This window comes from Humulus lupulus, chromosome 2 (assembly GCF_963169125.1).
Source record: "Humulus lupulus chromosome 2, drHumLupu1.1, whole genome shotgun sequence".
Classification (NCBI taxonomy): domain Eukaryota; kingdom Viridiplantae; phylum Streptophyta; class Magnoliopsida; order Rosales; family Cannabaceae; genus Humulus; species Humulus lupulus.
Window position 1 is genome coordinate 95,771,431 of NC_084794.1, and position 72,089 is coordinate 95,843,519.

The 72,089-nt window shown below is 36.8% G+C and overlaps 4 protein-coding genes and 1 long non-coding RNA gene across 5 annotated transcripts; 1 reads left to right on the forward strand and 4 right to left on the reverse strand.

Moving 5' to 3' along the window:
• Window positions 1-19,113: 19,113 nt before the first annotated feature.
• LOC133816204 (uncharacterized) lies at window positions 19,114-19,858 on the reverse strand. The gene is made up of 2 exons (XR_009885075.1): window positions 19,359-19,858; window positions 19,114-19,183 (listed from the first exon to the last, which is right to left on the reverse strand). It is a non-coding gene; the product is annotated as an uncharacterized LOC133816204 (long non-coding RNA).
• A 4,500-nt stretch (window positions 19,859-24,358) lies between these two features.
• LOC133816205 (protein MOR1-like) lies at window positions 24,359-25,376 on the reverse strand. Its single transcript, XM_062248832.1, has 4 exons — window positions 25,302-25,376; window positions 24,963-25,099; window positions 24,602-24,667; window positions 24,359-24,499 (listed from the first exon to the last, which is right to left on the reverse strand). Exons 1-4 carry the CDS (start codon window positions 25,342-25,344, stop codon window positions 24,374-24,376), a joined length of 372 nt encoding a protein of 123 aa, XP_062104816.1. The 5' UTR covers window positions 25,345-25,376; the 3' UTR covers window positions 24,359-24,373.
• A 136-nt stretch (window positions 25,377-25,512) lies between these two features.
• On the reverse strand, window positions 25,513-27,286 carry LOC133814543 (protein MOR1-like). The gene is made up of 8 exons (XM_062247489.1): window positions 27,035-27,286; window positions 26,869-26,933; window positions 26,704-26,786; window positions 26,406-26,495; window positions 26,165-26,274; window positions 25,838-25,957; window positions 25,707-25,728; window positions 25,513-25,523 (listed from the first exon to the last, which is right to left on the reverse strand). The coding sequence occupies exons 1-8, from the start codon at window positions 27,284-27,286 to the stop codon at window positions 25,513-25,515; spliced, it is 753 nt and encodes a 250-aa protein (XP_062103473.1).
• Window positions 27,287-27,475: 189 nt separating this feature from the next.
• Window positions 27,476-29,627, reverse strand: LOC133816207 (isopentenyl-diphosphate Delta-isomerase I, chloroplastic-like). Its single transcript, XM_062248833.1, has 3 exons — window positions 28,785-29,627; window positions 27,910-27,965; window positions 27,476-27,638 (listed from the first exon to the last, which is right to left on the reverse strand). Exons 1-3 carry the CDS (start codon window positions 28,844-28,846, stop codon window positions 27,508-27,510), a joined length of 249 nt encoding a protein of 82 aa, XP_062104817.1. The 5' UTR covers window positions 28,847-29,627; the 3' UTR covers window positions 27,476-27,507.
• A 2,248-nt stretch (window positions 29,628-31,875) lies between these two features.
• On the forward strand, window positions 31,876-33,630 carry LOC133818251 (anthocyanidin 3-O-glucosyltransferase 2-like). The gene has a single exon (XM_062251011.1). It carries the CDS (start codon window positions 31,976-31,978, stop codon window positions 33,458-33,460), a length of 1,485 nt encoding a protein of 494 aa, XP_062106995.1. The 5' UTR covers window positions 31,876-31,975; the 3' UTR covers window positions 33,461-33,630.
• The last annotated feature ends 38,459 nt before the right edge of the window (window positions 33,631-72,089 follow it).

Genomic DNA, 72,089 nt, shown 5'->3' on the forward strand with positions numbered 1-72,089 from the left:
CTCGGGAAGGATTCTACGACTCGGTTTAGGAGAATTCAAGATCTCGAAGGTTAGAATTACACCTTGAAACTTTTAAATAGTCTAAGTGATTGATGATTACCTTTATTGCTAATGACTAGATTATAATGCTAGGGCTTAGGGATATGGATCGTGCTCGGGATTGCCATACGCTAGCTGCTCGGGACTCGAGGTAAGAAAACTGCACTCAAGTTATGATTGGGGCTTGGACCCCAATTAATGAATATGATTTTATGTGAGATTACGATTATATCTGTATTTGAGAATATCTTGAGAGGCATGCTTGTATATGCTGCGTCTGATAGCGTGTTGTGCAATAGCAAGAGTATGGAATGCAGCTCGACCTAAGCGTGCCGAGGTCGGCTATAAGGTCAGAGGACTTGGTCTAAAAGCGTCAGGCCTGAATGTTATACAAATAAACAGATGTGTTGATTTCACTTAACTAACTGCATTGATTGTTGAGAATTGATTATGTGTTTGATTGAGCAGATTATTACTGCTATGCTTATTGCTTATATTATGTTGCTTATTGAGTTTATTGTTTACATATTGTTGCTCATTTTTACCTGTTGATTTAAGTTTTCTTGCTGAGCCTTGGCTCACGAGTGCTATGTGGTGAAGGTAGGGGAAAGGGAAGGTTGGACCAGCCATGAGTTGGAGAGCTTCAGGGGCGGTGTGTACACATGCAACCTACTCGACTTCCACGGTCGGGATAGCCTAGGAGGAACTAGGTTTGAACCCTATTTTGCCGCTTAGGACAACTAATTTTTATTACATTTGTCTTTGATCAGTATGTAACCAATTTTTGGGATCCCGTGTATAAACTTAATATTTTAATTAAAATAATTACTTCGATGATCAAAAATTTTAATACCTAACCTTGATCTAGTCATTAGTTACATGTTTAGGTACAAATGACTCGCTTAGCGAGTTAAGCACTATTTTAAACACACAGTGTAACAGTCTTGGCAAACTAGGGCCTTCAACTTGGTATCAGAGCGGTCTAGGTTTAAGGGTTCCTGAACACTGACTAGGCATGTACATTCGCCGCTAAAGATAAGCTCGACTCACGGTGTGGTATCGAATAACATGACTGTGTGTTTTATTGTTTAAATTGAACCTATGTGCCTTATCTGCATGTTATAGCAAAGAGCATGATGTATATGAATGTATTTTGTAGGAGTAAGACATGATAATTGATGCATGAACGATATAGACTTGTGTCTTAATATTCATATTGTCTGTGGCTACTGTGTTGTTTGGACTTGCTCGTGGAATAGTTCTGGATATGAATATCATGCCTGATAGGTTAAGTCACATAGTGTGGGTAGATTAAGAAATTATGTATCGAAGGCAGTCAATTGGACCAGGCATGGGTAATATTGGGGTTGTGGACGATAGTCAAGGACAGAACCCTTCATCTGCCCCTAGAATTTCCAGCAGATGTTTATTGGCATGCAAGCAAAACTGCAAAATCAGAAGGAGGAGATTAGGTGGTTGACACAGCAGGTTCCATCAGGCAATGCTGCTCCGTATGTTTTGACAGCAATAGCACAAGTTTCAGTTCAACTTGAGGGTGGAAACAAATGGGAATCATAATATGAAAGATTCCATAGGCATTATCCTTCATTTTTCAAAGGAGGCTTGTATTCGTTCAGAGTTGAACAGTGGATGGGCATGATTAGCTCCATCCTTTACTATATAGGAATGGTAGGCAATGATAGGGTGGCTTGAGCCATGTATATGTTATGGGAGGATGCCCGAACATGGTGGGAAGCGGTATCCCAAACCTAGAATGTTGTCATGATGGGTTGGGAAGAATTCAAACAATTGTTCAATGAGAGGTACTACTATGACGCAGTTCGAAATGCGAAGACCAATGAGTTTATGAATTTGGTTCAGGGTAGTAAGACAGTGGCAAAGTATGTCAAAGAATCTGATGGGTTGGCCAAATTCATTTTTGATTTGGTACCAACAGATGTCGGCCGAAAGGAACGATTCAATTGAGGATTGAACTCTGGTGTATCCCAGAGAATGAGGATCGCTCCAGTACATGGGATTTCTACCTACACTCAGGCAGTAGGGAGGCCTTTTCCATAAGGGACGTGGGGGATGAGATATGGAGCGAGAGTGTCGTAGGGCAGAAATTTCAGACAATGGTACTCCCAGTTGCGGGATCAGGTAGGGGCGGAGGCCCCACGACCAGAACAGAATGACCCCTGACAATTATACTACCCCTGGTCCTTATAGGAGTGGGTTATAGTTTATAGGGTGGTCGACAGGGCAGCAATGACGTCTAGAGAAGTTATCCAGTATGTGTCAGATGTAGGAGACGCCATCTTGGAGAACGTCGAGCGAAGACATGTTTTCTATGTGGAATAGTTGGGCACATAAAGAAGGATTGCCCGGAATCGAAGATAGAAGAACCAAGGAGTGCGGATAGGTCAACTCCAGCTCGAGTGTCCACCTTGATACAATCAGAGCCCGAGGCTAGTCCCTCAGAGGTGGCAGGTCAACTTCCTAGTTCCCGTTCTTTTATATTTTGCTGAATGAGTCTGATATTACGTATCTCTTGGAAGAGACATAGATATGTGGCACATGTTGTATGATTGTTACGATATAGGGCTTCGAATTTCGGTATCTTCCAGGAAAATTGGTAATTTCCAGGAGATGGGTTAGAGTACTATTGGTAGAGAGTTGGCAGTAAAATTAACTGAGTTGGTTATATGTGTAACGTCCTACGTTTTTGGGTACCTTTAAACGACTCGGGTCGGGATTTTTCCCCCGGGTTAAGAATATTATTTTAAATAATATTATATTTTTTTTGTAAGTATTCCATGAGTTATTGCTAGCCAAAATATTAATTTTGTGCTTTTAAAAGTCAAGATAAGACTTTCGGTTCTGGACCGACACAAAAACCCTGATCGGGTAAAAATCTCGGAAAATAAAATGAAAAATCATGGCAATTATATTTTGGGCATAAAATACATTCATAAAAGTTAAAGTTTGGTCAAAAATAATAAACCTAAAAGAAAATGGAAATTTTAGGGCATTTTGTGTTAAATGCCTAATTTTACCGAAATGGGGAATTTTATTCCATGAATGGACCTTAGGTTAAATTTTATTATGTGATTAATTAAATTAAATGTGAGAGACATTTAATTTAATTAATTAATGTTAAGTTTGGTGATTAAAACTTAATAAGAGTGAAAAAGGTGTCAAAAGCCAATTTGGACTTTTCTTCTTATGAAACATTTATTAACCTTTATAAAAAATAAAAATAAAAATGAAATGATCATATATAGCAAGGGGGTGGCCGGCCAAGTGATGTTTTGAAACCCCATTTATTAACTAATTGAGTTTAAATCCCATTTATTTAAAGGTTTGGGGATATTGTCAAGTGGGCAAGTGGGAGTAAAACACTTGAGTGTTTTTAGGATAAATTAGATAGTATAAACTATTCTAACCCCAAAACCGACCCCCACACTCTCTCAATCACTCTCATCTGATTTTTGAAGACCTCTCAAAGTGTTCTCTCCTTTATTCAACCTCAAGAACACCAAGGAAAACTTGGAGGCTAAGTCTTGGTGTAGGAAGTATTTTCCCTAAGGTAAAGCTTCACTAATCTAGGCTTTTGTAAAGTTTTAAGCTTAGAGTTTCAAATAGCTAATTAACTATGTTGTTGGGGGAAGTTGGTTAGGGATTTTTGAAAGGTTTTGGAGGAGCCAAAGCTTATAGGAAGGTCCAAACCTTAAGCAAGAACACCAAAGAGGTCAAAAGTTTACTTTTGATGATTTTGTTGTAGGGTTTTTAGTTTTAAGCATTATTTTGTATATCTAATGCTTAGAGTTTCTTGTTGATGATGTAATAAGGTTATGGTAGTTGTTTAATAATTTTTATGATGCATGTGTATTGATTTTTGAAAATGGGAACCAAAACCCCCAAGGGTTTTGTAGGATACCCTAAAACAAAACATGTTTTAAGCTGTGACTTCCAAGGGGTCAAGTAGCCACTGTATATTGTTTTTGTAAAATTAAATTGTATTTTTATGTTGTTGAGATTGAGTACATAAAATTGAGCTTTTGAAACACTAAAAAATGTTTAGAAATGAGTAAGCTATGCTATTTCAAAGTTTAGGTAAAAAACTGTTTTTTCGTATTCTCATTTTCGGAACCAAGTTTGGACAGCCACTGTATAGGGCAAATGAACCCAGTTTTTTCTAAAATTTTGTGGACATATTTCTGGCATAACCTATTAGTCCACTGTAAATTTTGGTAAGAAAATATTAAACGTTTTGAAAGTTATTAACAGTCAAAGTTTGGAAAAAATAAGGACTTGAAAATAAGGTCATTTTTACCTCATTGTTGGAAAATGATTTCACCAATCAAAAATGCTCATTTTGACCTAAGATTTTACAAAGACCTAAATGGCATAACAAAAATGGAATTGGGAAATTTTGGTAACAATTGGGTAAGTAAATTTCAAGTTATGAACTAACGAAGTATGTAGTTAAAAATGTGAAAAATAGGTTTTTCACACTTAGTGTAAAAATGAGATTTTGGAACATAAGGTAAAAAGTAAAATTTTGTTTATTTCAAGATATAAATTGGTAAGTCTTGAAATCATATTTTCACTAAAATTACCCCTTTGAGTTTAAATGAATTATTTTTATTAAAGAGTTTTTATTCTTTCTAAAAATAAGAGATTTAATTTATTAATAGTTAATAAATTAAAAGAGGGTTTAAAACCCTATATTTTGAGAAAATAATTAAATAAATTATTTTCCTAGTAAGTAAAATTGATTAATTGCTTTTGGAAAATTAATTAGTCAAGATGAGAAATTTATAACGGTTTTCCTAATTAAGACAAATTAGGCAATTTTCTTAAAACGATTTTTAGATATTAAAACCTTAAGAAAACTAAAAGGAAAATTTAAAGAGTTTATTTTCTTTAAAAATAATTAAGGAATTTATTTGTATTTTCTAGATATAATACCGGCTAAAATCTTACATATTTTAACGGACTAGTCGAAAGTGCGGGTTAATAGCGATATCTTGAAAGAATAAGATTTTTAGCAGGTTGTGGGGAAATACCATTGTGATACCCGAGCCTAGGTATCGAGACCTTAGGATAGGTCTCCCCGAGACTTAGGGTTTAGTCTCGAATATTTTGTATGACTTTCCTTAATAGGTTTAAAACCAAATAAGGATTATAAATCCTTACAAATGACTTTTATTAAAATGACCAAACTGCCCAAAATATTAATAATGAATTATGAGTGCCATAATTAATCCGAGTATACTGTATGGATAACTACAGTATTGGCTAAGCGTAACTAGACTGAACGTTGGAGGGTGAAAACCTGCTGAGCGCTAAGGACTCCAAGTAAGTCAACTTATATTGTATGGCTGCAACATGAAATGATTATTGTCTTGTATGTTAGTATAGGGATACATGCATATATATAGGCTGTCATAGAAAGTTGCTTAGAGACGTTAGTCTAGTGAGTGCTGATTTAGAAAATATGAACGGTAGAAGTCCATCATATCCTAGACGGTTGATCCCCGTCACACTGCTTGATTTTATTTATGTCCGGTTCATTACCGCGACGAGTGGCCATGAGATGAGGATAAGTTGGTTAAACCTAGGGGCGCCAAGATAAATGGGACCTAGGGGCCCTCATGCTTACTTAATCATTGGACGGTTAGAATCCGAGCAAGTGCTCTGATAAGTTATTCCCGGATAGCAGCCGTGAATATTGGCCATTCAGTGAGAGTGCCTAGAGACACTAGGGGTTGCCAAGATTGAGTGAGGCTGAACACCCTAGGGGCAACTGCTCACCAGCACCACTGATTAACATAGAATTCTCCGTAAAACCGTGTAAATTGGATTACACTCTTGAATAAGTAGTGATGCCCTAGGTAACACGATAGTTACCCTTGATGAGAATATTTATTGGCTAGATCTTAGTGTGGGGACTCAGTTCTCTTTTACAGATTAGCAATTATGTTGGAGGGCGCGTTACGCATGAATTGTTGGAAATTGTCGAGCGTTGGTCTCGAATTATGTTGTGATATAATATATCTGCTTGCTCTGGGATTTTCTGAGTGCAGGGATATAATTGTTGATAAGATATAGTTGTGATATAATAAATCTGCTTGCTCTGGGATTTTCTGAGTGCAGGGATATAATTGTTGGTAAGAATTAGTTGCGATATAATATATCTGCTTGTTCTGGGATTTTCTGAGTGCAGGATTTTTATCTAGATATGAATTAATTTATCCTTGGTTATCAGGCATGACCATAAGTTTTCCAGGACGCTTTAGCGTTCTTGAAATTGATTGTGTAGGGTCCGGATGGGTCCGGATCCCTATTTCTCTATCTGCTTTGTTTGGAAGTTGATCTTACTAAGCGTTTTCGCTTACCTAGTTGTTTCATGTTGTAGGTAAGAGCAAGGGCAAAGCAAAGCAGTGAGCGCTGGAGTCTTCCTTGCAAATGTACATGTGGACCGACCTTTTGGGAAGCCTTTTTATTTTTGGAAATGTTGTGTAATTTTCCTAAACTAGGCTCACTCTAATCTTTATAAAACATGTTTGTAACTAATGTTAAGTATGGCCATACGACTTTTTAAAAAGTTTAATTTTCTATGGGTTTTTGAGACATTTTGTTAAATGAAAACATTTATATTTCTGCATTATCGAGTCTTGAAAATCTGGGTCGTTACAATATGAGTATTTGGATATAATCCTGAGAATGGATTAGTTTGTCAATAAGGGACAACCATTGACTGTAAGAAAGGATGGTGACTTCTGAGCTTAAAAAGGAAAGGACCCGGTTGCGTTTATGGGATGCCTAGCTATTGTGTTAGGTACCACTAGGGTTATGCTAGTTAGACCAGATGAGAACTGGATCGACCAATGAGGTTTTAGATTGGTTTACAAGGATTCGCTGGGATAGTTGTCGCATCAAGAAATTGAGTGTACTACAGGATTAAGACATGGACGGAATTGGTATCAAGGACATCATGAAGAATGACAATAGCTAAGCAGAAATGATTAAAGGTTCGGTCGAAGAAGTTGTTTGACTTGAGGGGTTATCAGACGGAGCATCTCACCATGGGATATATTAACACCATTTGTCAAGAAGGAAGCCAAGTCTGCGAGAATGTGTACTGCATATGAATAGCCAAATAAAGTAATTGTTAAGAATAAGTACCCATTGCCAAGAATGAAAGATTCATCTATCTGGTTGCAAAGTAGGACAATGCTATTAGGAATTGACCCTCAATCTGGTTATTACTAGCTAAGGATCAAGGAAAGAGACATTTCGAGAAATACCTCTCACACCAAGTATGTTGTGATGGATTATCAATGAAGGCTCTTGAACTTACCAATGCTCCAATGGGCACGTGAATTCAACAAGTAGAGAATACAGGGATGATTTGGACAAGTCTTATCTTGCTCGATCGAGAATGTTTTGGACTACTTCTAGTTAAGAACAGAATATGAATAATATGTGTGTTGATGCTATTGAGGCTGAGGAACCGGGGATTATAGGTAAGGTTCTAGAAGGGATAAATTCTTATTTTTCCAGATGATATTCAAGGTTACACTATGGGAAGTGATAGGATTGTGTATGATTTAATTAAGATAGAACAATAAGGAATTGGAGAAAGGAACGTTTCAGAGGTTAGAAGCCATGTGTAACCTGTAAAATACATCAACTTGTACTTCAGCATCCTCGAGGATTGCCATACTTTGACTCAAGTAACGTAGGAACCCAAAGTTTGTTTGAATGGATAGTTTCTGACCGAATTTTAAGAAGTTGAAATAAAGGTTGATTAGCATGCCATGGTATTAAAATATGCATGTGATTGACTAATACTGGAGAACGAAACGATGGACACTATCCTTGCTTAAAATGTGAATTTATAGTGCGGTGTGTCAAGGACTAGGGTGCACCCATGTGTAGACTGAAAAGGCAAGTGTACGTGCTTCATAGTGGATGAAGGAATAAGAACATAGATGCTCTACATGGGATTCTGGGTTGACAGTAATGTCAGATAGCCACGGTTAGGGTGAGGTGACGATACCTGTGGAATAGTAGTGCTTGCACTAGTATAAAAATTTCAAGTGTTTTGTCACCCATTGGGGATTGACCATGAAACTAAAGCACTAGTGGGAACTAATGAATGATTCACATTGGAAATCCTTTATTACATAGAGAAAACTAACATGGAGGCTGACATCTTGAGTTAGAAAGGTTTGTGCCAGTTCTATAACTCGCGATGGATTACAATAAAGTCGGAGGAGGTAACGACCAGGATTGTGTAACGACCCAACAATTTTAGACATTGGACCATTAATAACTACTATACTTAATCATAAGAAAACGTACATATGAAAACATCATAACTTTATTAGATAAAGAAAAAGGTTTGAATACATAAAAATGCATTTAGGATATGGGATCCAATTGTTTTAAAAATAAAACATAACATGATCTAAATAAATCACGTACAAAACTAAGTGTGGAAAGATACATAGAAAATATGGTTTAAAGACTTAAAGACTTCATCCTCTAATCGAGCGCTCAGTCCATCGATTCCATCCGGCCTCAATACACAACCCCCAAGCTGCCAAGAATCTTTCCGCCGCCATAGCTAATTTCCTGCACATATAAAGGAATGAGCCTAATGCACAGCAAGGAAAATCTAACAACATAAATCAAATATGTAAAATTCATATCATATGCTAAAAACATACCATAAGCCTATCATAAACATATGTCATATATACTATAATGGCCATTGTACTACTTGGGGCTTGTTAACTAATCAAGTCATATGCCCATTAGATTTGTGGGGCTTGCTAGCAAAGCAAGTCATATGCCCATAAATTTATTGGGGATTGTTAGCTATACAAGTCATATGCCCAAGTCTACCAGCATACATAATATAACATTTCATAACACATAAATCATAAGATAACATATAACATATAAAATCCTATCCTATTTTCCTTACCAATATACTAGGATATGAGAACAGAATTGGGACTTTGGAACACTACAAAAATCTTACGTTCAAGATCTTAGATGCCTCGAATACTTCTATAACTGAACTACACCTCTAACCGAAATACACTATGAACCTTACTTCCCGAGTGTTTATTAAGCTTATAAGGATAAAGCTTATATCGTCAACCCAAGTGTTTAACAACTCTAAAATAACCTAGCAGCTTGCAGACTCTGAACTTAGCTTGATGAATGAAGAAATGGCTGGGTACTAGGTCCTATTTATAGAGATCAAGAATGAAAAGATCTTTATTCAGCTTGAATAAAATAATGGCTTTTTAATAGAAAAATCTTTGAATAATCGTTCAGCAGAGGCTGAAGACTTGGTCAAAAAGATTCAGGACTTAACAAGAGGTTAAGGAATAAAATGATCTCGGTTTCAAAAACGTTAAAAAATCATGCACATGAGTCGATATATCGCCTGGGCTAATATGCCCGAGGCTCGTCGAGGTGACCATGCGAAGTTACGTGTTTTTCGTATCCCCGTATGGCGATATATCGCCCCCTAGTGCTGCGATATATCAGCACACGCTGAAATATTATACACGTAATTTCACTTTTTCAGCCTAATTTGAATTGAGTAAACAGCCTTGACTACGTCCTTTAACGATTTCAAAGCTGCTGGCAGACCCTAGGATATTCAAATATTACCCTTAATAAATTTATTCCTCAAAATACTTAATTATTCATTAAACATTCACATGACAAGTGTCATTTCCATATTGGGTTTATCTAAACCTTATATTATAATAAATATCACCTTCATAATCAGTCATATTATTTAAACCTTAGGTTATAATTAATATTCTTAAACTATAGGTTAAACTTATAAAATCTACAAGTGTTACTACGAGTGTCCAACTAAATCCCGGTCTGAACAAAAATCCACAGTCATAAAAATTACTATAACTATTACTATTGCTACTACTATCTAACTAGCTAAGTAAAGTTCTTGGACTCTACAATTCTTCCGTCCTTTTTCTTCACGAATAGCACCGGTGCTCCCCATGGAGAATAGCTCAGCCTAATAAAACCCAAGTCTAGAAGTTCTTGTAGCTGCGTCTTTAACTCCTTGAGTTTCGCAGGTGCCATCAGGTATGGTGCCTTGGAAATAGGCTTGGTGCCTGGTACTAATTCTATCATGAAGTCAATTTCCCGAGTCAGCGGCAATCCTGGCAAATCATCGGGAAATACCTCTGGGAATTTTCTTACAATACGGACATCTCCAACCTTAAGTGGTGTCTCCTTTACCACATCTATGATGCTGGCTAAGAACGCTTGACATCCTTTTTCCATCATTCTTTGAGCATTGAGAGATTATACTAACAAGGTGCGAAATCGTGAAGCTTGTCCCATGAAGCATAGTTTCTGGTCGTCAGGAGTCTCGAACATCACCTTCTGGCGTTAGCAGTCGATTGTTGCGCCATGCCGTGCTAGCCAGTCCATGCCTAGTATCACGTCGAAATCCTTGATCTCGAGTTCTATCAGGTCTCATTCTAGTTCTACGTCCTCAATCTTGATCTGTATGCCTCGTACTATCCGTGATGATAGAACTACTTTTCCTGAAGGCAACTCGGTTACAAACCTAGTTCTAAATCTTTCACAAGGTTTGTCTAGTTTTTCTATCATTCCTAACGAGATGTACAAGTATATTGCTCCCAAATCAAGCGATGCTAGAACATATATTTTTTAGGATAGGAATCTGACCTGTAATTGCTTATTACTAGCATAGGCTCCTCCTTGGGTCAAGGCAAAGACTATGTTCTAGAACTATCGTATTATCCTTCTTCTCCTTTGGCTTAAGATGGGGACATTCTTTCTTTCGGTGTCCCTCCTGACCACATGCGTAGCATCCTTTGGTGTTTGCACGACACTCCTCAAGATGTTTCTTCTGGCATTTGGAGCACTACGGGTATTCTACATAACCTGGCCTATCACTTGCTCGCATTGTTTTGTCACAATTGGCTTGCTTATTATCGTGATGCTTTCTCTTCTGCCTATTATTGTTTCTATGCTGAGGATACGGCTGAGTCTGTTGTCGTTGTAGCAGCTCTTCCACTTGTTTTCGTAGCCAGACAATTTCTGCGGTGATGTCCACTGGAGGTGGCAGCGCACTTTGAGTAGCAGTAGTAATGGTAGCACGCGCTCCTCTTCTTCGAACCGGAGGGGCTTCATTACTCACTGGAGCTGCGCTGGAGGCATTTCTGTTGGTGCGGGCAGATCTTCGGAGTGACATCTTCGACAAAGTTCTAATAGTCGAGAAAGCATATTAGAACTTGCCCTAATAGGTTCTAAGGCAAAACTTAATCTAAACAAACATAACTCGGACCTATTAATTATGACTTCTTATGAAAATTATATAAGTCTCCTTTAATATTAGAGTGGGTTTCTATGCTTAGAAAAACAAGTCATCTTTATTTTCTAAGTCTGTTTCTAATCATCCTATATGACTTAATTCTCAGGCTCGAAACTCATCTTTGTTCCAAAGTTAACCATATTGAGGGAAGGCTGGGATCAGTAAAAATCGTTCCCACTACTATGGCCCCTAACTCTCAATATAGAAACTTGGTTCATTGATTTGTATCCACCCTCACTGAACTTAGTCATTATTTAATTTATTTATTATTTATTATGATTGCGAAAAAAAATCAACCTCATACATGATAACAAAATAACCATGATATTAATTTGGAAAAGATTTTTCACTAATTACAACCATAAAAGAAAACAATAATAAATAAAAACAAACAATGAAACTAAGTATTCTAAAAATCGGGATCTTTTATATCCGATCCTTCATCTAGCATATCATCTTCTATCTCTTCATAGTCCTCATTATCATGTGCCTCAAAATGCCCTCGAGGAAGATCCTTAAAAAAAATCCTATGTTTTGCTCATTTGTAAACTGAAATTCTACTTTTGAAGTGAACTTAATCAAGAGAAAATAATATCTCATTGCTACTTGCAATTCATCTTCATCATCCATTGTTTCCCATATTTCCTCTAAGGCTGCAATTACGGAATGAAAATCTCTAAATAGTCTAATTACTAAAACGCATTGTTCTGTTGCTCTCATCATGATTTGCTTAGATTCTTGAAGGTGACCTAGTTCTCTGTGGAACAAAAGCAATCTCCGAGTTATTCTCTCTAGTGCTCCTACAGTGTTTCTCGGTTCTCTTATTCTCTTTAAAGCCTTAATGGCTCGGATATCCTCATAGGTTAATGCTCCGTTCATTCTTAACTGAAAACATAAATGCTAAAATCATTAGCTATACATATAAACATAATAACTATAACTTAAACACTTACTTGGCGGTCAAATTCGAAGCTTTGAGTGTGTGTATCGAGGAGAACTTCATGCGGATGAACCGTTGTTCTGATACCAACTGTAACGACCCAACTATTCTAGACCTTGGACCATTAATAACTACTATACTTAATCATAAGAAAACGTACATATGAAAACATCATAACTTTATTAGATAAAGAAAAAGGTTTGAATACATAAAAATGCATTTAGGATATGGGATCCAATTGTTTTAAAAATAAAACATAACATGATCTAAATAAATCACGTACAAAACTAAGTGTGGAAAGATACATAGAAAATATGGTTTAAAGACTTAAAGACTTCATCCTCTAATCGAGCGCTCAGTCCATCGATTCCATCCGGCCTCAATACACAACCCCCAAGCTGCCAAGAATCTTTCCGCCGCCATAGCTAATTTCCTGCACATATAAACATAAAAGAATGAGCCTAATGCACAGCAAGGAAAATCTAACAACATAAATCATATACATAAAATTCATATCATATGCTAAAAACATACCATAAACATATACCATAAGCCTATCATAAACATATGTCATATATACTATAATGGACATTATACTACTTGGGGCTTGTTAACTAATCAAGTCATATGCCCATTAGATTTGTGGGGCTTGCTAGCAAAGCAAGTCATATGCCCATAAATTTATTGGGGCTTGTTAGCTATACAATTCATATGTCCAAGTCTACCAACATACATAATATAACATTTCATAACACATAAATCATAAGATAACATATAACATATAAAATTCTATCCTATTTTCCTTACTAATATACCGGGATATGAGAACAGAATCGGGACTTTGGAACACTCCAAAAGTCTTATGTTCAAGATCTTAGATGCCTCGAATGCTTCTATAACTGAACTACACCTCGAACCGAAATATACTATGAACCTTACTTCCCGAGTGTTTATTAATCTTATAAGGATAAAGCTTATATCCCCAACCCAAGTGTTTAACCACTCTAAAATAACCTAGCAGCTTGCAGACTCTGAACTTAGCTTGGTGAATGAAGAAATGACTAGGTACTAGGTCCAATTTATAGAGTTCAAGAATGAAAAGATCTTTATTTAGCTTGAATAAATTAATGGTCTTTTAATTGAACAATCTTTGAATAATCGTTCAGTAAAGGCTGAAGACTTGGTCAAAAAGATTCAGGACTTAACAAGAGGTTAAGGAATAAAATGATCTCGGTTTCAAAAACGTTAAAAAATCATGCACATGAGTCGATATATCGCCTGGGCTAATATGCCCGAGGCTCGTCGAGGTGACCGTGCGAAGTTACGTGTTTTTCGTATCCCCGTATGGCGATATATCGCCCCTTAGTGCTGCGATATATCGGCATACGCTGGAATATTATACACGTAATTGCACTTTTTTAGCCTAATTTGAATTGAGTAAACAGCTTTGACTAAGTCCTCTAACGATTTCAAAGCTGCTGGCAGACCCTAGGACATTCAAATATTACTCTTATTAAATTGACTCATCAAAATACTTAATTATTCATTAAACATTCACATGACAAGTGTCATTTCCTTATTGGGTTTATCTAAACCTTATATTATAATAAATATCACCTTCATAATAAGTCATATTAATTAAACCTTAGGTTATAATTAATATTCTTTAACTATAGGCTAAACTTATAAAATCTACAAGTGTTACTACGAGTGTCCAACTAAATCCCGGTCTGAACCAAAATCCACAATCATAAAAATTACTATAACTATTACTATTGCTACTACTATCTAACTAGCTAAGTAAAGTTCTTGGACTCTACAGATTGGTACAGATACTGTGACTAATAATTGGCAGATATACCTCTACGAACAATGAAATACAGAAAGAAGATCTTGTAGGGCTGATTAAGAATCCTTCTATATTTAGCATGGATAGGTTGAGATATGAGGATCAGATGAGTGATCCGATGAATGTTGGCGTTGAGGTGGAGATTCTTGATGAGTCTTACACTACCTCTTTATTATTGTTGTTTCAAAGAAGCTTGAATGGGTCTTAAGACCTAAAATTTGTGTACCGGGAGGCGCACTACCTAATCTTTTAGCAAGAGAGATGATAATCAAAAGCCATAAAGGCTATTATGACTCTAGGTTATCCTGGAGTTAGTATAGGGTTATATAGTTGTGGACTGAAAGGGCGGATCACCTCAGAATGCAAGTAAGATGAGTGGATATGAAAAGTTGTAACTCAACGGATTAGGTTAGCACCCTTTGGTCGTATGAACGAGTTATCACAAGAATGAGTATATGTGAAAGGAGATCGTAAATCTTCATGGGACACTGAAGTTGATAGTGTCAGATTGAGACCCTTTATTTCCCAAGTTCTGGAAAGAGGGTCATAATGGGAGAGGAATATAAGATTGGAATTTAGAGTTATTGGTTACCATCAGGTGGACTGATAACCTGAAGGAACGACTCAGACTTTAAGAATTTTACCTCGACTGTGTAAGTTTTTGAGACATTTAGGTAGATACGGTCTCTTGAGTGGATTGTCATAGTGATGAACGTCGGTTGACGGCTAGAGTGACTTTGAATAAAAGATTGTGAGATAGGGAACGAGGAGTACTCATTCCGGGAACTGAAACGAAGGACAGGAAGTATTTCAGTTCAGAATCAATTCGGAGAACCAATGAAGTGATTAAGGATTGTTAGGGCAGGAGAATTTGCTTTATTTAAAGGACATAAGAGTTCACAAATTTAAATATGGGAACTTAGAGTTCCAGGACTGGAGACTTCGTACTTCTCTGAGTATTGTGGACTAAAAAGGATAAGATAGTTGGGAAAGAAAGAGGAGTTTTGACTCTAGAGTTGATAGACTTGTGAGATCCTAATAAGGATTAGGCCAAGTGCCTATAGATTACCCTTACAGAGGCTCATAAGGTGTCACTGGTGCCAATGTCAAGGAAAGAAGTGCTGAGTACTACCCCTGATTGGGTGAGAAGACCCTAGAACTTCAGTGGGATTTACTGTGCAAGGATAAGCCAGTGGAATTTTCGATAAATGAGATAAAGTCTTACAGAATAAGACTGTCACTCTTGTAAGGGTGTTACAAAGAGATAGCAAGGTAAAGGACTAGATTTTGAAGTTATAGTCTGATTTGTAGAATTAGGATCCCGAGACATATGAATAAATTTCGAGGACAAAATTTCGATAAGGAGTGGATAGTTGTAACGTCCCAACTTTTCTATTAATCTAACCTACCACACAATTTAAAAATATATTTCACATTCACATTTATATACATATACATATTCATATATCTAACTTATCATACATTTTTTTAGAAAAATAAAAATCAACACTATCTAAAATAATTAATTACACAATAAAAAACATAATTTAACCATTAATCAATCACAAAATATTTTTAAAATAAAAATTACCCAAGGCTCAGGCTAGGGGATTATCCAAAGGCAAATGCTCGTGATGATGATCAAATACCCAATTCTCAAAAAGAAAACAAAAAAAAATGTCAAACCCCATTTCCACTAAATACAAAATACACACATATATTAAGAGAAAAATACATTTTAAAGGCTATAATAGTAAGATAATGTGTTTAGACTACTGATACTTGGAAGAAATTGGCAAAAAATGGGCTGGGACATGTTTGAGAGGTGAGGTGCAGCAGACGTGCGACGGTTTCCGTCTCTGTTTTTAGAGAAAAAATGCAGAAAATAAAGAAGGAGGCTCAGGTTGGGGGATATATCGTCTGACTATATAGCGACAACATGTCGTCTCTATAGAGTATAAGTGAGTCATCTTTGTACAATAGACACACCGTTTCAGTTATCATACATGAACTTATAGCGACGACATGTCGTCGCTGTAGAAAAGGAAACAGTACATGCACCGTTTCACTCATCAATCACGAGCTCTATTGCCACGACATATCGTCGCTATAGCTAGTGAAAATTTGACTGAAATTTTTGGCGGTTCGCTTTCCCTCTGTTTTTTGGGACCCTATAGCGACACTAACAAATTATCTGCTCACTGGATTAAATTAGTCTCTATAGCGACGATATGTCATCGCTATAGGGAGTGAAAATTAACAACCAACTTTTGGCGATCAAGTTCCCTCCGTATTCATGTGGTTGCTATAGACAAAGATATTTCCCTCTCTTTTTTTTTCGACGAGGACTCTACAACGACCACCACATGTGTCGTCACCGTAGAGTCAGTTCTCGCCTCTTGTTCCCTCCAAACACTACAACAAAATAAGGGTTTTATGACTTTATTTGGGAGAGGTTGAAAGTCTACAATGTCTCCTAATTGGGAAGACGTTGTAGGCGGGGTCATTGTAGGTATAGGTCTCACGTCTCCCATTGGGAGAGGTGGGAGACTTCCCACGTCTCCCACCTCTTCCAATGGGAGACATTGAAAGTCTCCCAAATTTAAAAAAAGTAAATTAAATAAATTTATAATTAATATTATTTAAATTTGATTTAATAATTAATTAAATTGAAATGATTTTAATATTAATTTAATAATTAATTAAATTGAAATCAATTTAATATTAATTTAAATTAAAATTGCCATAATTAATAAAATAAAAATATGCAAGAAACACAAAATTTGTTAGACATATATATTTGTTAGACATTGCAACCAAGTCTTGTCTAGCCTTAATTCTTCCCTTATACCCATTGCAACCAAGTCTTGTCTAGCCTTAATTTCATCCTTAGTTTTCCCAGGAATATTCAACAAAGTGCCAATCAAACTATCACATACATTTTTCTCTATGTGCATAACATCTAAATTATGGCCTATAAGTAAGAAAGGCCAATATTCAAGTTCGAAGAAAACAGATTTCTTTTTATAACACCCTTTTGGCTCCTCAACAACCTTAGCCTTACGACCACGTTTCATCTTTGTAGGTGTACAAACTTTAGGCTTCCCTAACTTGAACACAATTTTAGACATCTTCTCAAGTACTTGGATCCCATTCAATGGATCAGGAGCCTCCTCAAACTCTTGTTTACCATTGAATGCATTCTTCCAAGTCCGAAGTTTATGCGTATTAGGCAAGAACTTCCTATGTCCCATATAACATATTTTCCGAGAGTGTTTCAAGTATTCAGAACATGTTTTTTCTTAACAAACAGGGCAAGCTTTATATCCTTTCACACTAAACCAAGATAAATTTCCATAGGCAGGAAAGTCATTAATTGTCCATAATAAGACCGCTCTAAGATTAAATTCTTCCTGCATATACGCATCATAAACCTTAACCCCTTCATCCCACAAAGTTTTCAAGTCATCTATAAGAGGGGATAGATAGACATCAATGTCATTACCAGGTTGTTTAGGTCCTGATATCAACAAGGTCAAAAGCGTAAACTTTCTCTTCATACAAAACCATGGGGGTAGATTGTAAATAACAAGCATAACAGGCCAACAACTATACTTACTGCTAAGAGATGCGTGTGGATTAAACCCGTCAGTCGACAGACCTAGACGAATATTACGAGATTAATTTCCAAAAGAAGGCCACTTCAAATCAACTCTTTTCCAAGCTAGGGTGTCAGCTAGATGTCTTAATTTACCATCCTTTATTATTTCATTAGCATGCCACGACAAACTTTTAGCACGTTCGACATTTCTAAACAATCGGATGAAACGAGGAATTGGCGGAACGTACCACAAAACTTTGGCAGGTACTCCTTCCTTGACATCATCACCATTTCTTTACTTTTGCCATCGTGACTCACCACAAGTAGGACACAATTTTGCGTCTGCAAAGCTATTTTGATGTAATATGCAATCATTAGGACATGCATGAATTTTTTCGTACTACATGCCTAATGAGCATAACGTCTTCTTTGCCTCATAAAATGAAATTGGAATTTCATTATCTTCGGGCAATAACTCCTTCAAAAAACTAAATAAATCAGCAATGCTTTTATCACTCCAGCCATGTTTAGCTTTTAGATGGTACAACCTAAGAAGCGCATATAATTTTGTAAATCTTGTACAACCAGGGTAAATTGGTTTCTCAGTATCATTAAGGAGTTTCTCAAACTTATTTGGGTCTACTCCTGATCCAAAATGTGCGTCGTCAATCATTTCATCTAATGGATCCCAGTTCTCCTCTACTATATTTCTCCTCACTCACTACAAGAAAAAATGCTTTTAATAACACCGAAAATATGTTATTAAAACATACGATAACACTTTCTGATGTGTTAAGACCGACTATGTTATCGTAGGTCAGGGTACTTTACATAACACTTTATCAGTGTTATACAGATGTGTTATTGTACTGTCAACGATAACACAATTTCTGTGTTATTTTAATACATTGATAAGTGTTTAATTATGTTATTTATAGTCGATTATATAACACTTTTTTTGTGTTATACTACACTTTAGTATAACACTTTTTTGGTATTATACTACACTTTAGTATAACACTTTTTTTGTGTTATATTAGCTTAGAGAAACATAATCTTTTTTTACTTACACAAAACTAGGAAAACAAATACAAAAATTGAAGCCAAATAAGGTAACAGAAATAGATTTTTATTAATTACTCAAATGTAATTACAATATTTAGTCTACTAGTCTAGGCTTAAGAAATCATATTACAACATAATTTATGCCCAATTCAGATTCCTTTATCACTAAATACAAAACAAGAAATGTATACAAAAATTAGTGAAATACATTCTTCCATTCTAAAGGCCTTAACTAATAATGTTGTCAAGAATTGCTCCAAAGAAATCATCTCAATATACCTGCACATTGTAAAAAAAAAGTCCTTTTATTATTAAGAACATAAGACTTAAGCTAGTTTCCACCTGTAAGCATATAAAGTTTAAATAAGCAACTCAACTCAACTCAAGCAAACATCTATTTTATCATACATAGAATAAGCATAACAGATCAGTGGAAATAAAAGTTTATATATACCTGAGGAAGAAAAGCTTTTCTAATGCCAAAATTTGTATCAACATCCAGACGACCTCCAATACCTACTGGGATAGCTTGTCTATATCTACATCCCCCAGTGGTTGTAACACCCTGACATACATAAACTAAACACAAATTAGAGTGGCTTTTAACTGAGATTGTATGATATACATGTTATGGCAATGTACTAAGTTTTTTTATGACGAAAAACAAAAATCAAACATGTAGAAGGCAATCAATGAGCTCATGCATGTTCTATTATGGGAAGATATCCACCAACATTAGGAAGAATGGTACCATCTTTTAGTATTCCACCTTCGCCGCCAACTCTAACAGCGATATCATCGCGCCCCATCATGTAAAGGATGTCATAGATTTGATTCACAAAATGTCTAGCATTAGTCCAGGCATTTGTGTTGATAGTCACACCCTAATAAAAAAGAAAAAGAAAATTCTTATGTGTCACTATGTTGTAAGTTGGTTATGTACTATATATGGTTCGAAAATAAATTATCTTTTGAGGAGAGAGATTTTTTAATGAGAATTAAGAGAGCTCAAAAAATTGGAGACTTTGGGAGCTAAAGTCAGAAAAAGCAAAGCAAGAAGCTTTTAAAAGTAAAAGATGTTATTATAGTAATTGGTAAAACACTAGGACCAAGTTAACTGCCAGCATTGAATTATTTGATCCGACATTATGGTCCTAAGGCCAAGAGTTCTTTTATCCTTTGAACATATATACATAAATATTAGTAGGACCAAATATTTGAGAGATTAAGGTCCAGAAAAAAAAAGCAGGGTTTTTTATTTTACTACTTATCATCATCAATACCAGAAGAAAAGAAAAAGAAAAAGAAAAAGAAAAAAAAGGAAAGAAAACTCAATGACTTGTTATCAAGGATTAAAATACATAACTGTCAATATGAAATAATCTACTCGTAATTTACTCATTGAATCAATATAGGAAGGGAAAAAAGATGTACTTTTTCATATTTGTGCTGCTGTCCAACCTTTAAGTGGCTAAAATTGAGTTGGATATACTATATTAAACTTTGTAATAGACAATCGTGAAGACTGAAAAGATTATTGTTACCAAAAGAAGACTTAAATTACCTCTAACTGAAACTCTGATCTGTTAAGCTTTAAGAGGTAGAGCAGAGCAAAGAAATCATCTGTATTAACATCTGTATCCAAGAGAATCCGGCGAGGCCTAGGTCGAGGAGCGCGTTTTGCAGTGTGCAAATTAGTTGCAAATCCTAAAAGGAGTAGAACAAAAATAACCGAGAAGTTTTTTTTCAACAACATTTTCACTGTGATCATTTACACCCCAGAAAAGTATGTAGTCCTCACCAAACTTGATGAAAGCTATCAAATTCTGCTTGAGAAAAGGTTTGTGTTTAAGCCATGGAACAAATAAACAAACAATGTTTCAAACCAATAAACATTACAATACAATACTTTGAGTCAGATTCAATACATATAGAAAATTCTAGAATGTGCTCATAGAATCAAGCATACAAAACAGAGAACTTGTGCTAGTAACAGGAAAATAAAACGCAGCCAATTTATACAGAAAGAAAGCACTTTAAAAAAAAATCGACATGTCCTCCATAAGAAATCAATTTTTTTTTTTAAAAGTCCTCTAAAGCAAACCACAGAGACATACCTATATAAGTATGAATTCAGTAGCTTATAACAGATAGAAAATCTACAATTATATCCAAATATATATGTATGAATGCAGTAGCTTATAACATAAGGTCTAAAATTATGTATATATATCTATGTATGGATACGGCTAAACAATAATCTGGCGGCCATGGAGATGAACCATAACAGTACAACCTGGCATCATAAAGATTACTAAAGGCTCACTGCTAGTTATGAAATGGAATAAAGGAAATGGAATGTATGTGTTAGATGGGTAAACTGTATCTATTGCTGAAGCTGATGCTATTAAAGTTCAAGAAAATGAGATGCAACTATGGCACCAAAGGATGGGTCATATAAGTGAACAAGGCTTGAGGGAACTACACAACCAGAGAATTATAGACAAGATAAAATAAAATAACAAAATAAAGACAAACAAAGCAATAACAAATTAAGACAAAGCTTTTACTAACATACTTTTGGATTATCAACACTAATACAATCTAATCTAAAGGAAAAATTTGTTAATTTAAGAGATGAACTCTATCACTCATGCAACTAAGAAGTTTATGCTCAATCTAATATAAATTAAAATACTAAATAAGAGGAACACCTCATGTAGTTAATGACCATTAAACAAATAAGCTCCAAAGCTTTTTCAGAAGTTCAATAATGGTATCATGAATCAATATGCTTTGATTTACAACAAAAATGAATTTAATACCTATAACCGCTCTGTGAATATTGGGCTAACAATTCAGAGAAAGCATGATGACTTTTAAGCTGCAAATGGAATTAAAAAAAACAGAGATATTATGCTACCTAAAATTTATGAAAAACTGAAAGAAAGTGAACAAGTTCCAGTTAAGATTTTAGTTAAAATGAGCCCTCAAAGAGCTTAATATATAAGTTTATACCCAAAAGTAGAAAAAAAAATGCAATATGGATTAGCGCTAGACTTGAACGTTGAAAATGGAGACAGCTAACCTCATTTTGGCATGTTGAAGTTAATATGTTAGATACTGATACAAGGCAATACTTATAAACTGGAGCAACTGGATCCAAGGCTTTTTTACTTGCCTGAGAAACAAAAACAGGGTAGTACTCATATATTTCAGTTGAGGAAATAAAACTAAGTAGACTAGCAAAAACAGAGGACAAATATCATCATCAGGCCAAAAAAAAAGTTCATAATCTAAGAAGCAAAGATGGGACAAAATAGATATCGACAAAATCAAATCCAATGTAAACAAGAATGCACTGCAAACAGGTTCAAGTTACTTGATACAAAAGCATCAAAGGCATTGTCAAGTAGTGTTCAAAAACATGCATTATAAAACAGATTAGTAATAAGGTAATCTTTAAATAATTCTTCCTCTAATCTATTAACAGGTGATAAAGCAAATAAAGCATTATAAAACAGAGAATAACAAACTTAGATATTCAAAAGCCCTCAGATCTCATAAGCTAATATGGTCATTAACAATGTACATGAGAATTTTCATTATAAGCCTTAAGAGCACTCACAATAGATTCTGTAAAATAAACTTTTTCTAGTGAAAAAGTAGAGAGAGAGAGAGAGAGAGAGAGAGAGAGAGAGAGAGAGAGAGAGAGAGCAATATATATGTATGTATGTATGTATGTATGTATGTATGTATGTATGTATGTATGTATGTATGTATGTATGTATATATGTATAGAGAGAGAGAGAGAGAGAGACAAGGCTTATAATGCAAAACCATGAAACTGCTTCTGAAAATTAGATTTTCCATCACAGGGCAAATAAGCATGCAAAGAAAGTGAAAACTAACCAAAAAAAAAAATGACAATATCTTCATATTATTACATAAGGCAATAAAATATATATTTTGTAGCTGTAAAAGAGACCATTTTAATATATAAATGCCTTCAGAGATTAATGCTAGAAATTTCATGAACATTGAAAATTCATTAAGAACCAATCACATCTTCAAGGTTTAAACACCACCACTTCAACCATCACCTTTGGCATTCACCACCACCAACAGCAAACACAGATCATCATCACCACAGCCAACATGAGATAATAGTAATAAATAAATAAATAAAATAAAATAATGGATCATGGTGAGTACCAAAGATGGTGAGAGCAGAAAAGATGGAGGCTCAAAATGAAATCAATGCACATATCAATACAAAAATAAAAGTTTTCATCATCAGGCACAAAGTAATCTAGAAACAAACTAAAGAACCGTGGAAAAAAAAAGGAAAGTAATCATCAGGCCAAGGCATTGTTTCCAACATTGAGTTTTTCCATCACAGGGCAAAGGATACTACCATTTGTAAAACCCACTAACATTAAAAAGGAAAATACAGTAAAATCAACTTTACAGCTTACAAATAAAAAATGAAAGAGGAATTATCACCTTTTCTAATGTTATTCTTCTTACTATGCTTTATGTCTTCCCTTTCTTTTATATGCAAAAAACACAGACCAGCTGAAAAAAACAATTTGAAAACAATACTTTTGTGTAAAGTTTCAAGAGAAACATGTACGTAAAGGTAAGCAAAACGAGACAACTTCCTTGCTTAATGGAATTCAGAAAAGCAGATAGAATCAAACTTAGTGACTGAATTAATAGAATCAATTCTCATTAAAGAAGTAATGATACAAAAGAGTATATATACAGAAAAGACAAAAACAAATTACACCAACTATTAAAGCAGAAACTACATAAATAGGTAAACAAAAATAACAAATAAGAGCCTACCTTTTAACTGATGTAACAAGTTAGTGAGCATATTTCACAATCAGAATACTAATCGGTGATTGTATATAGCTAAAATATCTTGAAGGGATCTTGACTAAATTCCTCCAAAACTATATCTACATATTTCACAATCAGAATACTAAAATCTAAAATTTCTGGTAAGGAACGGTAAACTATTCACTCAAGCATCATTCAAGACAAAAAATCCAAATATACCCCTCAACAGCGTAAGCCTTATACCCAGCCACCATTTTCTTCCTCTGCAACTCAGGATCGTTCAAGCTCCAGCTTGGTGCACACTCGGGGCTCTACATCGGGACGGGTGTAGAATCGCGCCTGGTGGTGGCTCGCGAATGGAAGTCACATTGGGTCAAAGGCACGCAGAAATGGGCTCGCAGTGGTGTAACATAGCAACATTACATGCAACCTCTCAACATAGCATTATTCTTTAACTTCCATAAATCCATTATATAAGAAATAACTCACCTCATGAGAGGATGCGGTTGCACCAGAAGCTTGGACTGCTGCTCATACAACAATAAGTATGCACACAAGATTATAAAAACTCACAAGAATGTTGAACAAATTAGTGATATAAGAACTGATGCTATAAAGATATTACAAACTTGAGCTTGTATTGGTGGATGTGCCACCTTCAGAACCTGAAATCATTTCAGAAAGCTTCTTTCTTCTAACATCATCAAGTTTCTCAAGTGACCGCTCCAAGGGTCTCATACCAACCAACTAAATAAAATGGGAAAAGAAGAAATAAATCCATACCATCAATAATCAAATTTCAGAATTAAGCAGCAAAAGCACAAAATTGATAAATAAATAAAACGATACCTTAGCTATCGCTGCCAAAGCTGAAAAGGCTGCATCCCTCACATCTGGAGTCCCATCATTGAGGCACTGTGAAAAAGTAAGAAACGATAATATAGATAAGAGAGTCCATGAAACACCATGAACAGGATAATCCATGGTCAAAAATAGGTTGCACCATTATTTTTTTATTTCCCTTTGTCTTCTAGATTACAAATTAGAAAGTAAGAGCACCAAACCATGAATTAGTGCTCTAAAGTCATCAAAACCAGTATTGAAGCTGTCTTCTAAAATAAATGGGAATAAGCAATGTTTAGCACATTTTACTCAACTGATTGTTCAAAAATATGAAATATATTACAACTACAAGCATAAATGCACTTACCTCCATAAGGATAGGCACAGAGTCCTTGTGCACCTTTAAAATAACAGCCTTGTTACTTGTTTCAATACAGAATGTTACCCAGTTAAGAGTTGATGACCGTACAAGAGGAACTTTATTTTTTACAGCTGTCTTAATATCTGCAATAGACAACATCCATTAAAATTTGGGCAAAATCAAAATTACCACCTATCAAAGCGATTACAAACACTCAAATGCAAAGAATTTATGTCATCTAATCTCTAATAAAAAAAAACTTAAACCAAAAACATAGTAAGGAATCCTATGACAATACTATATTCTGAATTAAAGAACTACAGTGTAGGATAAAGATATACTTGCCTTCCACAATGTCAGCTAGACTTAAGCACCCAGCTGTATGCATTGCCTGAAGACTTTGATTTAGTGCCTCAGTAGAGGCAGGGCTTTTCTCTTTCAATTTTTCCTTTATAAAAAAAAATAAGAGAGAGAGAGAGAGAGAGAGAGATAAATCAAAGGATTTAGATAAATGCAATAAACCAATATCCCTTCTTCAATCTTTATTAAATTATTTCTAAGAATAATCTGAGATAAACCAGATCAAAATATATATTAAAAGTAAAATTGAATATAAAAAACACTTTATATACAAATCAAAGCTACGATCAACATCATTTGAACTTCTAAAAAAGAATCTACTCATATGACTAAGTGCACTTTTATTAATTAGAAAAATGAATGTACAAGTCAAAATCCAAAAAAAAATACCACCATGCTCAGTTGTAAGTAACTGGCAAAAAGTAAATGAACACTTGAACAACTTGGTTACATTCAAACAGTCTGTTTGCATTTTAAGTTGATATAATACTATTTTTTTAGCTAGCAAAAAATGAACATACCAGCAAAACTGGCAATAGGAAGCGTGAACTTGTAGAGAAATTAGTTCTTAAACCCCGAGCAAGATTGCCAATAGCTTGAATTGCCTCGACTGCTACAGTGATATTAACATCTATTATGAGCTGTACAGAAAAAGAATTAAATGATTTTTATTCATCAACTCAAAAAGCAAGTATAAACTTATAACAGAAGTAAGAATATAAAGCATGAAGTTAAAACTTAATGGAGCTGATTGAACACTTAACTATGCAATATTAAAAAGATCCTTGGCAATAGATAGAGGTATAAACGATGCAAAAAAAATACCCAAACATAAAAAGACAATGTACCTTTTTTAGTGTCCGACAGATTTCTGAGAAATCACCGGGTGCTATTCTTTTTGTTGAAGCAAGCTTGGTTAGCTCTGCAACAGCCTCTTTCCGTTCTGACCACTTGGTTGCTTTTTGTGACATAAGGCACAAGATGTTAATAGCAGTACAGGAACATCAAAACCAAATATTCCCAAATTAAATCACTACAACCAAAAATAAAAAAAAACTGAACTAGTTTGACGGAGAGAAGAAAGAAGACTGACCACTCCATCCCAAAATCCAGACTTCTCCAAAGGAGCCAATATATCAACAGGATCAACGAGCTCATACTCATCTATTTCCTGAGGAGCTGACAATTAAAATATGTTAAACTATGCATAAACACGAGAGCTAAATAACCAACATCTCTGTAGTAAAAAAACTTATAAAATATAACTCTAAAGTGTCAAACTCCTACAATGGTAATCACTTGTTACCCGCTGATAGAACACCTACTTGTCGTCATTTAATATCAACCAAGAAAAAGAATAATCTAATAGACTATGTGTATTACACACCATCATATGTAGATTCCTCAGATGGGCCAGCACCCACAACTTCAGATACAACCTCCTTTTCTGGCTCCCTGTCTTGCTCAGACCTGAAGACATCAATACCAACTAGGTTAATAAAAATAAAAACAGCAAGCAGATTAAACAGCTAATGAAAAAATGAATTTTCACCTTATTTTGTGACATGGCCTAGCTGCCCCCGTTACATTCACCAGCTCGGCTTCCAATTCTTTTTTCTTCAAAAAATAAAAAATAATAAATAAGTCATTACTTCCAAGGATCAGGGAGCAACAAAAAATTCCATACGCAAAGCCATACATGTAAGAAGTTATCATACCATTGTATCCCTCATTTTCTCAAATAATATTGATTTTACAGGGTCCTTTCCAATCCATCGACAAAGCTCAAGAGTAAGTCCTTTAGAAGATGCACGAACATTTTGATCTTGATGGTCAAATAGCTCAAGCAACATCTTTAATATCCTCTTTGGAGGCACAACTTTTGCTCCAAACTCACTATCAAACCAAACATGCAGATTAGATAAAGAAGTACAAGAAACATTTCCCACAAAGAAAAGATATGTAGACATGGTCATGAGTTCATGAAATTTCTGGAATATAGAAAACTAAAATGGGAAATAGAATATGACACAATTATTCAATTTATGCCCTCCTAATAGATCTAGATCTTAACTTGGTTCTTCACATGACACTTATTACTATAAATGTAAGCACCTAGGAGGGCAGTTCAAACAGTCAGGTCTGTTGTTTGCTCCCACAAGATCTAAGGTTCGGGTACCTAATTGGGAAATCATATAGCTTGATGTCCCTCAAATATTGTAAGCAATACCTGAAGAAGCAACTCGTATTTCGAGTTGAACAAAAACACACTGAAAGCCTCGTGCAGCAAATTTTCCTTTTCAATCTTTTCCATCAAGTGACCTACAGGGTACAAAAGCATTAGCAAACCACAGAGGTCCAGCTAATCCAACAGAATGAACATGATCTATATACAAAGTATATTATTTGAAAATGTAGTAGAATGCCCAAAACATGAATAAACAGTTCATTTCCATAACGTGAAGGTATCCAAAATCAAAAGAGGGTATAAGATTTAGGAAGGATAGAAAGCCTTGGAGTATGCAAAATGCAAAGTACCATAAAGACATGACATAATACCCAAAAAGAATTGTGCAGATCAAATTTTACTTACAATTATATTTTGTATCATGACCAACAACCCGGTCGTTCTCATCCACTAGAATGCATCTATAGAAAGTTCACATGAAGAGACATAATCAGCTCCAGTACAACACAAAGAAAGATATGTAGATCTAAACGCAAAATTTTCATTCAGATTTTGAATGTTCTCCAATCTCAAAACCACATGAATATTTGGCTCAAAATAGACCTCAACTCATTTGATTATAGTTAATACTCAATTAAAGTATCACCTCAGTCACTGAATTTTCATTTCTTACCAAAAACAAACAACAAAGAAATGAAACCCGAGTTTTCATTTTCTCATACTTTGAACAGCCAAAGAGAGGAAGAAAAGGAATATTATAATATCAAGAACAATAAGAGATCAAAGCAATGAAAAATAATCCAATAATTCACTTTTCTGTCCAAAAACAAACAAACAAAATACATATCTGTAGATATAAGATTTAAAATCAATATCTTGATGCTTTCTAACCACACCAATTGTTCAGTTCGGTTGGCTGAAATTTTAAAGGGGATACTGATAATAGCAATGTTGTACCACCAAAAAAAATTAAGCAAACACAACATAAAACAAATCATGGTAATGAAGCAAGATTAAGGAAGAAAATTAAGCCCCATGATATATATACTTCGTTACCTCAACAGTGAAAAAAAAAAGAAGAAGAAGAACATCAAACAAACAAAGTACAATAATTGAAATAAAACAATGAAGAACAAAAAATTAATAAACCCACGAAGTATATAACCCAAAAAATCAATAATACAATTTTTCCTATTCCAAATCCAAGCAACCAAACAAAGCACACCAGAAGACAAACAAAAAAGAAGGAGAAATGGGAAAAAGGGTAATCAGAAATGCACTCGTCCTCAAACATAAGGCGTCTCTGGACAGCGTCCATTCCAACGTCGACAGAGTCTCCCATGGTGGGATTGGAAGCTTTAGAAGAAAGAGAGACCCTAGCAATGAGAGGATAAAGGGGCTTTGGAATGGAAGAAGGGATTCAGAGAAAAGGGTTACGAGCAAAGCTAGAAGAAGAGGTAAAGAGATGGGCTCTAGGGGCAAAGTAGAGCTTGGCACTGGTATTTAGAAGGTGGGACATTGTCGCACTCGCATGTGATCTCCGCCATTGTTGAATCGTGTAATATTATTATTATATATTAATATTAATCTTTCACCCACCAACAGAACGAGAGAGAGAGAGAGAGAGAGATCTTTACCTGCACCAACGAGTCTCCGAGTCCACATCGTCGAGCCTCCGGCAGTCCCGCTGAGCCTCTGTCAGCTCCGTCGACCTCCACCGTGGTTGAAGCCTCGTATATCCCCTCGCCGTCGTAGTTGAGGGAGTAGGAGAGAGAGAGAGAAGGAGAGGGATCGGGGAAGAGTGAGTGAGGAGACCAGCTTAGAGACAGGGATTTTAGATTAGAGGAAAAAAAACGAGAGCTTTGGGTTTAGGTCTAGAGAATAGAACGGGAAGAGGGAAAAGGAAAGTATAACAATTTCCTAACCCGCCTTTTTTTTTACTATTTATTATTTACTGCTTTTATTTTTACATTAGATAGTATAACACTTTTTTAATAAACTTATATTTATGTGTTATGAAATTGGGTATTTGGTGTAGTGACTCCTTTTTGTCTACTTGGCAGAGTTGGAGCAATATGAGCTATCTCCCCATGGTAATACCAAATTGTGTAACTCTTGTCAATCCCATTGAAATATAAGTGTTCTTTAATCTTTTTAAGATCCATCTTTTTAACATCCATCTTTTTAACATTTCCACACTTAAGACATGGACAATAAGTAAAATTTGGGTCTTTCACATTTTTCGAACAAAACCTTAAGAACAAATCGACCCCGTTCCTATATTCCGCAAATAACCTATTCGCTGACAACCACTATTTATCCATATATTCTCCTATGTCTATCAAAAATAAAAGAAACGACACTAAATAAGCACGTGATAAAGTTGGATGTCTATATGAAACTAATCGTTTATTATCCTAAATAAAATCGGGCAGCATTTCCTCTATAATAGTGACCTAACCATCTGTATGTGAATAGCAAAACAAACAATTCAAACAACATACAATAAGTTTCTTCCTTATAGAATGTCTATATAAAACTAATTGTTTATTATCCTAGATAAAATGGGGCAGCATTTTTTCTATAATAGTGACCTAACCATCTGCATGTGAATAGAAAAATAAACAATTCAAACAACATACAATAAGTTTCTTCCTTATAGCTCCGCAGCACACAATCAAATTTCTCAGAACCTACTTCACTAAAACACACAAGTTCTCAACCTTCCGTTATCACTACAGCACACAATTTTAATCTCAGAACCTACTTCACTATGGATGAATATTTAAGATATTCAAACTCCTCTAACATTTGTTTAATAATATTAAAAGTAGAAGTAATAGAATATATATTTACATCTTGCAATTAATAATCCAAAAGCTAGCAAAATTACTTCAAGTAGTAATCAAATTCGTTATTAAATCCACAAACCAATATAATTAAATTAATAAATAATAAATAAAATATCACTAAATATCTAGCAATATATAACTTATTATTGTAATTTTAGAAACTTAATTACCTCAAATGTGTGATTGATATAGAAGTTTTGATGCAAAATACTCTCTAAAATCTCACCACCAAAATCACAACCTACGAAATTAAATTAATTAATATGTTAAACATTACTAAACAAATATCACTAAATTCCTAATAAGTAAATGACTGGTAAACAAATAAAAAAAACTCCAATGAGCCACTAATTATAACCTAAACAAAAAAGCAATAAAAAAATTCATAACCTAAAATCTCAATAATCAACAAAAACATAATTTTTTTCATATATTTATATTTTTAAAATTATTTAATAAATATATTTTAACATAACTATATATATAACAAATTAGTTAGAATTTTTTTTAAAAAAAAGTTTAAATATACATACAAAGATATATCTAAATTTCGAAATAAATAATGATAAAAATTAAAAAAAAATCATGAATATATATATTATAATGAAATCTATACAATGTGATAGGTTAAATTAAAAAAAAAAACTATGAAATCTTAAATCTATAAAAAACCTCCATGGAAAAACTAATAAATCTAACAATGTATAGAAAAAAATGCATAAAAATGTAAAACTAACACAAAATCATGTAGATTACTCATCCTAATGTTAAACCTATGATTTTTTTATCAAAATAATTAACTAAAATTCATAAAAATTAAAAAAACTAACCTTGAAAACCCTAAAATCGCAGCCCCCTTTCGTATATGGTGCTCTCTTTTTGCTGTTATGAGGAGGAAGAAGACCAAAATTTAATTAAATGGCCAGGGGGACATCCAACGTCTTCCACCATTTTTAATGTCTTCCAATTGTAGTCATTAATAAAAACTTTCAATGTCTTACACCATTAGACATTTAAAACCCCTAATAAGTTTTAATGTCTTACACCAATGGTGTAAGACATTGTAGGGAGTCATTGTATATCAAATTTGTTGTAGTGAAATTCCTGGTACCCTACCACGTCGCTGTAGTGTACCAGGAATTCGGAGGGCTTGGTCGTGTGTTGTTGTTATAACTTATTTATTTTAATAAATTAAAAAAATAAATTTTCGTAGAGTTCAACTACATACAACAACTACTTTAAAGTCATAGAATTTTTTTCTTGTCGTAGTGTTAAACCATTGAAAAGGTCGTTCGAACGTGTCTTATTTTTTAGTCAAAACCAACCACATAAAGTAATATTTAGAGAAGAAACGTGCATTTTCATTCTTTGTCCCTGAAGGAGTAAATTGCCCATTGCTTGGAGAGCAAGTAAAGTAAACAAATAACACAAAATTGTTAATTTCAAAAGGTAACGCAACATATAAATACTCGTATCTAATCACATGCATATTATAACTCAACTAGGCATAGGTAGATAATTCATTGATACATACATACACACACACACATATATATATATATATATTAGAGTATCGACTGAGACAAAAAGAAGAGAAAAACCGATCTCTTACGTACGCAATGAAGAAAGCAGAACTAGTTTTCATTCCCTCTCCAGGCAGAGGCCACCTTGTATCAATGGTCGAATTTGCCAAGACATTAGTCGCTCGAGATGATCGCTTTCATATTACTATCCTCATCATGAAGTTGCCATTTGAACCCAAGCTCTCCGCCTACACCGACTCACTTGTTGCCTCTTCAACCTCCGATCGCATCAAGTTCGTCGACCTCACCAGCCGGGACCACATCGTCATTTCGGAAACCCACCCCCTCCTCTTTATGGAAATATTCATTGAGAATCATAAGCCTAAAGTCAGAAACGCCGTGACCGCACACTTCGAGTCCAATATAGATCTCGACTCTCCTCGGCTTGCTGGATTTGTCATCGACATGTTTATGACAACAATGATAGATGTGGCCAATGAATTTAAAGTTCCAACCTACGTCTTTTTCACATCGAGCGCTGGCTTTCTCGGTCTCACGTTACATATCCAAGCTCATCATGATGATAAGGATGGTGAGACAAATATGGACACTACTCACTTCTCTCAAGACTCGGATGCTGAGTTTTCAGTTCTGGGTTTCTTAAACCCGGTACCTACCAGTGTCTTTCCAGGCGTGTTCTTTGACGATGCTTCGACCGCCATCTTCGTTAACCATGCTAGAAAGATCAGAAAAACTAAAGGGGTTATCTTAAACACGTACATGGAACTAGAGTATCATGCAATTCACTCTCTACTCCGTGACAGTGAATCTCCACCGTTATACTCTGTGGGACCCATCGTATCTCCTAACGACGACAGCAGCGAACTCCTTTCAGCCCGCCAGTACTCGGACATCATGAATTGGCTCGACGAGCAGTCTCGTTCATCGGTAGTGTTTCTGTGCTTCGGGAGCATGGGGTTCTTCGATGAGGATCAGGTGAAAGAGATAGCATGTGGTCTAGAGCAGAGTGGGCTCAATTTCCTCTGGTCCCTCCGGCAGCCATCGCCCACGAACAAGTTCAGTTCTCCAAAAGACTACGAGGATCCGACAGAAGTCCTCCCGGAGGGATTCCTCGAACGGACTGCCAGCAGAGGAAAGATCATAAGTTGGGCACCACAAGTGGCCATCCTGTCTCACCCAGCTGTCGGAGGCTTCGTGTCGCACTGCGGCTGGAACTCGATTCTGGAGAGTTTATGGTTTGGTGTGCCGATCGCTGCGTGGCCACTGTACTCGGAGCAGCAACTGAATGCATTTGAGATGGTGAAGGAGTTGGGATTAGCCGTGGAGATTAGATTGGACTACGTGACGGGGTTTTACTGTAAGAAAGAGCAAACTATAGTAAGAGCTGGAGAAGTGGAGGAAGGAGTGAGAAAATTGATGGAGGTAGCCGCCGATGATGAGCGAAGAAAACGAGTGAAAGAGATGAGCGAGATGTGTAGGAAAGCGTTGACTGCCGCTGGGTCTTCTTACTCTTCCTTGAGTGGTTTGATTGGAGATATTATTGATAATAATCTTCCTTAGTCAAGTAGCCTTGAAGATTAGAATGCTATTCTCCTTCTTTTTTTTTTAATTTTGTCTTGTGTGTTTTTTCATGTTTTATTAGAGTTAGATTCAATACACAAGCTGTATTAATTACATAGGATTTTTTATATATACTAAATAAGATAGTTAATGCTTAAACTGTTGATCCATGATATGATAAATGATCAGCACCGCCGCAACAAATATTATTAATGCTTAAACTGTTGATCCATGACATGATAAATGATGAACACTGAACAATTGATTTGGCAGGCCTCCTACCGCCGCAACAAATATTATTAGAGTATGCATGTTTGGGCTATTGTTGTTGTATGACATTTTAAATTGTCTATCAACGTATGAGTAATTAGTTAATGATACTTTTATAATATTCGTTAATTTCAAAAAAATAAAATCCGATATTAAATTATATCACGTAATTATGATTTCGGAGACTAGTACCCTTGAAATTCTCTTTGACAATGGATGCATGTGTTATGAGAAGATTTTTATTATTATTATTTGTTGTGGTGTCCAAGCCATTAAATCGATTTCTTTTTCTAAACATCTCACGCTTTAGCCATCTTCATATGTCATATCATTTTTCATCTTTTATACCTTCTCATCTTCTTCACGCCATTACAGAAAAGAAAAGGAAAAAAAATAGAAACATAACTATTAAATTCAGGATGAAAGGGAAGGTTTGTGTGAGACAAACAAAGTTTTTAACAAGTAGACTAGGTGATAGACTAGACAGTAGCCCTGGCCGGCATCACTTTTCGCTTTGGGCTTTGAACTTATGGAAAATTGCTTTTTCATTAAGCTGTGTTAGTAGCTTCTTTCAATCCAACCAGCCATGAAGATAGCTTTTATCACTAAATAATAATAATAATAAAAGAGCTTTTAAAAAATTATGCCAACCACAGCCAAAATAATGTAACTTGAGAAAGTATGATAGCATGTTTAGAGAATAGTGTAAAAAGTGTTTAGATAGTAGGATGTTCGCGCGGTTGGTAAGAAACTTAGGGTTCTATTAGTCATCATGCTATGTTGTTAATCAAGCCTGTTGAAGCAAATTTTAAAATAGAAATGAAATTACCAAAGGAAATCATTGGGTTGAGTTGCGGAATAGGTCACTCTCTTTGAGATGTCCCGTAGTAGTTGAACAACTTTAGCGTCCCCAAGATAAAACAAGCCAAAAGTTATCTTTGTCTTAGACCTCTCTTGCATTGAAGAAGACCGGGCTACATACACCCTTTGATTGCTCAAAAAAAATTCAAATATCAAACTATTTAATTTTTATTTTGCGAAGAAAAGAAATGTCATTCTCCCATTGATCTATCTTCCCTTCAATTGCATAGGTAAAAATAAACAACGAGAAAGAGAATGTTTTTACTAACGTGGGAGAAGACGTACGTCATGCTGAGCAGTAGAAAATAGGAGAAAGAGTTACTCGTCATTATAAATGCAATAGTCTCATTCCTTTTGAAGTTTTATGGATAATCTTTCCAACTAATCTTTTTTTCAAAGGACCAGCCACTACATGAAAAAATGCTTTTAATAAGACCAAAAATGTGTTATCAAAACATATCATAACACTTTTTGACGTGTTAAGACCGACTACGTTATCGTAGGTTAGGGTACTTTACATAACACTTTATCATTGTTATACATATGTGTTATTATACTGTCAACGATAACACACTTTCTGTGTTATTTTAATAAATAGATAAGTGTTTAATTATACTATTTATAGTCGATTATATAACACATTTCAATACTTATAAATTTGTGTTATACTACACTTTAGTATAACACATTTTTTGTGTTATATGATGAAGTTTGCATAACAAAATTCTTTACTTATAAAAAGTGTTATTGTAATAGATATTATAACACATTTTTCGTATTATTTTAATAGTTAGATAAGTTTAAATTCTCATTATATATTCATTTATATAACATTAATTTATTCTATTATATTTTTATTTTTTATTTATATAATTAAAATTAGCTTTCTAATATATACTAGCATCATCAAATGAACTTGATTTTCAAATAACAAAAAGTAAAAATATTCAACATTGTATTAACAATCCACAAATTAGTTTAAAACATTCAGCACTGTCATCAACAACAAAATGTTCTTTAAGTATTCAAGTCGTCTTAAATATTAACCATATTGAAAAGTTACAACTTTTAGCACAAAACATTCTACAGCTGCCCAACACAAAGCCTTCAAAATTAAGTATCCTTTTCTATTTCGCTTGTCACATCTGCAAAATAAACAAAGAAATATTTTATTGTTATTATCTAGCATCACAAATTACTTCAAGAAAAATGTAATGCCCTGAAATCTCCGATGTAGTTTAATGGCGGTATTAGTAGGCCGGGAGGGCCATACTTGTTTAATTATGCCATTAAATGATATTATGCATGCATATGTGAATTATATTATAATATGATGTTAAATGCATGCACATGGGTCCACATTTTAATTACAGGGGTGTGATGGTAATTTGGTCCGTTGAGGGTATAATTGTATAATTGTATGCATGTCGATGATATGTGTTGAGACCACATTATAATGTGGGTTTGTTCGAGCTATTCGGCATGAGACGATCTTGGAGTATTGATTAGCGGTTTAGTAACAACAGGTTTAAGTGCGGGGCTCGGGTTGAGTCTCGGGGCAGTTATAATGATTAAAGCGTTACCGGGTATTAGAGGGTAATGGGATATGAATTATTGGAGTTTGAGATTATCGAAAATAGTGGGAATTGGAGAGCGTTAATTATGATTAACGAGAAAGGAGGAAAATACCAATTTTTCCCTTGGGAGCCTTTAGAAACTTTAAATTGACCTAGGGGTAAAATGGTCATTTCACCCTTAGGATAGATATAGCCATTGTTGGCTGAAGAAGAGAGCAAAAATAGAGCACGTTTAAGAGTTTCTCTCGTACGTTCTTCTCTTCACCTTTCTTTGTGATTTTTGAACAATTCTTGAGGATTCAAGCTTGGGAAGCAAGCCTTGGGAGTTTAGGAGTGTGTTCCTCCATTGAAGAGCATCATAAGCTGAGCTTTGGGTAAGTTTCTAACCATAGAATTCTCTGGTTTGCCCTGTTTTGGTTTTATTTTGCAGCTGAGATTTCTAGGGTGAATACTTGGTTTTGTTGGGAGTGTTAGCTAGGGTTCCTATGGTTGTGTTGTTTGGCATATGTTAGGATGGGTTTTGGGTTCATTTGGCATTGAGGATGGGATTTGGAAGCTTGGGAATCAGGTTGGAATCGAAGGAGATGAAGAAGGTCGGTTCAGGGGAGTTTTGGTCTGGAGGTAGTGCTGTAGCGCCCACCCTAGGGCGCTACAGCACTGCTCAGGAGGCTTTTGGGCATGTTAGGGGTTCTGAGTATAGTGCTGGGGCGCTAGGGGTTGAGCACTGTAGCGCTACCCTGTTCCTTCATAGTCCTGTTTTGACTGTTTTTAAGGGTTTTTGACTTGGGGTTTCAATCCTTAAGGCCCGGGATCGAATCTACTCACCGTGTGGGCATGTTTCCAGGTTCCAAGAGTGGTGCTTAGGTTAAGACCCTATTATTTTGGATTCTCATTAATGGAGGTTATAATTGGTTGTGATTAGGTAACCGCTAAGGAACTAAAAGATCGATCGTTCTCAGGGGTTGTCCTTATTATACTTCTCACTCGAACCTGAGGTAAGAAAACTGCACCCTGCGTATATATAACATGCGTGATTACTATTGGGGCATGTTGATTGATAAATGTGGACATGAATTGCCTATTGAATGTTAGCGAATGTGGAATACTTGTATATGTACTGACTAGTCAGGGACACTGACCTAAAGAGTCAGAAATGGCATATGGTCATGAACGCCGGGCCAAATGAAGATTAGATCTAATTGATATCAGTGTTTGATGGCTCTAAGGTATTAATGCTGGACCGACCCTAAGGTCGATGAACTTAGAAGCGCTTGGCTAGTCTAAGACTAGTTATTCAGAGCCAAGGCATATGGCCCCGGTGACTGTTTGTCACATGCCTAGGGAACGCTGTTCCAGGGTTATGACTCTAAGGTCATGAGGAAGGTTATGTTGGTGACTATTCACCATACACCTATCCTGGTCAAACTTATGAAAGGCTCACTTATTAGTTAAGCCCGAGTGACCCTATCGTCACATGGCTAGAGGGGGCTGTACCCACTTTTGTGACTTTTGCAACTGTCACCTATCTTTTTTGAACTGATAGTCCTGGATGATTGTTACCATCATTGTTGATATTATATCATGTTGTATTATGTTTTCTTGCTGGGCCTTGGCTCATGGGTGATATGTCGTGTAGGTAAAGGGAAATAAAAGCTCACCCAGCCTTGAGTGGAGAGCTTAGGTGGTGATGTGTACATATACGGCCGCTTGACCACCACGGCCAAGGTGTTCTCAGAGGAACTAGGGGGTTTACCTTATTTTTGCCGCTTAGGTCAGCGGGATTGTAAATTTTAAACAGTAATGACCATTTTGTACTGAGAACAACTTGTAAATGTTTTGATTAACTCTGCAGAGCAGTTTGTAATAAAAGGTATCCATCCCTTTTTATTAGTTTTTCCACCTTAACCTGTTAATCACACTTAGAGCACGTTTTTAACCAAAGGACTCGGGTAGCGAGTCAGATTTCTGGTTTACCGTTCACCGTAACTATTCTAGGGTAACCAAGGCATTACAACTTGGTATCAGAGCAATGCCAAGGTTATGGTTCCTGTAGACTGACTGGGCATGTACACACATCACTTAAGTCAAGCTCGACTCATGGTTTGGTAACTATTTATGTAGTTATGTGTATGACTGCTTAAATACAGCATATATGCTTTACCTGTATGCATGAGACACCATGTTAAACCGATGCCCTGAATATTATATCCTCAGGAACTGTGTGCTTATTAGTATTGGGAATTGCTGGAACATACCTATAAGTATGTTTGATCATGAACTATTATGTGATACATGCTAAGTGCTAAATGCTATAGACATGTATCTGCTTGTATATCTGTATGACTGTGGAATGTGATAATTGTCTGTTTGTTCTTGGGCCGTAAGGCGACAAGAGGTTTAGTTATTACTACCTGACTGGTCGTATTGACCATTATTTCAGCAAGGTATCAGTGACAGAATTATGAATCCAGGACAGACAGACAGACACTTCAGCTGGCCAGAGTGATCAGGGCCAGAATAATAATAATAGCCAGGGTCAGGAAAATGACCAGTCTCAGATTCCACAACGAGCTCCTATAAATTTGCAGCACATAGTTAGTGATCTGCAGGCTACTATATTAAAACAGGGAGAAGAGCTTCGTCTCTTGAAGAAACAGAAAGGGCCTACAGTGGGCAGTGGATCAGAGGCACCTCATGTGTCGGTGCCAGCAGCTGGACAGCTGCCCGAGGTTGGGAATGAATGGGAGCCTCTTTACGAAAGGTTCAGGAAGCAACAACCTCCAGTATTTGAGGGCAGCGCAGATCCTGCCAAGGCTGAACAATGGATGAGCATGATTACCACTATCCTTGACTTTATGAGGGTATCTGGTAATGAGAGGGTGGCCTGTGCCACTTATATGTTTCTGGAGGATGCTCGGATTTGGTGGGAAGTGATTACCTAGACCAAGAATGTGAATGCTTTGACTTGGGAAGAGTTTCAGACTCTATTCAATGAAAAATATTATAATGATGCTATTAGAGCGGCAAAGGCCGAGGAGTTTATTAGGCTACTTCAGGGGAATTTATCAGTTACTGAGTATGCCTTGAAATTCGATCGTTTGGCAAAGTATTCCAAGGAGCTGGTGCCCACTGATGGGACCAGGAGAGAGAGATTCTTGTAGGGGCTATAGCCCAGATTAGCCCGAGATGTACATATCACAACTGTGGCAGGGGTTACTACCTATGCACAGGTTGTTGAGAAGGCACTCACAGCTGAGAGTGCGGAGAACAAGATCTGGCGTGACAGTGCAGCCAGAAAGGATTTCAGGAGGCCAGGTCCTCCATTTGTGGGTTTTGGTAGGGGTGTTGGTGTAACGCCCTACTTCCTTAGAGCCGTTACTTAGTGAGTTTTAAGACAAATCAGTGTGCAAAGATCTCGCTAACCGAGGTTTTGAAACGAAAGTGTGACTAATTAAAAGTTAAGGCTGTAATATTAGAAAAAAATGCGTTGTTTCAATAAAACTCCTAATATTAAACATTGGGATCCCAAACTAAGGGTTGAAAACTATTTACATCTTAAAAATGAGTTCACAGTTGATAAATCATAAAAATCATAGATTATTACAGCCATTTTCAAATAAACCCCCAACCAAAGCAGTCGGGCAGGCCAAACATGTACGCGTCGCTTCACGCTCTCCGTACTCATGGTTGGTTGACTCAGTCATTGCCCTACCTGCAACACAGAGCACCCGTGAGCCGAAGCCCAGCAAGAAAACTCATGCAAAACATAACATATGCAATGTATACAGTTTATCATAACAGATAATCCACAAATAAACAAGTCAATCATTAGACTAAGCAAACACGGCCATGCCGCCCCAGGACCCTTACCAAAGCCCTGGGGTATCGGTTCTCACCGCAAGGATAACTCACGTATCCCTTGGGTCCCACCCTGAATATAGCATCCCATGTGCTAGGTGTTACTTTCGGCCCACGGCCGCCCCGGCCTACGCCGTACTCGGCCCACGGCCGCCCCGGCCTACGCCGTACTCGGCCCTTGCCGTTCATTTCATCATAATCACACATATAATATAACACAACAACATGCAATCAAATATTAATTCATTTAAGTCTGCACCCTAACATGTGATGCAATATAGGGCCGCGCCCCCGCAATCATACTATGGGCCCACGCCCTATCCTACGGGTGTTATAGTTTTCTTACCTGAATTCCGAGCCTCCTGATGCACTAAAGCCGCGAGCACGGTCCTCTAGCACGAGCCTCACCAACAACCTAGTCACAACACACAAGAAACATCCCTCAATACTAATCAACCCAAAACCACTTCCCGGGACCAATCCCGCACTCTCGGGACCTCTAAAACCTTAAAACAACACCCCGGAGACATCCTCCGAACCCCTGGAGCAAAGGCCTAAAATTGCCAAAAATGTCAACCTGAAATTTGCCTTGTGCCGCGGCACAACTTTCTTGTGCCGCGGCACCCATCAGACAGGGGCTCCCTTGCCGCGGCACGAAAAACCTGTGTCGCGGCACGCCATCGCAGACCCAGAATTCTGGGTTTTCTCCTGCGTTTTCTCCGAGCTAAAACCTTCCCAAATCATACCAAACCAATACCCAAACCCCAAAACCAATTTCAAGCTTCATATGAACAACTTAACAACCTATAGGCACTAGATACAAGACCAAAACATCAACACACTCAAGAATCCACCCCTTGATTCCTAATTTCAACATCTCAAACCAAAAACTCAAACACACTAACTCAAGCTCTAGATTTCACAATTCAAAACAGAAATCAAACTTAAATGCTCATAAAATCCATACCTCAAGTGGAGAATCCACCCAACAAGCTCCCTTGATTCACCTCCTAAGCTCCCACTTCAGCCCATTTTCCTCTTCTTCTTCTTCTCTTCCTTGCCCTAACTCTCCTCCTCTTCATTTTAGCAAAGCCAACATATATCCCAAATGCCCAAACCGTGACCCACTAAAAACCCAGCTGAGAATTGCCTATAACCCTTGCCAAATGACCATTTTACCCTTTCCTACTAATCCTCCTTAGCTAAACCTCAAAGGACACTTAAGTCTTTTCATTTCTATTTCATTTCTACCACTTTTTACCTTAAAACTTGTTACCCACAGCAGTAACTAATGGTTACCCAGGTTACTAAATCTCCAATAACCATCACCCGCTAAATCTCAACTTAGCCATAAAATTCCCGAGATACCCCTAGGCTCCTCCCGAGCCGGGTATAGAAATCCCGTTGTGACTCTTAAGTTAACTAGATCACTAGGACCGTCTCGGCATGTGCATCACAATAATACAACCACACCCACGTGGTACAATTCACAGAATACAATTATCACATATCAGTACAGTTATGCCCAACATGGCCAAAATTACAATTACGCCCTTCTAACACGATCCGGGCCTACAAGCATACTAGTAAACATAGCCATGCATCTCAGTTAAACAAATAGCCAAATAACATGCTTTAAATCATAACCATGCATTTAACTCATAAAATCACACATAAATCCCAACCTGCCCTCCTGGCACACTAATCAAGGCCCTTAAGCCTTATTAGCGAAATTGGGTCGTTACAGTTGGCCCCAGTGATCAGAAGAGGAAGGTTCCTGACACCTTCCCAGTTCCAAGTCCTGACAGGCGGCCCCGTGGTATTTCTATGGGTTGTCCAGGTGGTGGTGAAGCCTGGAAGTCTTATCCTGAGTGCCCTAGATGCAAGAGGCATCACTTGGGAGAATGTAGGGCAAAGGCCTACTTCTCATGTGGAGCAGTGGGTCATCTTAAAAAGGATTGCCATAAGGCAAGAAAGGAAGAACCCAGAAAGGCGGACAGCTCGGCCCCAGCTCAAGTGTTCGTGTTGACGCAAGCTGAGGCTGAGGCTTCTCCCTCAGCTGTTACAGGTCAGCTTCTTAGTGCTGGAACCCCTTATAATGTGTTGATTGATTCTGATGCTACACATTCTTTTGTTGCTAGTAATGTTATTGATAGATTGTGTAGACCTTGTGATTTTTATGCTGTGGGGTTTGGTACTTTGTTACCCACTGGAGAGTTAGTGGTATCCAGGAGGTGGGTCAGATCTTTGCCAGTGACAGTAGAGGGCAGAGAGTTATCAGTGGATTTAATAGAATTGGTTATGACTGACTTTGATATGATACTGGGTATGGACTGGTTGGCAAAGTATGGGGCAACCATTGATTGCAGAAGGAAGATGGTCACCTTTGAGCCTGAAGGTGAGGATCCTTTTGTGTTTGTCGGTGCTGTGCATGGACCTCGCATTCCTATAATTTTTGCATTGAGGGCTAGGGATTTATTGCAAGGAGGTTGCATTGGATTCTTAGCCAGTGTGGTTGATACCATCCAGGTCGTGCCAGTGAGACCAGAAGATACCAGGTTAGTTTGTGAGTTTCTGGATGTGTTTCCAGAAGATTTGCCATGGTTGCCACCGCATAGAGAAATTGAGTTCGTTATAGAACAGGCACCAGGGACGGAGCCAGTGTCTAGAGCACCTTACAGAATGGCCCCAGCCGAGTTGAAAGAATTAAAAGTATAGTTGTAAGAGCTGTTAGACTTGGGTTTTATCAGACCTAGCTTCTCACCTTGGGGTGCGCCAGTTCTGTTTGTAAAGAAGAAGGATGGTGCTTTGAGAATGTGTATTGATTATAGAGAACTGAATAAGCTAACAATTAAGAATAAATATCCTTTGCCAAGGATAGATGATCCATTCGATCAGTTGCAAGGCAAGAAGGTATTCTCTAAGATCGACCTTCGTTCTGGTTATCATCAGTTGAGGGTCAAGGAGGGAGATATACCTAAGACCGCTTTCCGTACTAGGTATGGGCATTATGAGTTTCTAGTTATGTCATTTCGATTGACTAATGCCCCTGCTGCTTTTATGGATTTGATGAACAGAGTGTTCAAGGATTATTTGGACCAGTTTGTGATCGTCTTCCTCGATGATATTCTGGTGTATTATCAGATTGAGTCAGAGCATGAGCAGCATCTGAGGTTTGTTCTACAGAGATTAAGAGAACACAGACTGTTTGCTAAGTTCAAGAAGTGTGAATTCTGGTTGTCTCAGGTATCCTTTCTTGGGAATATTGTCAGTAAGGAGGGGATTAAAGTAGATCCAGCAAAGATCAAAGCGGTCAGAGATTGGCCAAGGCCAAAGAATGCTTCTGAGGTTAGAAGTTTCATTGGATTGGCAGGTTATTACAGACGTTTCGTGGAAGGGTTCTCAAAGATAGCCAGTGCATTGACTGAGCTGACACGCAAAAGCCAGAAGTTTGTGTGGTCAGATAAGTGTGAGAACAGCTTTCAGGAACTGAAGCAGAGGTTGATTTCAGCTCCGATCCTGAGTCTTCCGACAGATCAGGAGAAGTTTGTGATTTATTGTGATGCTTCTCATCAGGGTTTGGGCTGTGTTTTGGTGCAATCAAAGAAGGCAATTGCTTATGCTTCTCGTCAATTGAAGGAGTATGAAAAGAGATATCCTACTCATGATTTAGAGTTGGCGGCTGTGGTTTTTGCTTTAAAGATATGGAGGCACTATCTCTATGGAGAGAAGTTTGAGATTTATACAAACCACAAGAGCCTGAAGTACTTCTTCACCCAGAAAGATCTTAATATGATGCAAAGGCGTTGGCTGGAGTTAGTAAAAGATTATGATTGCGAGATCCTGTATCATCCAGGAAAAGCCAATGTGGTAGCTGATGCTTTAAGCCGGAAGGTTCCAGGACAGATTCATGGTATGAGGCTGATAGCCAGAGAATTAGCTAATGATATGACCAGAGCTGGTATAGAGTTGCTGGTGGGCCAGTTGGCTAACATTACGCTACAGTCTACGCAGTTAGAGAGAATTAAGGAGGGTCAGCTGAGTGATCCACAACTGATCAAGATCAGAGAGGATCTTCTGGCTGGAGTGTCCAGAGATTATACAGTGTTTGAGTTAGGCTTGTTGAGATACAAGGGGTGGATATGTGTTCCGTTAGACACTGCTTTGAGATGAGAGATTCTAGATGAATCTCATACTACACCTTACTCTTTGCATCCAGGCACCACGAAGATGTATCAGGATGTGAGATCGTTGTATTTGTGGCCGGGGGAGGAAGAGAGATGTAGTAGAGTATGTGGCTAAGTGCTTGACATGTCAACAGGTCAAGGCTGAGCATCAGAGGCCGGCAGGTTTATTGCAGCCTCTGGATATCCCAGAGTGGAAGTGGGAAGACATCACAATGGATTTTGTGGTGGGCTTACCCAAGACTATTGGTCAGCATGATTCTATTTGGGTGATAGTGGATCGCTATACCAAGTCAGCTCACTTTTTACCAGTGAGGACTATTTATACAGTTGATCAGTATGCAGATCTCTATGTGAGAGAGATCGTGCGGCTCCATGGTGTGCCTAGGTCGATCGTGTCAGATCGGGACCTTACTATTACTTCCAAGTTGTGGGGGAGTTTGCAGAAAGCCATGGGGACACAGTTGAAGTTCAGTACTGCTTATCATCCTCAGACAGATGGGCAATCTGAGAGGACGATCCAAATATTGGAAGACATGCTGAGAGCATGTGTGCTAGACTTTGGTGGATCTTGGAGTAAGTATCTGCCTTTGATAGAATTCTCCTACAACAACAGCTATCAGTCTACCATTGGAGTTGCACCTTATGAGATGTTGTATGGTAGGAAATGCAGATCTCCCATTCATTGGGATGAGACAGGTGAAAGGAGATACTTAGGTCCTGAGGCAGTTCAGAGGACCAATGAGGCCATTGAGAAGATTAGAGCTAGAATGCTTACTTCTCAGAGTAGATAGAAGAGCTATGCAGATCCCAGACACAGGAACGTGGAGTTCCAGGTAGGAGACTATGTCTTCCTTAGAGCCTCGCCATGGAAAGGGGTGAGAAGGTTTGGGAAGAAAGGCAAGCTGAGCCCCAGATATGTAGGTCCATTTGAGATCCTGGAGAGGGTTGGTCAGGTGGCTTACAGGTTGGCTTTGCCTCCGTCGTTATCGGCCGTGCATAATGTATTTCATGTTTCAGCTCTTCGGAGGTATGTGCCTGATGTTAATCATATTATGAGCTATGAAGATCTGGAGCTTGAGGCAGATCTCTCCTATGAGGAATAGCCAGTCCAGATACTTGACAGAAAAGATAAGGTCCTCAGGAATAAGACGATACCTTTGGTCAAGGTATTGTGGAGGAACACCAAGGCCGAGGAAGCGACCTGGGAGCTAGAGTCAGATATGTAGAATCAGTATCCCGAGCTGTTCAGGAAAATTTCGAGGACGAAATTTCTGTAAGGAGGGGATAGTTGTAAAGCCCCGAATTCTCCGATTTGGTTTAATGGCGGGATTAGTAGGCCGGGAGGGCCATACTTGTTTAATTATGCCATTAAATGATATTATGCATGCATATGTGAATTATATTATAATATGATGTTAAATGCATGCGTGTGGGTCCACATTTTAATTACAGGGGTGTGATGGTAATTTGGTCCGTTGAGGGTATAATTGTATAATTGTATGCATGTCGATGATATTTGTTGAGACCACATTATAATGTGGGTTTGTTCGAGCTATTCGGCATGAGACGATCTTGGAGTATTGATTAGCGGTTTAGTAACAACAGGTTTAAGTGCGGGGCTCGGGTTGAGTCTCGGGGCGGTTATAATGATTAAAGCGTTACCGGGTATTAAAGGGTAATGGGATATGAATTATTGGTGTTTGAGATTATCGAAAATAGTGGGAATTGGAGAGCGTTAATTATGATTAACGAGATAGGAGGAAAATACCAATTTTTCCCTTGGGAGCCTTTAGAAACTTTAAATTGACCTAGGGGTAAAATGGTCATTTCACCCTTAGGATAGATATAGCCATTGTTGGCTGAAGAAGAGAGCAAAAATAGATTACGTTTAAGAGTTTCTCCCGTACCTTCTTCTCTTCACCTTTCTTTGTGATTTTAACCATTCTTGAGGATTCAAGCTTGGGAAGCAAGCCTTGGGAGTTTAGGAGTGTGTTCCTCCATTGAAGAGCATCATAAGCTAAGCTTTGGGTAAGTTTCTAACCATAGAATTCTCTAGTTTGCCTTGTTTTGGTTTTGTTTTGCAGCTGAGATTTCTAGGGTGAATACTTGGTTTTGTTGGGAGTGTTAGCTAGGGTTCCTATGCTTGTGATGTTTGGGATGCGTTAGGATGGTTTTTGGGTTCATTTGGCATTGAGAATGGGATTTGGAAGCTTGGGAATCAGGTTGGAATCGAAGGAGATGAAGAAGGTCGGTTCAGGGGAGTTTTGGTCTGGAGGTAGCACTATAGCGCCCACCCTAGGGCGCTATAGCACTCCTCAGGAGGCTTTTGGGCATGTTAGGGGTCGTGAGTAGAGCGCTAGGGCACTAGGGGTTGAGCGCTGTAGCGCTACCCTGTTCCTTCATAGTCCTGTTTTGACTGTTTTAAGGGTTTTTGACTTGGGGTTTCAATCCTTAAGGCCCAGGATCGAATCTACTCACCGTGTGGGCATGTTTCCAGGTCCCGAGAGTGGTGCTTAGGTTAAGACCCTATTATGGTTGATTCTCATTAATGGAGGTTATAATTGGTTGTGATTAGGTAACCGCTAAGGAACTAAGAGATCGATCGTTCTCAGGGGTTGTCCTTATTATACTTCTCGCTCGAACCTGAGGTAAGAAAACTGCACCCTGCGTATATATAACATGCGTGATTACTATTGGGGCATGTTGATTGATAAATGTGGACATGAATTGCCTATTGAATGTTAGCGAATGTGGAATACTTGTATATGCACTGACTAGTCAAGGACACTGACCTAAAGAGTCAGAAATGGCATAGCGTCATGAACGCCGGGCCAAATGAAGATTAGATCTAATCGATATCAGTGTTGGATGTCTCTAAGGAATTAATGCTGGACCGACCCTAAGGTCGATGAACTTAGAAGCGCTTGGCTAGTCTAAGACTAGTTATTCAGAGCCAAGGCATATGGCCCCGGTGACTGTTTGTCACATGGCTAGGGAACGCTGTTCCAGGGTTATGACTCTAAGGTCATGAGGAAGGTAATGTTGGTGACTATTCACCATACACCTATCCTGGTCAAACTTATGAAAGGCTCACTTATTAGTTAAGCCCGAGTGACCCTATCGTCACATGGCTAGAGGGGGCTGTACCCACTTTTGTGACTTTTGCGATTGTCACCTATCTGATAGTCCTGGATGATTGTTACCATCATTGTTGATATTATAACATGCTGTATTATGTTTTCTTGGTGGTCCTTGGCTCATGGGTGCTATGTGATGCAGGTAAAGGGAAAGAAAATCTCACCCAGCCTTGAGTGGAGAGCTTAGGTGGTGATGTGTACATATGCGGCCGCTTGACCACCACGGCCAAGGCGTTCTCAGAGGAACTAGGGGGTTTACCATATTTTTGCCGCTTAGGTCGACGGGATTGTAAATTGGAAATAGTAATGACCATTTTGTACTGAGAACAACTTGTAAATGTTTTGATTAGCTCTGTAGAGTAGTTTGTAATAAAAGGTATTCATCCCTTTTTATTAGTTTTTCCACCTTAACCTGTTAATCACACTTAGAGCACGTTTTTAACCAAATGACTCGGGTAGCGGGTCAGATTTCCGGTTCACCGTAACTGTTCTGAGGTAACCAGGGCGTTACAAAAAATGCTATGGAAATTATTTCCTAGAGAGGACACCACATACAAAATAATGAATTCACAACTACACCAAAGCAAACAAAGAAACCAAACACTAAATTATAAGACATTGGTTCTTTTTTGAGTATGAAAATGTACCTCTTGGAATAACTTTTTTAGAAGGCCATGCAACTGTGGAACCAACTGCTTCTTGTATTGTAAGCATCGCATTATTAGGACGAAATAAGTAAGATTCTGGTACAATATCAGCATCAACCCATACTCGCATAAAGTCTGGTCCAAGAGGCTTTCCATGTATAGTTAACTTTCGATCACTAGAATCCCAACGACCTTTAGCAACAATTACATCTGCCCAGTCAAGCAAGTAGCAAGCATTCTTCGCTTCTGTAAAGTATCAAGATCCTGAAAAAGAAAATGATAAAAAAAAATTACTATACATATTTCAGCAATAATTTCCTAGCACACACACATACAACCCATAACAAAACAAAAACAAAAAAGATTATTGCACTTTTCAAACGGCCGGAATGACCATTTGAATGGATCCTTCTCATTTCCAATTCCTTCGAAACCCATTTCTATGATTTAGTGTTCCTTCAAATTTCAAGAATTCTATACTACAATTAGTATAGATATTTACTCTTTGAAAAATAAGCAAAATTTGTTTTGCTGGTACAAATTGCCACAAAGCCCACAAGAATTTATAAGAATATCAATTATCTTAAATCATGTGTTCATGTATATGTGTGAGAGAGAAAGAGAGGAAGGAAATGATAGAAAAGTTAAACAAAATTTATATATGTACCATACTAATCCAACCATAACAGTAATAAAATTGTTGAGATTAGCTTTTGGGACCTAGCAACAATAAAAAAGAGATAATAGTGATAAATACTGAAAACAAAAATCATTAACATGCTACTGTACAAATTGAAGGCACCAAAATCACCCTTCATGAGTCAAAGTTTGCCATAATCTATACAAGAGATTGTGAAATAAAGAATTTGATTGTAGAGTGCATAACAATAAATCAACAGACCTCGTGAACTACTATACACTACTATAGAATCACAGAAGAATACAATATTTTGATCCTAAATTATTATAAATTCACTCTTTATCAACATAACTCAAGAAAAATTAAAATTTAAGCATGTCATGTTGTTGAAAACATCTTCTCCAAAATGCAGTATCATCCAACAATGCCTACATGAATGCAAGCATCATCTTAAGTCCAGCCATTCAGAAAGGAAAGTAGATATAGCATGGTGTTGTGTCTATCAAGAAATCAAAATGATCTATTTTTATTGCCTAAACCGATTAAAGTTCCAACTGCAGCTTTTAAAGCAAAAATAAACAAGAACTCAACTTCTGATGACACGCATTATATGCAAGTACCAAAAGACTTCGAAGGAAAATAGGATATCAAACCTTATGATCCGTCATTGTGGCAAATGGCATACCAGTGACAATTATAGCTCTTCCAGCGTGATCAGCAAAATCTAATCCTTCACTTACCTGAAAATTAGTGACAATCAACCACTATGAACAAGCTTTCACTCAAGCAAGACATTCAAATTCAAAATCTAACAAAAAATATGCACTGGAAAACCTCATTTACATTAAGGTGTTTTATGCTTAAGCCAGTAAAGTATACAATTCCAAGACTGAGATTCAGCAGTTAAAATTCCATAAAAAATAGAAGAATTTGAGGAAGGGCTTGTAATCAAACAACAGTATTGACAATGCTAAACATATGAGCAAATGTAACTGCTAGATTCACAGGTTCCAGGTCGCATAAAGATATATCACTAACAATGATAATTCCAATATCTAGTAAATCAATATGCAAATAAGTTTACTTCTTTTTTTTTTTTTCAGTTCATCTCAGGCAATACAAAAAATTTCGCAACAATTAGCTAATTCTGTAAATTAAAATCTTGTCATTTTAGAGCATATCTATAACCATCTTAGAAACCATTTAAACTCAATAAATAATAAAACAAAGTGCACACTTAATAGACCCTATCAGATAAAGGATGCACCAGTACTAAATAATTGCCATGATGCCAAAATGTAGATAAATGTTGAGAATTAAATTACTTTGGGAAATTTAATTTACATGACCATGCATAAGCAAACTGTTTGTAAATCCATCCATCAACACATAAACCAAAGATCTGTCACTGTAAGACAATAACATGTTTTCACTAGCCAAGGAGATCTCTGGACATACCTTACCACGATACACATCAAAAAATATTGCACCAGAAGTTTAGGAGTCCTTCAGCTTAGCCATGTAATCCTGACAAAACAGGAGTAAAGAAAAGCATCAGATAGACCATTTAAGTAGAGGAAGTGATGTCTATGGACTTATTGTAGTGCTTGGAACTAATGTAAGTAACCTCAATTGACTCAGAAAACAAAGAAGATTATCTAGGTTCTACAACAGGTTTCTTATGCCTGCAGATTCTTTCCCATAATGTTGTTGAATTTGCATGACTCTGCAACATTAGAACAATAATTGTTTAGACTAAAATAAATAGAGTTGAACCCTTCACTAATTGATTTATATTTCTTACCATTTTCTTCCAGCACCCAATGCATTGGTCCAAAAGGTTGTAAGAAAGAAAGAATACAAGTAGCCCATCAAGAAAAATTCGAGCAAAATTGACTGAAACATTGAAATCAAGCACAAAATATCAAGGATGATGATTGGACAACTTCCAGCTCCTAAATTCATAAAAATAGGTATGTTGATTAACACATTACAGTGAACAAAATTAAGCAGAGAACTTTGAGAAGAAAAAGAATTTCAATCTGTCTCTAAATCATGGAAGCATTAAATACACCTCAGACTGCTTATCTATGCATCAATACAAATGAAAAAAACTCAGGTTTCGATATTTATCTGGATCATCATAACATAATTGAATGAATCTCAATGGTCTTAAGAGCAGTGGAATCAAAACACAACTTCATAGCTTTGCAAAATTTAAATTTAAAATAACTTTGTAAATTTTCTGCAGGAAGATTATTGCCAGAATAAAAAACTATACAAAAGGAGCACCCAGCAACATAAATAGAAAGTAATTAGACAAAAAGGGTTGCAGATGGAGAACATGTGATAAAAAGAAAGGCTCTCAAAGAAAAATAAAAAGAATATGCTAACAATTGAATGTCGTGCTCTGTTTTTCTATCATGTTATCAAACTATTAAATGCTCTTCACATGCACTAGCAATCATATTTTAATGAAATTTAGTGTTAAATTAAAAAAAAGAAATATATTAAATAATATGGTAAGAATGTCTTGCTTGCATGTCTCTAACCAAATTCATCCACACACTGTTAAAGTGAACCAAAATCAAAATCTTGAAGAATTTGTATTATTCAAGAAATAAATACAAACAAAAATAAACTAGAACCAGATAGGTTATATACCTAGAACCAGACTTTTGTAAAAGTTGTTATTCATCGTTTTCCACTAATACCACTTGTGAGTTTGATAAAGAAATTTTCTAGAGTAGCAAAGAGGTCATCAATCACTATAGTCTCTAAAATTCATCAGTATGGTAGGTTTATTTACATATTAAAGGCTAATTTATTTTGCAATAGTCCTTTTTAAGGGGTCTACTCACTAAGAGGCAACAACAAACAAAAACGTTGAAGCCATAGTGAAGTATGATACATTTAAACAATCCAAAAAGAAAAGTATCTAGAACTATTTCATGACATGACATTATCCCCAGATTGGTGTGTTTTGTGTAAGAAGAATTCTGAAAAATGCAGATGGCTTGTTCTTCCACTGCCCGGTCTCAATCCAAGTTTGGTACAAGAATTTGGAAGAATTTAAAATGGTCTGGTGTGTTCCAGCAAACTATCTAGGTGCTTTTTGTTTCAGGTGAGCGGCTCAAAGGCGAAGAAGACTCTTTGGCAAATTGTAGTAACAACTATCTATTGGGTTATTTGACTAGAGAGGAATAAGAAATTTTTTGAGGAAATGGAAAACAGGGTGGAGAAATTTGGGATAAATTTATAATTAGTGGTGCTCTTTGGGTCCACTCAAATAAGGACTTCAAAGACTTTTGATTCACAGATTGGTTGCGAGAGTGGAATTTTTTATTGTAATGTTCTGTTTTGTATATCATTGTTGTGGTAGTTAAGCTACCTTTTTATTTTTTCTTAGTTTTTGTTTTTCTTGAGTTTCTTGTGGTTGTTTTCTCCACTCACTTGTATTATATATTCTTTTATTAATACAAGTTCTTTTGTTTAAAAAAAGAAGAACTATTTCAGCTAAATTTTACCTGATTGTGAGAGCACCTTTCATAAATGAAGATAAATCAAATTCCATAGCATACACTAAAGACAATATTATTTATATCTTTTCAGCTAAACTCGTATTAAAAATAAAAATTATATTTTTAAAATCTTAACATGCATTGCCATCTGATATTAAAGTAGACTCATAAACTATATACCATTGGAAAAAACTCAATTTTTTTCATGACAGTAATGATGAATACACAAACTCTCCTTTTTTCTTTTTCTTTTCCTTATTCTTTTTTTTTTTTTTTTAAAAATAACAATTCTTCTCTTTATAATGCCAAGTTTTGTCTTCTCACTGTACATAAATTCCAATCAAAAGTGATTGGTCTATTGGGATACAAATGCTCATTATAAAGATCATAAAAGGTGCAGGTGAAAAAATAAAAGTGAAAACTTACCAGGAAAACCAGCATAGATTGTTGCCGTTCTGCACTCTGTTGCTCTTTGTGAACCAGGTGGCAAAACAATACCAACAACTATATCCCCAACTTCACTTGGGTCCAAATTTGTTTTCTCTATCATGGCCTAAATTTTATATTAATCACATATAAGAAAGAAAAAAATCAATAATCCTGTGTATATAAGCCAAATCTGAACAAAATCATATACAGTAATTGTATTACAAGCCAAAATCAATGGGTTGTTTACCTTTAAAACAACTGCAAGTAAATCATCAGCTGGAGTATCCTTAAACCCTCCTCGCTTAGCTTTGCAAATTGGAGTCTGGTAAGCCCTGTTTGAGAAAATTTTCAAAGGAGAAATAAACTACATAAAAATATTAACAAACGCTTAAAACAAATCAAACGTTCATTTTGTTGAAGCAAGAAATTTACGCCACAATCACTATATCGTCTCCAAAAATTTTTACCTGATTGAGCCTGCTACCACATCAAGGGTTGTCTTCATCTAAAGGAAAATTAAAATTAAACTTCATGAAAATTTAATGACTGACAACATTTAGCTACATTAGTCTCAATGTTTAGTAAGATTTCTTATGTCTTAAAATAAGGTGTCAAAAAAGCAATTAATAAGATTCTTACTGTTGATTTTCTCCTCTATCTCCAAGTTCAAAGAGTAAATTTAAGTAGAAGATGAAAGGAAACAACAAACAAAGAATAAACATTTTTCTGAAACAGAATGGACCACAATTCAATATAAAAGGCATCATATTGCAACTTCAGTCAATAAATCAGCTGTTAAAAGAATATCAACGAATGAAGAAAATATTGAATTCAATAAAAACATTGTCTAATCTTAAAGCATTAATAATGATTGTGAGAATGATTTAGAGGGATTGAAAACCAAATAATTAAAAAGAGACTAAGATATACCCAATTACATTTGATCAAAATGGAAAGTAATCAAGATATAATATAGAATTTGTAAATAATTTTGACTGAACTCACCTCACCTGACCAAGAGAAGAGATAACAATTTTAGTCTAGTCCACCACCATGAGCAGAATAGAGAAGGTCCAACTTACAGCAATTATAGGAGACCATAAGCTAGCCACAGTCAGAGCATTATGATTATCTGCAAGCATAAGTATAAGTACGAGCACATAAATAAAAATGATCAAATAGCACAAATTTCTGAATTCAAACATGCAAAAACCAACATATAATAATCAACGAAAACCACAAACATCAACATAGGAATACCATAATAAACAAAACCAGGTAATATAAGCACTTCACATTTCCATAATGAAATAGCTTAGCCGCTTACGTTGAGATAAAAAATCATGGCCTGGTCTGGAAGAAAGCAAAAATAGAATTCACAATATTAACAAATAAACATTACTGCAAAAGAAAATATTGTTGATGACTAACCTGTAGGAAATAAGCAAATGAAAACTTTGCACTCAAAATCACAAGCCAAAACAGCAAATACCTGCAAAAGTAAAAATATCCATATTGACCTTCCATTCAAATTAAAAACAACTAATTTTAAAAATCATTTCAAAGGAAAAAAAATTACTAGTTAACCAGAAATAGGAAACATATATACAAATGAAAAGGTAGTGATTAGCAATTATTACTTGATAAAATCAGTGGTCCTTTCATACATTCCATGCCCAACATAATAGCATTCCTACAAAAATGATTAATAATAATTAATAGACCAAAATTGAAAGTAAAGCAATGAACAATAGGAAAAATGATAGTCAATGCATAATTAAATAAAGATTAAGTCAACAGACTTATCTCATTTCATATGATAAAAAAAATAGAACACAACCTAGCGCATCCATTTGACGAAACAAATTAAAGGCCAGCGATCACATTAATTAGTTAGTCGGTGACAGGCAGGAATTCGCATCATGAAACTAAAGAAAAATTGGATGCCACCATAAATGGCAATGACAATCAAGTATAATCTGAATATAACACCATTTCCATTTGGTTTACTCTCCTCCTGAAGCGCTTTCCTGAATTAAAACAAAGAATAAAGATTAAATTTAACTCAAAGAGTTAAGCCCAAACAAACCAAAGACAAAACAAAGATTGAGTGCATACACATATAGGAGAGGTACAACAACTTGAGCAAAGCCAAACCAAATAAAACGAAGAAAAATACAAGCAATAGCAAGCCTCTGTGATGTAGAGTATGCTCCAAACATCATGATAACATCTAGGACACCTAAGAGAAAGGGCAGAATTTCTTAATATAAGAAATCTAATTTTCCAGCTAAGTAGCTAACAATAATAAAATGACATTGTCTGCACGAGATAAAGACATACTCTCAAAAAATTTCATTACAAAAAATGTTGGAGCAAGACTGAGAACCTCTCGAAAGGTCTTCCTATTAAGTTTTTCATCATTGAATGCGATAATGGCAAGTCCCTGAAAATCAAAAAGAAAATAAAACTATTAAAAACGCAAAAGACTGCAGAGTCCTAGAGTTAACTAATTTTAGCTAATATAGACTACCATATCAGAAGATAAAACACAGCAAAATACAACAATAAAAAGTAAAAGAATGGAGAATACAAATCAAAGAAATAGAAAAAGACTCAAACATGAAGTTTGACTAATTAGTGATAGCAAGTTACAACAAAGACTATAAGATATCGATAAATTGGCAATTCAGTGTAATTTATTAATATGTATACCTGGAACATCATTGCAAGGAATATCCATAGGCGATGAAAGCTATGATAGAGATGAAGAAAAGTCCAGTGCTCAACAAATGAAGTTTTCCCTCGATGTTTACTTCTGCCTGATTAAAGCATATTCTGTATTAAAACAAATCAAAATCAGCAGCAAATGTTTATGAGTAGGTATAGTTCATAAAGGTCAACACAGAATTAAAAAGTAAATTAAGTTTACAAGTTTAGTGTAGAACTCAGCAACCGATAGTGAAAACAAAAACTACTTAAATTAACATAAACCAATACTTCTAAATTTAATGTAAGATAGTGTTGTTTTCAAGAACCTTTTCATTATCACTTCACCCAGGAATAAAAATGAACTTTGAATGCCCATACCTATAGTAACATCTAAATGCAATACAAGTGCCAGTAACTTCAATAATCTTAGGGAGAAAGTAACCAACCTTTGAGAGTTCTGGCTTTTGAAAAAGAGTGAGCTTTTGCCCCATGGCCAGCCAAGTTCAAAATAATGAACTGACCTGAAATAAAAGTTGTTAGCACCAAAAATGTTAATAATAACTAAAAACAAGCATTGCCGCAAAAAGAATCTCACCAAAAATGCTCATTAAAATCATCATAATTGCGCCAGGCAGAGTGTGGTGCTTTTCCGTTTTTATTACTTCTTGTTTCCTGTGAACTTTTGAATATGAGAACTTTACCAAAAATATTATAAACATTTTATAAAACAAAGAATCATCCTAAAACAAAATAAATAAATAAATAAATAATAATAATGAAGTCTGACACTCTAATTCTTCCAAATTCCCTACATCGTGAACTATTCTCATGTTGGCACATTCAGAAACAATTGTTGTAAACAGAAATATAAGCTAATAATTGCTCTAAAGTGAAGAATTTAGAAAAGAATTTGGAATTAACCGAGAAATAACAAACATAGATCAAATAAATGGATGTCTATAGCTTTTTTTTTCATTCAATCAAACATCATAACTACATTAATTATATAGTTAAAATGTATATTTTATAAACATTTCCATTCTCACAAATGAATCACAGATAATGGAACACCACTATCAAATACACACATTTTCAACAAAATTAGTAATACTCAATCAAATTTATTGAAATATAAGTTATTTTGTAGAAAAAAAAACTCATCACAGAAAAAAAAAAAAAAAAGAGAAAAATACCAAAATATTTGTTCCTGCCACTGTGAGGGAGATGGAGAGGCTGAAATGCTCGACTTGCATGGCTCTAGGCTGGAGAAGGTGGCTGGGTGACGAAGAATGCCCGAACTGAAGGCTGGATGGAGCTAGCTGGTCTCACGCCACGAAGAAGAAGGCTTGGCCGCACACAGGGAAGAGGAGAAGAAGAGTTGGCCTCTGGTGTCGTGTGAGGGCTTGGGCCCACGTGGGTTGAAGCTTCGACGGCCTCTGAGGATCCCTAGCTAGCGCATGTAGGGGAAGGTAGCGGTCAGACTCCAAAAAGACACAGGCGAGAGAGAAAGAGTGAAGGAGAGAGGTCTGGTGGGAGAAAGACATTTGAGAGAGAGGAGAGAGAACGATGAGGAAAAAGGAGAAGAAAGAGAAAGAGAGATCTTCTAGAGTCCAAGAACTTTACTTAGCTAGTTAGATAGTAGTATTATAGTAATTATAGTATTATCTTTATAACTGTGGATTTTTGGTTCACACCGGGACACTCATAGTAGTACTTGTAGATTTTCTAAGTTTACCCTATAGTTTAAGAATATTAATTTTAACCTACGGTTTGATTAATATGATTGGTATTGAGGATAATATTTAATATACTATAAGGTTTAAATTAGAACCAATATGATTATAGCACATGTTATGTATGGGTTATTAATGATTAAGTATTTTGAGGATTAAATTTATTAAGGGTAAAGTTTGAATGCTCTAAGGTCAGTCAGCGGCTTTGAAAACGTTTGAGGGCTTAGTCAAGGCTGTTTACTCAATTCAAACTAAGCTAAAAATGTGTAATTTCGTGTTTAAATAATCAGCGTATGCCGATATATCGCAGCTATAGGGGGCGATCTATCGCAGCACGAAGATACGAAAAACCCGAAACGATGCACGATTACCTCGGGCATACTGGCCTAGGCAATATATCGCCTACAGGGGGCGATATATCGCCCCTCTCAGCATATTTTGAAAGTTTTGGAAATCATTTTCTATTCAACCCTTCAACCTCTTGATAAGTCCAACATCTTTTTGAACGAGTCTTCAGCCTATGCTGGACGATAATTCAAATTATTTTCACTTAAAAAGCCATTATTTTTATTCAAGTTAAATGAGATCTTTTCATTCCTAAACTCTATAAATAGGACCTAGTACCCAGCCATTATTCATCTTTTACTCTAAGTTCAGAGGCTGCAAGTTGCTAGGTGAGTGTGAGAGTGTAAACACTTGGGTTGGGAATCATAAGCTTGATCATCATAAGCTTATCAAACACTTGGGAAGTAAGATTTTATAGCATTTCGGTTCAAGGTTTAGATCGGTCTTATAAGTCTTCAAGGTATCCCAAACTCTAGTTCGTTTCTGTACTTTTTCTTTAAAAGTTCTCATAGTCTTCTACTCATTCTAACCTTATTCTTATTTTGGTTAGGAAATCTAAGTTCTTGAGCAAAAGGTTTTGGTAAGTATATTTTAAAAGTATAGTTCCTTCATCTCTTTCATCTCTTTCATCTCTTTTTCTTCAATAGACTCACCCTTTCATAAATGGTTTTTAGGAGTGTTCCAAAGTCCCAACTCTGTCCTCATATCCCGGTAACTTTGTTAAGGAAAATAGGATAGAATTCATATGTTATCTTATGTTTTTATGTTATGAAATGTGTTATGTTATGTATGTATGTAGGCTTGGGCATATGACCCATATGACTAACACGCCCCAAATGGATTATGGGCATATGACCTGCTTAGCTAGTAGGACCCCACTAATCTAATGGGCATATGACTTGTTTAGTCTATGGGACCCCAAGTAATAATGGCCATTATAGTATGTGTATGATATAAGTGTTATGTTATGTTTTTATGTTTCTTATGAAATTTATGTATATGAACTATGTGTTAGATTTTCCTTGCTGGGCATTAGGCTCATTCCTTTTTGTTTATATGTGCAGGAAAATAGTCTTAGTGGCGGGAAAGGTTCTTGGAAGCTTGGAGAATGTGTATTGAGGCGGAATGGATTCAAGAGCCGAGCGTTTCGATTCGAGGATGTAGTTTTGTTTTTATGGTTTTTACATGTATTTTTCTGCACTTGTTATGTAATCCCTTTTTATTTTTAATTATGTTATGTTTTGTTTTTAAAACAATGGGATCCCATTTCCTACTTGAGATTTTATGTAAGTTTAACTCTTACTTTTACAAGTTTCTTAATAAAGTTATGGTATTTTCACTTGTAAGTTTTATTAAGGATTAGTATGTATAGTTTTCGTTAATGGTCCAAAAGTCTAGAGTAGTTGGGTCATTACAGATCTGAATTAAGTGAGACATAGAAAATTAAAAAAGAATACAAGAAAAAGAAGGAAATAATGAGAGAGAATAAGAGAGGAAAGGATAACACATTTTTTTAGTCTGATGCCATTTGTTTTGCCAATTTTCACTTTACCGCTTTTTTATATTATCAATTATAATACTTTTTAAATAAGCTTATATTAATGTGTTGTCGAAAGTATTATTTGGTGTAGTGAGCCAAATTATCATCAATGCGTACATGATCCACTATAACAGCTCGTGTTAAAAGGAACTCTCTAACAGTGTTTTGCTTACGATATATCTATGTAATGACAATTCTAAATTTTTATAATAGCTACGGTACTATCATAGTGGATCAACGCAGCTGGTCTTAATCTCCCATAAAGGGCTCACAGGTAGCCGACTTTCCCACCAACTTTCTTCTTCACTAGCTATAGTGCTATCATCTTAGAGTCCATGGTGGATTAAGCCACAATATTTTGTTCCCTTAATTTCTAAGAAACAGCTCTGCCACTAGTGTTCCAGTATTCATAGTTGTATCCTTCAAGGAAAATTAGAAACTTCTGATAATAGAATCTAAGGTTTATGGATTTTTTAAGGTATCTCATGACCTTTTCAATAGTATGTCAATGCTCCATGCTAGGTTTACAAGTAAACCTGCATAATAATCCCACGACATAGCAATGTCGAGTCTAGTACAATCAATGGCTCATAGAAGGCTACCAATGATGTGTGTATAATTAGACTGTCTTACACCATCACCAGTGTTCTTAAATAACTTTACACTTATAACTCCCAAAATCCTAAGCCCGCAACCTCACTAGGGTTTAAAACACATTAAATAACTCGAGAACTTGAAATCTAAACATATAGTGAAAATATGCATCAAAGTTAATTAATTTTTCATAAGATATGGATATTTGTTATTTAAAATAAAATAGCATATTTAACTGCAATAAAACACTCATTGATCTCAACACTTAATAAAACATTTTAAATCTACATTTAAACTTTAAAGAACATGGTGTTATTTGACTCAATTTTTGGGACAACTAAATTAATAATAGTGAGAACTTTTGTGCATAGAACCTAGAGAGAATATGTGTTATATAAATGTAAAAGACAACAAGAAACTATAGTGGTTTAGCCACTAACGAACTACGTCCACTGTAGTCAGTATATTGATTGTGTAGTGTTTACAAGGAGTAAATGCTCCTGAGTATAATCTAGAGTCTAGCAATTGATGGTCTCGAAACTTAATATTTATAGAGGCAAAATGGTGGTTGGGCTTGATGGGACAATGCAATTCCCATCTAAGCTTAATCTTTGTGTAATTAAAAATATTCCTGACATTTGCAATTACCAAATCCAATAATGCTTTGAGATACACTTCCTATACATGAGGTGTAAATTCTTATTTTTCAAGTCCCTGAGAGTTAGCGAGTTGGGGTTTGTAAGGCTTTATCTGGCTAAGTACACTCTTTTGCAAGGTCCATGTTTGGTGACCTAGGGTAATTAATTGGATCATTTGTACCCTGTTATACTGTTAAACTGGCCCGTTTGTTCTACATTGGTTGCCACATCATCCTATCTAAATTTTGGTATAACATTTTCCCCCTAAGTCAATCTTCAAGTGGGCTTAAGGTTGACTTATCTTAGCAATCCATGTCCAACCTTGGGTGAGGAGCCTTAACCTCGAGAGTATTTTGAGGTCAAGTGACTGAGGTTTGACCCTCACCAGATCTGAGTAGATCAGAGGTTGGGCACCCTGAAAATACGGCACGCGTACTCACAGGCTCGTTAGATTCACAAAAGTAGATCTGGGTTCTTAGGCTTTTGGAAGAACACTCAAATAAAACGTGTTTGTTAGCAATGTGGCTAAATTTACACTTTCAACGACCTCTTTGGGGGCCACTATTTCTAATGAACCACCGCGTTCATTTAGCGCTGACCTCCCAATTCTTATTTCACATGTCCATAGGAGATTATAATTATTAGGGAGGTCAGTTGCCAATTTTGTCCGACCTGCTTCAACTAATGACCGATAGGAAAAGCTAGAGTGTTTACAAGAAGAGTGGCATTGCCAGTATCGTGAGTCGGTTTAGCAATATTCTCATTATTTTCATACTCATGAGCTAAAGAAAGGAAAAATGAGATTCTTTCCAGCAAACTAGGTGCACATTGTTGGGGCTTCAAAGAACCAGCGAGGCGAGGCCAATCCTTAATTCTACCAACATCACAGGCACGGGTTCAGGTCGCCATTCACCCCAGCTAAGCCACACCTATGTCTCCCTAGCAACCTCGATAGGATCACAAGAAGAAGGAGAGAAGACATGTAGTTGTCAAGTCATCTGCAATAGCAGATGGCCGAGAGGATGAGGGGTCGTCATATTCTCTCAATTTAGTTAAGGTCAGGAGGGAAATCGCCGACTCGTCCGTGACTTCAATAAACGACTAACATCAACCTCCCTCCATGCTAAAATGAATTTCCTTTGTGAGGATGAAGAAGAGGCATGGGTGATAGGACAAGCCAACGATGGGGCTCACCATGAGTGGTGAGTGACCCAACAATCCTCTTGACAGCTTCCAAGCTTGGAGCCCCAAATTCTTAGAGGCAGAGACCCTCTTGCAACTGATTGATTACTATGTCCAAGACCTCGATTCTTTTAGGATTTCAGTATTCTAACGGCCCCCAACAGCTTTCGCATCCTCTCACGAGGATGCATGTATTCTATAGGTTTCATAGTTGGCCCCAACCGATCCTGTAAGAGATCAACTACTTCTATGACCCAGAACCCAATCTAGCAAGTCGAGAATGTGGCTTCTACCACTTTATCATTAGCAGATTGTCTAACTCCAATGGCTAGATGTGGGAGTATTTCTTCGGATAGGGGTTCAAAGTTAAGTACAAGACCTTTCGAATCATTGGTAAGTTTCTTGGACTTGGTGACTTTCTAGTGAGTTGTATTCAATAGTCTCATGAGCTTTCTACTTTCACGACCCTTTAAGTGACTTCCTACATTGTCAGGTACAAGGACTTCCTAAAGCACATACAAAAGTTGGATCGTTTGATTTGTTAGTTTTAAAAGTGTAAATTAGATTTTGCAGCAAAAGGTGGATTGCAAAAATTTTATTTTTAATGCTAAGCATGTATAATTATATATAGCTATACATTAAATCATAAACACAAATTATAGATACAGATCTAATATCTCTTTTAGCCTATCGATTATCCTCGCTATCTTTTAGTATAAAATTAAAGCTTTAAGAATTAGAGATTGAGGCATATATTTTTACCTGCTTCAAGTTGTGAATCAACCCTAGTCCATGAGTCACTTGTATTTAGAATGCTAAGAGCTTGCAAATGTCAAGCTCTTATGGTGGTTTTCAAGTAGCGTTTAGGCGTGCTCTGAAAGTAAGAAATGAATTCGGGATCCCTTACAAAGTGTGTCCTAGCCCTATTTATAGATGGCTGGGGCAATTAATTCCCTAATGATGGTTGATTACAATTATTCTCCCCTATTGGGTGCTTAAATACACAATAAATGGTAATTCTTCCAATAAATGAGCTGGTGGGCCCTTGTGTTTCTCAGTGGGCCCAATACAAGGTATTCTAGCCTACTACTTTATTGGGTAACACACTCCTGGTAGTGTCAAAAGGGTAGCAACATGTTGTCCCATGTCAGGCGACATCGTGAGACATCCTGTCTATCGCTTGTACGAGATCGACACCATGATCTGTGCAACAGTAATTGTCATATGGCTGCTTGTTGTCCAGGGTCACTATGCTTGACACCTGGCAACCCTTCTCCATGTCTGGAAGAGGCTTCTCGTAGACCTGGAGGAAATGAATGGAGGAGATGGTCTCGGGAAGTAACGTTTCCACGAGGACATGCTCCTCTAGTGGTGGTGAACTATGATCGAAGGTTGGGCTTACCTCCCGTGGAGCTTAAGCAAGCTCTGGGGGACTTAACCAGCTTATGTGGAGTCTTAATCACTCATAATGTATGCCACATATAACTTGGTGAAAACACAAAAAACATTTTCCCCCCAAGTATTCACTCGTCCTCGGGTAGTGGAAACTTTGATTGAGAGGAGTATTTCGGGGGACGTGCTCGGGTTGAGACGATTGGGTGTCCTCGATACTTGACACTCAACAAATTTAATGCCATATGTCAGCTTCCTATTGTTTTCCACCAATTGATGCCATTTAATGATGCATCTTTTCCGTGCCTAGGACGTCTATTCCGTACCCAAGACATCCTTTCACCTTTTCGATCATGATTCGTGCCTTGATAGGTGATCAATGGCTGGGGTAATGTTTCTTTTTGCCCACGCCTATTGGTATATATTCAAAATTTTACCTCCTTCGCATTTCACTTTTGCATTTGAAATCTTTCACTTCCAGAGCTAAAAAAACTCCCAATTCGCCAAGAACTGCTTATCAATTCCAAAAATCTCTCATCGTCAACTCTGGATTGTTAGAGGAGATCGTAGTACTTTTGGGTGAATCAGACACAATACTTCCATGTTCGTATGCGACTTAGCACTTACAAGCACTACATCTCGAGTAAGTCCTCTTTACCAATTCTCTATTTTTGCTTGTTCTTGCAAGTTAGATGGGTTCGGCGAACATTGCCTGCACTGCCAAGCGAGTAGGCGAGGGTCCCAACAAATCCAAGGTTGGAGGGTCCCAACGATCCCGATAAGGGGTGGAACCTTCTCCACCCCCGAAGAGGTAGCGGGCCTCCTCGGCCCAAAGTGAGGTGGCTCGGGTGGAGGACATACCCGTTATCAAAGTGTCTTTGTTACCTTCCCCTACTGATACTGCAGGGGGGTTCTCTAGGGCTGCTGAAATCCGCAAAGTTGTTGGATTCCTTGAGGCGATGGAGAGCCTAGTATTCGAGAACATCCTCTGCTTTCTCGTGTACCCGAAGAGGTACGAGGGGGCGCTCCCAGAGCATTACAAGGCTATGGTGAAGCATTTTGATGCTCGTATGGAGGAGGGAATCAAGAACCTGCACAAGACAGTTGAATCCCTTTATCATCTCAAACCTCCTCGGGTGAGGCCTTAAGAGCCTCCCATAGACCAAGCTGAGTTAAAAAGACTTTTTGTCGAGAAGCTCAGCTAGGTCGTGGCTCCACTTGCGGTAGAGCTTCGTCAGGGAGTAGCTCCACCATGTGTGAGTTGACTGATCAAAGCATCGCCCAGCTGGGCGATGACAATGAGGTTTCTCTCATCTCCATGCTTTGATATGCCTCTGTTAGGGTAAGTTTCTCCATAATTTGAGTATGTTCTATGTTATGATTATGTACATTTAACTGAATTGCTTTTGTTCCCCTCTGGTTGGATCTCGTGGCCAAATGACTTGGGGACTTTATGATGGAGGAGTCCTAAGAGCTCAAGCGGTCTCAGAAGAAGTGTGTCACTTTAAGGGCTAAAGCAAGTGCATCTTTGGAGAAGCTGACCCGCTTGCAGGCAACACTAGAGGTGGAGAAAATTAATTCTTGATAGCTGAAGGAGTCAACAACCAAGGAGTTCGAGGAGGCTAATGTTGCTAAAGTATAGGCACGATGAGCCTATGAGGAGGTCAAGGCCACTAAGGATGAGGCCGACAAGCCCAAGAGGTGGTCAAGGCTGCTGAGGACTAGGTTTGACAAGCCCAAGAGGAGGCCTGGAAGTTCAAGGAGGAACTTCTCCTGGCCCAGAAAGAAAATGTATATGTCATGGGAGAAGCTTCTCAAGACCCATGGTGAGGCCACCCTCGCAGTTGACAGGGCTTGAGGTGTGAAGGATCACGCACAACAGGCCAAGCTTTAGGCTTCTCAAATGACAGGGGAGGTGGAGTCCCTCCAAAATAATGAAGAGGCCTTTGAGAAGGAAGTTTACACAATAGTTGAGGACGCTTTTTATATGGCTTGGCTTAACAATAAGGACATGGACCTCGAATTTATTGAAGAGGTTGAGGCTACTCGGCTTCTTTTCGAGGAGCGTCTCTAAGCAACGAAAATTTTTTAGGCTACTGTAGCTACAGCCAGTGACTCATCCAGAAGGTTTCTCTATGGGCTAAATAGCCTTCTTTTTTGTATTTTTAAATAGGCATGCGAGCCATCTTCATAAATAGGCCTGTGAGCCACTCTATTGAGGTATAAACAAATTTAGTGCTTGAGCCCCCGACTAACATTGCAAATACTCTATTTGACTGGGTTTTTTTTCTCTATTTACTTGCTTTCTTTGCCTTTTCCTTAATAATGCAATTTACATACATTGTTTAGTAATAATGCAATTTTGACTTGGAAAATGTATAAGGTTTTCTCAAATTCTTTACGTAATGTACCATCATGAAAAAATTTATTTAACTTAACTTGTTTTTATCCACCATTCGTGGGCCCAAGTGTGGCGTCCCAAATTCGCTAATAAAGCTTAGGGCCTTGATTAGCGTGTTGTGAGGGAAATAATTGATTTAATTACGTTAATATATGAATTTGATGATTATGTGATTAGAAATGCATGTTTAGGTGAATTAAGTATGCATGTAAGCCCCATTTGGTTGTTAGGGGGATGTTTGTAATTTTAGCCCATTGAGGGCATAAATGCAATATTTGTGTATATTGTGATTGATACCATAAGTATATTGTGATTGGTACCACAAATGAGTGGTGATATAGTTGTGATGCACGATCTGAGACAGTCCTAGGGAGCAGTTTAGCTAGAAATACACAACGAGGTCGAATACCCAACTCGAAAGAAGCCTAGGGATATTTTGGGAACGTAATGTGTGTTCGGGATTTATCGAGTAACGAGTAGTAATTTAGCAATGATTTGGACATGTCAGGATCAAACAGAGATTTATAGGAACACTCGAGGAATTAGTGGGACATGGAAAATGATGAAATTACCCTTTGTGGCACTTGAGGAATTAGATAGACTTTAGGGGCATTTTAGACTTTTGGCAAGGGATAGGCTTAGACTCTCTTTGACTGTTAGGACTCTAGAGGGAGTTAGAAGGAAAACAAAAAATAAGTTTCTCTCAGCTTCTCTCTCTATCTCTCACGGTTCTTTCTCTTCCCCTCATTGTTGCTTGGTAGTTGATGAACTTTGGGGACTCTAGGCTAAGGAAAGTTGAAGAAGTAGACTTGTAGTGCTTGGGGAGTAGCTCAAGGATTGAACTCATTCCAGAGGTAAGAAATCTAGCACTGAATTTTTTAAGTTTCTACTGAATTCTATTAGAGCTTTAGTTTGCATGTGAAATGGATTTTAAGTTTAATTATGGGTGTTGGCCGAGTTTATGGGATTGTCTATGGATTTGTTATGGAGCCTAGGTTGTGTGGAAAGGAAGTCTAGTCTTAGTTCTGGGTTTAACTTGTATTTGAGGAGAGAATTCATAGGTTAGATTCAGAGAAATATGTTAAATAAAGGGAGATTTTCTGGGTTTGGAGGTTCGAGCAGCAGCCCTGTTCTTTAGGCACCGTAGCCCTTGTGCTAGAAGAGGCTAGAAGGCCTCTGTTTCACTAGGTGCACCGCGGCTCAGGTTTTGGAGCACTGCGGCCCGTGTCCCTCGGCGGAGAAGCATTTTTGCCTCTGAATTGAGAGAGTCGCGACCCTTAAGGGGCTGGGCCACAACTCAAATGTGAAATGTAGGCTGTTTGAAGGTTTTTAGCTCGGGAACTCAAATGTTAAGGCTTGGGAAGGATTTTACTAACTGCTTTGGTAGAATCAAAGGTTCCGAAGGCTAGAATTATATTTTGAAGTTATTTTATGGATTATAACATGATGGATGGCTATTATGAATATGTTGTGACTAGGTTTTCAACGAGGCTCGAGTTAGAGGACTGTGCTCAAGATTGCGGTTCTTAGATAGCTCGGGACACAGGTAAGAAAATGGTTGTATCCGTAGAGCAGGGCATGGCCCTATTGTTTTTATTATGGGACATAGACCTAATTATTATGTTGCAGGGTGTGGCCCTAATGTTTATAGTCAGTATATGTTTAAAGATCTATTGATATAATGCTATGTGATGCATATTTGTGAGTAAATGGCGAAGGCTGGGAACGATAGGAAGCCGAGAACGGCAAGGGGCTGGGAACGGCGTTGAGCATGTTGAGTGCAGGTCGTTAGGGCAAGACCCTCCGAGGGTGCTAGAGTCACCCTCTAGGTGAAGACCGCGAACCCAGGGCCAGGTAATGCGCCTGGAATAGCATTGGCCGCTATGTGTTTAGCCTACTGGTTGTTTTGTTTTATATTATGGATTTCTATGCATATGATATATATATTTTTTAGTTTTCTTGCTGGGCTTTGACTCACGGGTGCTCTATGGTGCTGGTAAGGCCAAAGGAAAGGTCGACCAACCATGAGTACGAAGAGCGTGGAGCGAAGGGTACATGTTCGGCCAGAATGGCTGTCACGGCCAGGGTTATTTTGGGAAAATGCATTTTATTGATTCATTTTGTCACCTAGGTCGACCTTGGTTGTAATCTTGAGTTGTAAAGTATTTTCTAAACAGTATTTTGTGATCCCAAATGTATAACTCTTTATGATTTCAATGAATAACCAAATGTTTTATACTTAATGTGTTTAAACGAGTTTTGTTACAATTTAATCACACTTTTAACCTAAGACCTCGATTAGTGAGCTGATGGCACTTTTTTTTTACTCACTTAGTAATGGCTCTAAGGAAGTAGAGCATTACTGTTTGGGGTTTTATGCCCAAATTAAAACTCAATTTCTTTGCAATCTCATTTATTATCAATAAAAGAATAGAAATCATTTTTTGACTTGGTCAATCACTTTGCTCACATGTTTTATTTTCATGATTATTTGTTTAATATAAACTTCAATTAAATCCCGAGCATATAGCTTATCATATTTATAGTGACGTAATCACAATGGAATAAATATGATTATATGTTCAAAATAAGTTCGTCCTAAGATTAGTCAGTGCATAGTTATTACACTGACTTGCCAATCTACGATGTGATCTACTTACACATCATAGTGTTATGTTCCTTCTAGAACATTAGGAAAGTAGATAAGATCGGATGTATTTGTTACATCAGACTGGACCAATATTTACATTAGATAAGATAAGTAAACATACCGTTAGTATCTATTCTAGTCATATCATATAGTTGACCATAGGTCGATTCAATCTCAATTCTATGTGGTAGTATTCTAACTGATTGTATTATTTGAACTCTTTGACATGTTCATTACCAGCTTACCCTATAGACTACCCCATACTTACATCTTGGGAACTCGGTAGTATAATTGAGTGGGAGTGTTAATCATAACTATGAACATCTATAGCTTCTGATGATGAAGTGAAATGCGCTTTCCTTTTAGTTTGGTTCAAGGTGCTAAATGATAGAGATCTCATTTAAGTAATTAATATTAGTTTACTAAAATATCATTTACAAGGAACTGAGTGTTTTAAGGATAAAATACAATGAGGGATAAAATGGTATTTTAATCCCATCTCATTGTAGACCGTCTATAGAGGATTGAGTGACAATTATGGTTGCAACAATTGATAATTAATAATGTATATATATTTGTTATAGAGCGTTCTATGAATTCAAGAGTGCAATTCAGAATCTTTAGTGGAGTCACGAGGAATTAATAAGTTAGTAAATTTATTTGTTAGATTTACAATAACTTATTGGAGCTTGATTTCATAAGCCCATGGTTCCCACTGTACCTTGGATAAAATCATCTAGATAGTCTCAATTAATTGATTTAATTATCAATTAGAACTATCCAAGTTAACCAGGTCAACTTCGGATAGTTTCACAAAGTTATGTAATTTAGAGAAGAAAAGAGTTTTTAGGGAAAATTTATTAATTACAATAAATTGGTGTCTAAATTAACAAATAATTTTAAATCAAGGTTCAAATTATAAATAATTAATTTGATAAAGTATTTAAATAATTATTTAATTAATTAAATCCATAGAAAATAATACAAGCCTTGATTTTAAGTTCAACGAGCTTATAATCAAATGGGAAATTTCACGGGGTTAAAGCCCATGATAATTTCGACCTAGGGCTGTTAATTGGCTATTATTTTATTGATTTGTTAATTAAATAAATGACCTAATTTAGTCTATAAAAGGAATATTAAGAGAGAGTTGAAAACACAAGTCAAGTAACAAGTTGAAACACAAGTTTCTGATAGGTTTTAGATTCTCTCTAAACATAAGTCCATTTCTAAGCCTTATTGTTCTTTTCTATTCTTCTCTCTGTATCTATCTCATGTGTTGATAATTGCCCACTCTAGTCTAGGTGATTCTAAGGATACTTTGGAAGATATTGAAGAAAATTGAAGATCGGTTCAATTTCTTGGTAATACTCTGCGACAGAAAGGATACAAGGGTTAGAGAAACTAAAGGAATGACTCTATTATTCTGCTGCGTATAATGTAAGTATTCTTATCATTATTTCTCTTTGAATTCAATTTTAGAAACATGTTCTAGGTTGTCTCATATTAACTTGTTTGAATTAGATCTACACGAAAATAAATAAAGATTTTGTATAAGTTTCACCAACAGTTACAACTTGGTATCAGAGCGAGCCAAGGTTTATGGTTCCTAGGGATCAATCGAACATGTACGCTCGCTGCGAGTGACAATCTCGACTTAGGGTTGGTTGGTAATAATTGAATTATTTGCTTAATTACTTGATAAAATGCCCTGATGCTTGGGCATGGCCCCATTGATTGTCGTATGCTATCTATGTTATGTGGATTTGTTGGTTGTGGTTGGTTGATGAATTTGGGAGGTAGTTTTGGATGTTGTTATCATGCCTGATAAGTGACGTCATTGATTCCAGGCATATTGTGGTAATGCCTCGCCGATCAATCAGACTCCGCAGCAATAGGGCCAAGGATGATAACTAGGGTCAGGACCCTCCAACTACCCCACTGAATTGGCAATAATTATTTTCTGAGAATGAAGCTAGACTTCACCGAACAGAAGAAGAGCTTCGACCGTTGAGGCAATAGGCCCCTCCTTAGGGTATTGGGATACAAGTTCTTGTTGTGGAGAATAAATGGGATCCTTTGTATGAGAGGTTCAGGAAGCAGCATCCTCCCACCTTCGAGGGTGGTCCAGACCCACTGTGGGCAGAGAAGTGGATGAACATGATTTCTTCCATCCTGGATTTCATGAAGGTGGAAGGGAATGAGAAAGTAGCTTATGCTAGCTACATGTTGAGAGAAGATGCCCGCATCTGGTGGGATGTTGTGTCTTAGAGAAGGAACATCTCATAAATGACCTGGGAAGAGTTAAGAAACATTTTCAATTAGAAGTATTATAATGTCGCAGTCTGAGCTGCAAAGGTAGATGAGTTTACCAATCTGACTTAGAACCGGATGACGGTTACTAAGTATGCTTTGAAGTTTGACCGATTAGCAATGTTCGCGCCGGATTTAGTGCCAACTGACATAGCATGGAGATATCGGTATGTGTGGGGATTGAATGACTATGATCTCCTGTGACGTCAAGATAAATTTGGATCTGGGGACTACCACTTGTGAACAGGTAGTGGACAAGGCTTTTACAGCTAAGGGGGGCGAAGAGAAGATATGGAGAGAGGGTGCTGCTAGGTCCAATGCTCAGAGGATGGTGCTGTAACGACCCGGATTTTCAATACTCGAATGCGGAAATATAAATGTTTTCATTTAACAAAATGTCTCAAAAACCCATAGAAAAAAAACTTTTTAAAAAGTAGTATGGCCATACTTAACATTTAGTTACAAACATATTTTATAAAGAGTAGAGTGAGCCTAGTTTAGGAAAATTACACAACATTTCCAAAAATAAAGCAGCTTCCCAAAAGGTCGGTCCACATGTACATTTGCAAGGAAGACTCCAGCGCTCACTGCTCTGCCTTGCCCTTGCTCTTACCTACAACATGAAACAACTAGGTAAGCGAAAACGCTTAGTAAGATCAACTTTCAAACAAAGCAGGTAGAGAAATAGGGATCCGGACCCTACACAATCAATTTCAAGAACGCTAAAGCGTCCTGGCAAACTTATGGTCATGCCTGTTAACCAAGGATAAATTAATTCATATCTAGATAAAAATCCTACACTCAGAAAAATCCCAGAACAAGCAGATATATTATATCACAGCTAATTCTTATCAACAATTATATCCCTGCACTCAGAAAATCCCAGAGCAAGCAGATATATTATATCACAACATAATTCGAGACCAACGCTCGACAATTTCCAACAATTCATGCGTAACGTGCCCTCCAACATAATTGCTAATCTGTAAAAGAGAACCGAGTCTCCACACTAAGATCTAGCCAATAAATATTCTCATCAAGGGTAACTATCGTGTTACCTAGGGCATCGCTACTTATTCAAGAGTGTAATCCAATTTACACGGTTTAACGGAGACTTCTATGTTAATCAGTGGTGCTGGTGAGCAGTTTCTCCTAGGGTGTTCAGCCTCACTCAATCTTGGCAACCCCTAGTATCTCTAGGCACTCTCACTGAATGGCCAATATTCACGGCTGCTATCCGGGAATAACTTATCAGAGCATTTGCTCGGATTCTAACCGTCCAATGATTAAGTAAGCATGAGGGCCCCTAGGTCCCATTTATCTTGGCGCCCCTAGGTTTAACCAGCTTATCCTCATCTCATGGCCACTCGTCGCGGTAATGAACCGGACATAAATAAAATCAAGCAGTGTGACGGGGATCAACCGTCTAGGATATGACGGACTTCTACCGTTCATATTTTCTAAATCAGCACTCACTAGACTAACGTCCCTAAGCAACTTTCTATGACAGCCTATATATGTGCATGTATCCCTATACTAACATACAAGACAATAATCATTTCATGTTGCAGCCATACAATATAAGTTGACTTACTTGGAGTCCTTAGCGCTCAGCAGGTTTTCACCCTCCAACGTTCAGTCTAGTTACGCTTAGCCAATACTATAGTTATCCATACAGTATACTCGGATTAATTATGGCACTCATAATTCATTATTATTATTTTGGGCAGTTTGGTCATTTTAATAAAAGTCATTTGTAAGGATTTATAATCCTTATTTGGTTTTAAACCTATTAAGGAAAGTCATACAAAATATTCGAGACTAAACCCTAAGTCTCGGGGAGACCTATCCTAAGGTCTCGATACCTAGGCTCGGGTATCACAATGGTATTTCCCCACAACCTGCTAAAAATCTTATTCTTTCAAGGTATCGATATTAACCCGCACTTTCGACTAGTCGGTTAAAATATGTAAGATTTTAGCCGGTATTATATCCAGAAAAT

What these genes read in the sequence shown, in the direction of transcription:
- LOC133816205 (XM_062248832.1), bottom strand. Translation starts at nt 25,344, where the DNA reads ATGCATACAGCTGGGTGCTTAAGTCTAGCTGACATTGTGGAAG. An exon ending in TCTAGCTGACATTGTGGAAG is followed by an intron (nt 25,100 to 25,301) that starts GCAAGTATATCT and finishes TGTCTATTGCAG; the next exon opens with ATATTAAGACAGCTGTAAAA. An exon ending in CTTTGGCAGCGATAGCTAAG is followed by an intron (nt 24,500 to 24,601) that starts GTATCGTTTTAT and finishes CATTTTATTTAG; the next exon opens with TTGGTTGGTATGAGACCCTT.
- LOC133814543 (XM_062247489.1), bottom strand. Translation starts at nt 27,286, where the DNA reads ATGTCTACATATCTTTTCTTTGTGGGAAATGTTTCTTGTACTTCTTTA. An exon ending in AGGCCATGTCACAAAATAAG is followed by an intron (nt 26,787 to 26,868) that starts GTGAAAATTCAT and finishes TGATGTCTTCAG; the next exon opens with GTCTGAGCAAGACAGGGAGC. An exon ending in TCCTATTGCCAGTTTTGCTG is followed by an intron (nt 25,729 to 25,837) that starts GTATGTTCATTT and finishes ACTTTTTGCCAG; the next exon opens with TTACTTACAACTGAGCATGG.
- LOC133816207 (XM_062248833.1), bottom strand. Translation starts at nt 28,846, where the DNA reads ATGGGAGACTCTGTCGACGTTGGAATGGACGCTGTCCAGAGACGCCTT. An exon ending in CGCCTTATGTTTGAGGACGA is followed by an intron (nt 27,966 to 28,784) that starts GTGCATTTCTGA and finishes AACTTTCTATAG; the next exon opens with ATGCATTCTAGTGGATGAGA. An exon ending in TCATGATACAAAATATAATT is followed by an intron (nt 27,639 to 27,909) that starts GTAAGTAAAATT and finishes TGTACCCTGTAG; the next exon opens with GTCACTTGATGGAAAAGATT.
- LOC133818251 (XM_062251011.1), top strand. Translation starts at nt 31,976, where the DNA reads ATGAAGAAAGCAGAACTAGTTTTCATTCCCTCTCCAGGCAGAGGCCAC.